The sequence below is a fragment of the Oratosquilla oratoria genome, chromosome 12 (assembly GCF_046742065.1).
Source record: "Oratosquilla oratoria isolate Oo_2021 chromosome 12, ASM4674206v1, whole genome shotgun sequence".
Taxonomy (NCBI): Eukaryota; Metazoa; Arthropoda; class Malacostraca; order Stomatopoda; family Squillidae; genus Oratosquilla; species Oratosquilla oratoria.
In genome coordinates this window covers 38,909,636-38,976,133 of record NC_134788.1, presented here as the reverse complement: position 1 = coordinate 38,976,133, position 66,498 = coordinate 38,909,636, and the positions used below count along the sequence as shown (strand labels likewise).

General features: G+C 38.2%; 4 protein-coding genes across 10 annotated transcripts in view; 2 read left to right on the top strand and 2 right to left on the bottom strand.

Moving 5' to 3' along the window:
• The first annotated feature begins 6,720 nt into the window (after positions 1-6,720).
• On the top strand, positions 6,721-8,850 carry LOC143030693 (uncharacterized). Its single transcript, XM_076193877.1, has one exon. It carries the CDS (start codon positions 6,891-6,893, stop codon positions 8,106-8,108), a length of 1,218 nt encoding a protein of 405 aa, XP_076049992.1. The 5' UTR covers positions 6,721-6,890; the 3' UTR covers positions 8,109-8,850.
• A 7,284-nt stretch (positions 8,851-16,134) lies between these two features.
• On the bottom strand, positions 16,135-22,719 carry LOC143031457 (uncharacterized). 2 transcript variants are annotated; one of them, XM_076195286.1, is made up of 2 exons: positions 22,406-22,719; positions 16,135-18,918 (listed from the first exon to the last, which is right to left on the bottom strand). In XM_076195286.1, exon 2 carries the CDS (start codon positions 18,325-18,327, stop codon positions 17,095-17,097), a length of 1,233 nt encoding a protein of 410 aa, XP_076051401.1. In that variant the 5' UTR covers positions 18,328-18,918; positions 22,406-22,719; the 3' UTR covers positions 16,135-17,094. The 2 variants fall into 2 exon arrangements, with proteins under 2 accessions (XP_076051401.1, XP_076051400.1); XM_076195285.1 differs by having other exon boundaries at positions 22,418-22,719.
• A 9,118-nt stretch (positions 22,720-31,837) lies between these two features.
• LOC143031455 (uncharacterized) lies at positions 31,838-39,897 on the bottom strand. Of its 4 annotated transcripts, none has more exons than XM_076195281.1 (3): positions 39,429-39,897; positions 34,329-34,392; positions 31,838-33,704 (listed from the first exon to the last, which is right to left on the bottom strand). In XM_076195281.1, exon 3 carries the CDS (start codon positions 33,645-33,647, stop codon positions 32,166-32,168), a length of 1,482 nt encoding a protein of 493 aa, XP_076051396.1. In that variant the 5' UTR covers positions 33,648-33,704; positions 34,329-34,392; positions 39,429-39,897; the 3' UTR covers positions 31,838-32,165. The 4 variants fall into 4 exon arrangements, with proteins under 4 accessions (XP_076051396.1, XP_076051397.1, XP_076051398.1 ...); XM_076195282.1 differs by having other exon boundaries at positions 39,568-39,897; XM_076195283.1 differs by lacking the exon at positions 34,329-34,392.
• A 21,948-nt stretch (positions 39,898-61,845) lies between these two features.
• LOC143031454 (uncharacterized) overlaps positions 61,846-66,498 on the top strand; it is a 15,578-nt gene continuing 10,925 nt past the window's right edge. The window contains exon 1 of one of the 3 annotated variants that reach the window (XM_076195278.1): positions 61,846-62,332. The gene's annotated coding sequence lies outside the window, so the exon portion shown is untranslated. The other 2 variants (XM_076195280.1, XM_076195279.1) reach the window with 2 other exon arrangements.

The window sequence follows — 66,498 nt, the reverse complement described above, 5'->3', positions numbered from 1 at the left end:
GAGAGAGAGAGAGAGAGAGAGAGAGAGAGAGAGAGAGAGAGTGTGTATGTGTCTGTGTGCGTGTGTGTGTGTGTGTCTGTGTGCGTGTGTGTGTCTGTGTGCGTGCGTGCGTGCGTGTGTGTGTGTGTATGTGTGTGTGTGTGTTAGTGATTACGTGTTGTACTTGTCTTCGACAGCTATTTCCCTTTCTCCCTCTCGAAAAATGATGATGGATGATGATGATGGATGATAATGATGATGATGATGATGCATGATGATGATGATGATGATGATGATGGATGATGACGGATGATGATGATGATGATGATGGATGATGGATGATGATGGATGATGATTTATGATGATGATGATGGATGATGATGATGACGGATGATGATGATGGATGATGATGAGCATGATGGATGATGATGGATGACGGATGATGATGATGATGATGGATGGTAATGACGGATGATGGATGATGATTGATGATGATGGTTGATGATGATGATGAATGGTGATTGATGATGATGATGGATGATGTATGGATGGATGATGGATGGATGATGATGGATAATGATGAAGGATGATGAATATGGATGATGATGGATGGATGGATGATGGATGTATGTTGGATGGATGATGATGGATGATGATGATGATGATGATAATGATGATGATGATGACGACGATGATGATGATGATGACGATGATGATGATGATTATGATGATGATGATGATGATAATGTATATGCATGTGTGTGTGTGTGTGCGTGCGTGTGTTTGTGTGTGAGAGATTCACCATGGCCTTGCATCACGTATTGGACTCTTAATCAAAAGCTATTTCCCTCCCGGTGGAGAGCTTAGAGCTCATATATGACTGATCTATGGGTAATACTTTGACCTTACACACACACACACACACACACACACACACACACACACACACACACACACACACACACACACACACACACACACACACACACACACACACACACACACACACACACACACACACACACACACACACACACACACAAATACACACATACACACAAATACACACACACACAGACACGTACACACACACACACAGACACGTACACACACACACACATACACACAAATACACACACACACGTACACACACACACACACACACACACACACACACACACATACACACATACACAGTTATTTTAATATGGACACGAGCGTCACATGTCAGTCACGCAACACTCGGCAGCCAATCAGCGATCGTTTCGCTATGCATGTCAATGCTTGTCCGGCACAAACTACCTGTTCAACATGTAAGTTTAAATCCAATTGACACTTTAGTCGTCAGATTCTCTTCAACCGTTGTGATTTCGTTTAGGTAGAAACGGCTTCGGTTACAATCTTTCGTTTTTTCCATCTTCAAATATCACATTGCCTTTGCGTCACGTATTGAGAAACCGAATGGTGAAATCAAAGGAGCTGAACCTTTACAAATCTTAGATAGATTGTTGAAATGTTCTTAGGGAAGTCTAGAATGTTGCAAACAAAGTCTTCTTCCAGCTATTCGAATTCATAGCATTTGACGAGAATCGGCCCTGACTCGCTCGGTGGAAACGCAGCCTAACTGTTTCCACTACCTGCGTCCGTTGGTATATTTTGGCGGCGACTGCGTGGGGGGGGGGTGACAGAGAGAGAGAGAGAGAGAGAGAGAGAGAGAGAGAGAGAGAGAGAGAGAGAGAGAGAGAGTGTGTGTGTGTGTGTGTACGTGTGTGCGTGTGTGCGTGCGTGTGCGTTCGTGTGTGTGTGTGTGTGTGCGTGTGTGTGTCTGTGTGATTGACCATGGTCTTTGATCACGTGTTGGACTAGTGAGTGACAGCTATTTCCCTCTTGGAAGAGAGCTCAGAGTTCATATATAACAAATCTATTAGTAGTGCTATGACCTTACACGCTCACACATCTTTGACAGAAAATCAAAGTATTAAGATTATGTGTTCCTGAGCCTAATAATTTATAAAAGGAACTTGGTTAAAGAAAAAAAAAAAAACATTATGAAAATGACCTACATATGTCAATTCACTTCACACCAAACCTATAAAACCTCAATTGTACAAAAAAAAAAAAAAAACTTTGTCCTGACTAAATGAAAATGGGTGATTTTGGAAATGCATTTTTAGGTATAATGTGTAAAAATGATGCATGTAATTATTTTTCTTTTATGAAATTGTGTTTCTATGTGAAAAATATATTCTTTGTATGAAATGATGTAGTTGCACTTACATACATAGAGACGGAAGTGGAGTGTGAGAGGGAGAGGGGGAGGGAGGGAGGGAGGCAGGGTGCGTAGGCCTCTCTCTGTATGTATGCACTGAGGGGGGAGAGGAGGTAGTAACCGGATGTGGAGTGTGTGTGTGTGTGTGAGTGAGAGGGAGGGAGAGGGGAAGGCAGTCAGGATGTAATGACAGCACTCAGATAGATCCCCATGATGAGGACCTTGTGAGCATTCAATAAATGTCTCTGGCGACGCCAAAACTATACTATGATGATAGTATGGTGGTGAGGCGAGGAGGAGCACTGTGCCACCTTGGCACTCTCTCTCTCTCTCTCTCTCTCTCTCTCTCTCTCTCTCTCTCTCTCTCTCTCTCTCTCTCTCTCTCTAGCTAGAACCCTCATCCACAGTCACGATGGTTAGATTACTTTCATCATTTATTGTCTCCACCGTATCATCACAACCACGTTGAAACTCATCAGAGTTAGTTTACAAGCTGTGCTAACTCATCTTCGGTGTAGTATATAGTACGTTTCATTTTTAGTTACGACAACCTAAAACGAAATTGAAAAAACTGCATAATGACAATTCCTTCTCTATTATAGAGTTGTGTATACAATTATAGTGTGTTTTTTTTTATACCGAAACAATACACAATTTTTGTTTCTAAACTACCATGTGCAGAAATATAATGATGAGACTTTCCCCATCCGATGTCAACAATCGTAACGTAAAAGGAAGAGGTGTGCCAATTGGATACACACTACCTTAGCGGGGCTTATATTATATATGCAGATGGGGGTAAAAACATCATTAATTAACCACTGAAGAGCCAACGGTCGCGGGAGGGAGGGAGGGAGGGAGGGAGGGAGGGAGGGAGGGAGCGGTAGGGAGGATGGGGAGGGAGGGGCTTTGCCACAAGTATTGGTGTCTACGATGTGACTTTCATTTTATTTATTTGTTGACGTATTTATTTATTTTATTCATTTATTTATGCTTTTTATTCATTTATCTATTTCATCCATTTGTTTATTGGTGCATGTTTCTTTTGCGGATTCACCGACAAGCGACGCCGATTTGATATTGGCGAATTTGATCTAATCTGATGACTGATAGATTGCTTTCGATTTTCTGTGAATTCTTTATGTCAGGTACTTGACTAAACCATTCCTCAGTCACCTAGATTCTTATGTGTACACACACACACACACACACACACACACACACACACACACACACACACACACACACACACACACACACACACACACACACACACACACACACACACACACACATATATATATATATATATATATATACATACATATTATATATATGTTATATATATATATATATATATATATATATATATATATATATATGTATATGTTTTGTAGGATATCCGTTTATGTACTCGTTCAGGAAGAGCTAAAACGACGTCGATACAACACACACACACACACACACACACACACACACACACACACACACACACACACACACACACACACACACACACACACACACACACACACACACACACACACACACACACACACACACACACACACACACAGGCCAGCCACCGACTCACCCATACACTCCAAAATCGACGACTTGTAAGTCCCAATTACATATAAACTTACAAGTTGTTTGAATCATTTGTGCCCCACATTTAGTTAATTATAAACTGGACAAATTTAGATTTAAGAAGGAGGAGGAAGAAGAAGAAGGGAGGGAGGGAGGGAGGGAGGGAGGGAGGGAGGGAGGGAGGGAGGGAGGACAAGGAATAAGGACGGGGTTGAGTGAGGAATGGAGGGAGGAAAGGAGGAGGAGGAGGAAGGAGAGTAAGAGGGAGGGGAGGAGGAAGAAGAGCGGGCGGGAGGGAGGGAGGGAGGAAAGAAGGGAGAGAAGAAGGAAGAGGAGGGGGAGAGAGGAGGATAAGGAGTCTGGGAGGAAGGGAAGGAGGAAGAGGAAGAAGAAGGGAGGGAGGGAAGGAAGGAAGGAAGGAAGGAGGAGGTGAAAGGGCGGGCGGGAGAGAGGGAGGAGGAGAGGAAGGAGGGAAGGAGGAGGAGGAGGAAGAGCTGGGAGGGGGAGAGAGAAGGAGGAGGAGGAAAGGGGAGGGATGATCATGATGATGATGATGATGAGGAGGAGGAGGGAGTGGAAGAATTGAGGGAGGAGGAGGAGGAGGGAGTGGAAGAAGTGAGGGAGGAGGAGATGGAGTGGGAGGGAGGGAGGGAGGGAGGGGAGAGAGGTACGAGGGAGGGAGGGGGAGAAGGGGCGGGAGGGGGGACGAAGAGGAGGGAGAGGAGGAGGAAGGAGGGGAGAAGAGGAAAGATAGAGGTAAGAGGAAGAGCGGCGGGAGGAAGGAAGAGGAGGAGGAGGAAGAAGAGAATTAGCGGGAGGGAGGAAAGGAATAAGAAAGGAGGAAGGAGAGGCAGAAGAGAGGGAGGAGGAGGAGGGAGGGAAGGAAGGAGGACGGAGAGGTAGGGGGAGACGGGACGAGAGGGAGGGGAGGAGGAGAAGGAAGAGGATGATGGGCAGGTGGGAGGGAGGGAGGGAGAAGGAGGGAGGAAGAATGAAAGGAAGGAGGGAGGTGAGGGAAGGAGGAGGAGGAGGAGGAGGAGGAGGAGGAGGTTGAGGAGGAGGAGGAGGAGGAGGACGGAGAGGAAGAGGGGTGGGAGGGAGAAGGGGCGTGATAACGTACAGAACGCAACGCGCCCGTCCATCTTTTCATTTTGTTTATTTTCCATTCTTCTTCTATCATACTTGATCTTAACTTTGCATTCACACATGCAGAGCAATGTAGATAGTGGTCTGGTGGGCCAGGGTGGAGGAGGAGGAGGAGGAGGAGGAGGAGGAGGAGGAGGAGGAGGAGGAGAGTGGAGCGATGGTCGAGCTAAATATAGAAATTTTCTTCAGATAGATATAATAATATTTTGTTATTATTGGGGTTGCACCTCGTAATAACATACGGCCAACATAAAAACTCACTTGAATGAAAAGTGTGAGAGGAAGTTGTATATTTAATCCTCTAAAGCCATAGCAGCTAATTTCATTTTCTTTGAAGCACTGACGGCATATACGTTTTCTTTAAATCTAAGTATAAGTGCATTTTTATTTTGTCATTATATGTATCTCCGTTGTTGGCTACTGTCAACAATAACTAGTCAATAGTCGTCAGACACACACACACACACACACACACACACACACACACACACACACAAACCTCGTAGCGCAGTGGTTAGAGTTCCCGGCTGCCACTACGGAGGTCCGGGTTCGAATCCCGCCCAGGGCTGAAATAATTTCAGTATCGCTGCGCTGTGAGTTGTTACTCAAACTCCGTGGGAACGTGTGTGTGCGTGTAAGGTCACAGCATTACCCATAGATCAGTCATGAGCTCAGAGCTCTCTTCCAGGAGGGAAATAGCTGTCGATCACGAGTCCAACACGTGATCCAAAGACCAAGGTGAATCACACGGTTGGTATATGGTGCGGGCGAATGCAGGTTTGGACAAATGCGTAGAGGTTTGTAGTATTTTTTTTTTCTTTTTTTATTCAGGTGTCTAATATCGAATATGTAAATTGTGAACAAACTAAATGTTTTTGTCATTAAAACAGTAGTGCTGCTGTTGTTATTATTATTTATTTTTCGGGGGAATTTTTAATTGCTATAATTTAGTTTTATAATATTTGATTTCTTGTATTCATTTAGCAGTTGCTGTCTTTATTGGCTAGGCCACTTGCGTGCAACAGTGAACAGTGAAGTCGTCTGCAACGCCGACTGCGACTTTCCAATTGTTTGAGAAAGTTCACTGTGGTCTTTAGAAACTTTTCTGTCGTCGATAACTCGCCCTCGTCTCTGTCCTTACTATTGATTATATTTACTTCATTTCTAGTAGAGCTAATAATAATTATTATTATTATTATTTTGTTATTCTTCAAAACGTGACAAAAATAGCGTGGGCATCTTTCACAGAGTTATAAAAGATATGCGATGACTTTGCAGAATGTTGCGTCACGTTCGGGTCTGTGAGCGTCTGAGCGATGTATTACGTTCAGTCTCAATGTATCGTTCATGACGGATTTCGACTTGCATGACTCCGCCCACTTTATACGTCAGCCAATCAGCGTCTAAGGGGACTAAACGAGTTTGTCTCCGTTTTGTTGTGGCTGGCGTTCTTGTAAGATCGTCGCGCGGTTTTTTTTTTCTGTCTTCTTGGTGGGTACCCATATTTGATTATTTTCTGTCAGTATTATTGTTATCACAAAGAAATAACCCAATAAAAAGTGATCATTTAGGTAGCGAAGCAATATAATGATAGGTAGCTAGCGTGCAGTCAGTCGCGTGTTCCGGGAGATGGGCGGGCGGGCAGGTGGCCATTATTAATCAGTTAATATTTCTCGGAGGATAGTTTGGGCGGGAGATGTAGAGGGAATTTTCCGTCCGCTGGAGGTGATTTCACATGAGATCTCATCATACTGGTGAGAAGCCTTACAAATGTGATTATTGCAGTGCTTTGTTCTCTCGGTCGTTTGTTTTAAAAAGTCACATTCGTACGCACACTGGGGAGAAGCCTTACAAGTGTCGTCTTTGCCCTGCAGCCTTTTCCCAGTCGGGTAACTTGAAGACTCACATGATGACCCATACTGGAGAGAAGCCTCATAAATGTTCTCTGTGTGAAGCATCTTTCTCTTTGCCTGGCCAGTTAAATGTTCACATCAGAACTCATACTAACGAAAGGCCTCATAAGTGTAGTCTGTGTGAAGCTTCATTTGCTCAATCAGGCAACCTGAAGGCCCATATTAGGACACACACAGGCGAGAAGCCTCATAAATGTACTTTCTGCAGTGCTACATTTTCCCACACTGTCAATCTGAAGGCTCATATAAGGACGCACACGGGAGAGAAACCACACCAATGTACTTTTTGCGAGTCTTCGTTTTCTCAGTACGCTACGTTGAAGGACCACATAAGGATTCACACAGGTGAGAAGTCTCATCAATGTCCTGTGTGTGGTGCATTATTTTCGAGGCCCTCTCAACTCAAGACTCACATGAGAACTCACACAGGCGAGAAACCTTACAAATGCACACTTTGCAGTGCTTCGTTTTCTCACTCAGGTACTCTGACAAATCACGTAAGGTCACACACAGGTGAGAAGCCGTATCGATGTACTTTTTGTGATGCCGTATTTTCCAAGTCAGATAATTTGGCCGCACATGTTAGAACACACACGGGAGAAAGACCGTACAAGTGTACTGTTTGTGCAGCTTCATTTCACAAATATAATTACTTAAATGTTCACATGAGGACCCACACAGGAGAAAAGCCTCATAAATGTACAATTTGTGAAGCTTCATTTGCTCAGGGTAGTCATTTAACTGTCCATATGAGAACTCACAGTGGTGAGAAGCCTTTCAAATGTAATTTTTGTACCAGCACATTTTCTCAGTCAAATAGTCTTAAGGTTCATGTGAAGACTCACACAGGTCAAAAGCCTCATAAATGTACAATTTGCAAGGCCGAGTTTTCTGGCAGTGGTGGTCTAGAGGCCCACATGAATATTCATACAGAGGATAGCCCTCTGAAGTGTTCTCTCTGTGAAAAAACATTTATTCACTTAGATCATTTGAAGATTCACATGACAACACATAAAGGTGTTAGGCAACACAAGTGTAGTTTTTGTGAAGCCACATTTCTTCATTTGAGTGCTTTGCAAGAGCATTTGACTTCCCACATAGCTGAAAAGTTTCATAAATGTTCTGTTTGTGGGGGACTGTTTTTCAATGAAATTCAGCTACAGATGCACAAAGAGACACACAATGCCAGTAGAAATGGTGGATGCAAGTGAGTATTGCTGCAAAAATTCTGAAAAAAATGTGGATAAGATCTTCCTCTGATTTGCTATGCCCTTGAAATGTAGACCCAGTAGTTCTGTGAGACATATATTCTTATGGTAATGATGTGCTCAAGGAAAATTGAAACTAGTCAAAGCTCTAAATAGCAGTGTCATAACTGGTATTTTTAGTACACTGTGTGAAGTGAAAGTATAGAATGATAGACATAAGTAGGGTCTTTATTCTAATAGAGGAAACTTCACCTCAGCCAAAAATAGACAGTAGGATAATGCTGTGGCATTTTGTTTCAAGGAAAGGATATTTCTTTCCAAGTCATGTCAGATATTTAAGGGCTTATAGTATGAATCCCAGTTTTTAACTCCTTTGATTTTGTGACAACTTTTATAGATTTTACACTTGCATGCACCAGATAATTTTAGTCAACAGACGAGTATCACCCTAGAGAAGGGTTCAAAGCTACAGATTTTGTTCTAGCTTACACCATTTGCTTTGCTGAAGTACTCTCCAGTTATTCTGACTAGTGCCATTGTAGAGGAATTAATGGAACGAATCGGCTTACTGAAGGCTATATGTCTAACTGTATAACAAAAAAATCTAAGGTTCTTTAGCATTGTTTACATGAATAGATAAACCTTGATCCTTCCATGTTAGTAATCCTTTGTAATCCTTTGTGATGGTATAAGGTGAGGATAATTTTGTAATCTTATCTAAACCCAGTAAAGCTGGAAGATTATATAGACGTCTTTGATTTTCCCTTGATATCTACTGTTTGAAATCCTTCCATAAGTTTGTGTTGGGACCAGTAATGGTACTTGCTGGTGATGGTCCTGTATGATGAACATCAGAGAGAACAGTTGACCTGGGTTGGATGGATGCCATGCAGAATGTCTGAGGAAAGGAGGTACACTGATGGTGGACTGGCTGGTGAGGTTATTTAATGTTTGTTTAAGAGAGGGAGGAGTGCCTGTATAGTTCCACTTTACAAGGGAAAGGGGGACAAATGTGAGTGTAGTAGTCTCAGAGGGATCAGCTTCTTAAGTGTAGTTGGGAAGGCTTATGGGAGGATCTTGATTGAGAGGATTAGGAGAGTAATTGGTGAGGAATAGTGTGGTTTTAGGACAGGTAGGGGTTGTGTAGATCAGATTTTTGTAGTAAGATATGTGAGAAAGCTATAGGAAAAGGTCAGGATGTTTTTGGGCTTTTATGGATTAGTAAAAGGTGTGGAAGGCAGAGGTGGAGGAAGTGAACATGAGGGGGCGTCCTAGGATGAGATGGATGGATGGGGTAAAAGGGGCATTACGAAAGAGAGGAATATCTGTTGAGAAAGGATGGGAGAGGACAGAAGATAGGGATGAATGGAGAACGGCTGTGTATGGATGATGCTGTGATGCATGTGGGGGAGTGGGTGGGGGGTGAGTAAGTATGTATGAAAAATAAATTGATGCAGGCCAAAGGGATTTCCCCCCCATCTCCTTTTCTGCATGGGGGGTTGGTGAATTAATGACGCGGCCTTGCTGTGGATGTGCTGTGTCTTGCGACACTGCTTCTGACCCAGGGCAGTGGACAGGATGCAGGGATGACCCGTCATCCAGGAGGTGCCAAGATGAGAGGGAGGGAGGGGAGTGGAGTATGTAGGGGATGGAATGGGTGGGAGTGGTTTCTATGCCTTTTTCTTTTTGGCTACCCCCAGTGTAAGGGAGTAAAAAGCCTTTGGTATGTGTATGTATATTGTTTTTCTAGATCCCATAAACACCCACGCTTCCATATAGAGATGCGTCCTTAAGGGGCTATCATGTAATTTCCAGAGGGTGAGGTTTTCCCTGCTAATTGTTTTTCTACATCCCATCACCACCCACACCTCCATATGGAAATGCATCTGCAAAGGGCTAGCATGTAATTTCCAGGGGGTGAGGCTTTCCTTGATATCTTTTTTCTAAATTTCATCAGCACCCACATGTCCATATGGAAATGCATCATGAAGGGGCTAGTATGTTATTTTCAGGGATAATGTTTTCCCTGCTACTTGTTTTTCTACATCCCATCAGCACCCACACCTCCAAATGGAAATCCACCCTCAAGGGGCAAGCATGTCATTTTCAGGGGGTGAAGTTTTCCTTGCCAGCTATGAATCCTATATCAATGTCTTGAACCCCTCTCTATCCCACCCTTTGCTTAAGAGCAAAGCAATATCTCAAAGCAGACTGAAGGACAACCAACTGCTGCCTCACCACCTCATGGTGTCCATCTGGGAGTTGTTGCTAAGTTCAATCACTTCGTGCAAGGATTTAGTCGAATTACACAGCAGCAGGACTGAACTGAACAATATTGGAAGAGATAAGGGAACACATAAAGAAACGGCTCACTGTCTCAGAGACAAGAGAAAAAAAAATCATAATTAGAATAAAACATTAGACAAAATAATGTGCTAATATAAAGAAAATACAATATGAAAAATATATATATATAAATCCTAAAATGTCTTGACCTCAAAAATGCAAAACATTCCAGAATTGGGAATGCTACTTGTGTTGCTCTTCAGATCAGCCTTCGTGAAAAAGACTTCATATTCTATCAAGTTATGACTTCTACCCTTGCATGCTTCACGGCTGTCTTTATGTTCACTATACATTTTCTTCATCATTTGTTGCAATGCATCATTTCTTTTACAAGCAAGAAATGAAAGAATGCAATGTCTTCCTAAGGTCTTATTTATTCTCTTTCCACAGGTAAGACCACTTTTAGACTTGTTGTTTCTCATCCAAAGTCCAACCACAGCTAGTGCAGTTCCAAGTGTGAGTAGCAGCCTCCAGACCACCTGCCATAGCTGAACTGGGAAAGTAGTCTCATTACAGTAGAAGAGCTGAAGACACAAGATGCATGCTTACAAATTGTTAGTTTCATGGTTACTCTTTTTTTTCAGATGGGTGTTAATTTCATTGTGCTGGCTGTGCAATATGCAATAGCCAGGTATCACACACATACCTGAACGAACCACCAAGCTGTCAACAGCTGTCAACTGGAGTTCCGTAGGCTGCTGAATAAGACAAAAATTCTTAATAGTGCAAGGAAAACAAGAGGCCTGGGTTGTATTGAGTGGTAGGGGGGGGCACTTATGTTTGCCCAAAATTATCTCTGTGCAGTGTTTTTAAAAGTGTCTATCGAGAGAAAATGCAAGGGAACCAAGGCAGATCAAGAGAAAATGGTGACAAGTTTAGTCGAATGTCGACACAAACACAGAGCCCTCTGGAGGTGCTATACCAAAACTAGATGTAAATAGAGGCTTTGAAACCCCAAGAGGGCTCCTTAGGTTGAACAATGATGACAATTTTTCCTGGATTTGGTAAGTACGAAGGAAGAAATTTGAGTTGAATCATAGACATGGAAAGGGAGATTAGTTTTAATAGAAACTCATGGGAGTAAGAATTCATGGAATTAAGGAAAGAGATTGTGAATTAAAGAAAAGACTATTTCAAAGCAAATAGAGGTATGTGAACTAAAGAAAAACAATTACGAAATAAATAATGAACTAAATGAATTAAAAAAGAACTAATTGAGGTTAAATGTGAAAATGAAAAGACGAAAATAATGATACCACCAATAGTGAAAAAAGAGGTAAATCACAAAATACAGGAAACATCTGAAAGAATTGAAGAAAACTGTTAGCTCACTCTCCACTCTTCCTTTCTCTGGTCCCCTTTCACGACTCTGTTATTGTCTCTATGTGTCGTCTTTGTGTATTAACTCACTTTTAGTATGTCTTTTTCTACATTCTTTTCACCACTGTCTTGTTACTTAAGATAGTCACTCACAATTTTCATCAGTAGGAAGTTTAATATTATTCTAAGAGAGGGGAATTAAATGGAGTTTAATTTTCTTTTCTTTTTTTTCTTACCAAAGATATACACTTGGTTCTCTGAGTTACATCAAGGGACTCCCATTAGGAATCCTCAATTTGTTTACTAGGTCAGTTTGCAATGATGTCATGATTTCTTTAGTCCAATAATCTTTTACATCTAAGTACCTAAAAGATTGTGACTTTACTCTCGTGAACCAATTGAATTTTCTCCACCCTTTCTCCAATCAGAGAGGCTGTTACAAGCCCCATAAGCAATACTGCTTACTCAAGCAATCTCAAAATCAATGCACCACTGACTTAGTTTACATACTGTTACATCAACATAAAAATGAACATTATACAGCAATGAAATCTTGTCCCTAGTGGCAGTTTGTAAACATTTAAGTGGGGAGTGAGATTGTGTAATTACATTGCATACAAACTGTTGTTTATCAAATACCCAACTCATAAAAATTAAATTCTCACCACCTACCCTTCTATCTACCTCTCTACCCACTTGTCTACCAGCCTCTTACAAAATTTAGGTGAGGAAATTTTGCAGAAGATTAAGAAATGGAATGAAAACAGAATAAATGAAGAGATAGCTTTTAAGAAAAAATAGTATAACAATTGCAGGAAAATGCAAAGAAGAGAAAGAGATGACATACTGACCATCTACAGAATCATGAAGGGCACAGAAGTCCTTGATTAAGAGGACTTACTAAATTGGGATAAGAGAAATACAAAGGGACATGGAAAGAAACTCAAAAAGGACAGTTATAGAAGAGACCTGAAAAAAAAATACAGTTTTCCACACAGAGTAGTGGATATCTGGAACAAACTGGATAAAACAATAGTGTATGCAAAAACTATACACGAACTCAAGAGCAAACTAGACACTGCGCAATACAAAGATGGGACACCACGAGCATAGCTCCCCTTCCCATAAGATACAACTAGGTAAATACCCATTTTTTTTTTTTTTTTTTTTTTTGTATTAAGAGTACTAGTGTATTGTAACTGACTGGAGCTCTTTTGTCCATAAGCCTGAGTGTGTAGCAGAACTCGACTCCACCACAGAGCTTAAATAACACAGTCAGTTAATGAGTAATTAACTAGGTTCCCAGGCTAATTTTTTCAGCTGTAATTACCACCCCAAAAATCACTTGTATTAGAAATTTGCAAATACACTTGTTTTCACCAATATCTAACAACATTGCTCATGGTAATGACAAAGTTACCATTAACCATAAATGTAGGCTCTTTTACCCTAGTTCTGCCTAAGCCTAGTTTCTTCCTTCTGCTCCATTGACAGCAAAAATGTCAACTTCTGTTTCCTCTTGACATCTACAAAAAGAGGAATTTTTAGTACAGGGAGTTTGATAGAGACCTTACTCAACTCACTTGCTAAGCAGGATTTGAAGAGCTTCCATTTCCAACATCTGTCACAAGCAGCAACACTCTAGCCTGCTCAGCTAGTGAGCATTCCTAATTTAAATGAAGCATTTTAGTTTTTTCCTTTTTCCAAATTTGCATGCTTTCTTTTGTAGGTGTTTGCAGCACTGAGATATTGTTTGTCCAATAACTCCTTTGAGAGGTTGACATATGTCTCAGCTAATATCAATAACTATTGGTATTATTTTATGCCAGAAATAGAGCTACTAGCATTAGAATTAATTTATCACAACCTGTGCTATCACCATCCACCATAGATTACGGTACTTGTCAAAATGTATAAGACTGTAACTAAGAAGCATAAGATAATACTAGCAAATATGAAAATAAAGAAACTCGGCTGAGTGGGTTAGGATGTCGTTACTCATGGCAAACGTTGAGGGAATGGTGGTTCAAACCCTACCACAGGCAAAGTAAAACCAAGGTCATAGCTCATCAAATTGCATGCTACAAGGTCCTCTGTAAGGGGCACCATCCTAGCCTCCTGATAGGGAGAAGTTAAACTATATCAAATAATGAATATAAAAGAAATAAGCATACATAAGCAAGGGACCTTAACACTGCTGACATATAGCCAATGGTATTAGGTTAGGTTAGGTTAGGTCTAACAGGTAGGTTATGGCCATAGAAAATATAATGAATTTTGATCCCAGCGGAAAAAAAAAGTGACATTACTAAAGATATGACCATAAAAACATGGTAGTGGTACTAGTCTACTCCTACAATGAAAGAGTTAGTATATAAGGTATGCAAAACTCCTGTCATAAATGCTGTTCCTGCCATTTTCATGTGGTGTTCTACAGAGAGGACTTTAGTTTTTGTATGCCTGTGTCCAATTGAGATGGTTTTGGCTCATCTCAATGCTCCATTCTGTAATGTTTTTAATTTGTTTTGATTAGTCCATCTGATTATTAGGAACCATTCGATGAAGAAGGCATAGTGCAGGGTAGTTTTCATGAGATGCAGACTGTACATGTTTGTGCAAGAATTACAACAGCTCTGCATGATTATAATTCCATTAATATTTATTTTTGGGATGTGTAGGGAATGTTTGTTTGTGTTTAGGATATTTCTGGTTGCAGGTTACGAGTGTGTTGGTAGCAGGTCAAGTTGTTGTGTAATGTTTGATGTTTGGGAGTGAAGTGCACTTCAGGTGCATGTGAAGAGACTGGTTCAATGTTACCAGCCACTGTTAGGTGTAGCAGGGTAAACATTGGTGTACCCTACTCTTTAAGTCACAAAAATATAAGAGTATACATTGGAAATACATAGGAAAATGTGAAAGGGTGTGAAAATGGTGCTTGTTTCAGAGACCAAGTACCATCTGGTACCTGGTCCTCCTGTTTATACCTCCAGCTGGAGGTAGCCAGTTGTTTTGTATAACAAAATGTCATGTTGGTCCATGTTATATATTCTTACTCTCTTACTCTGTTGGTTGTCAGGCCGGACGGCCCTTCACTGCTTTCACTATGCCTCTCCAGATGGTTCTATCCTCTGCCAATTCTTTCCAGTCCTCTCTTGATGCCACCCTCTCCACATCCTTCTTTACTCCATCCATCCATCTGTACCTGGGTCTCCCTACTGGTCGTCTGCCCTCTACTCCTTCCAACTCCTTCTTTGGTAGTCTGTCTGCCTCCATGTTATATCCATTCCTTATTACAATAGTTTCTTGGCACCATTACATAATCATGGCATAACTTCCAAAAACAATGATTCCAAGTGCTGAAACCATCAAACATAGAAACCAGCTCATTTGGCAGGTCATAGGTGATTTAGAATATTACTTACATACCTTATACCTTTATTGGATGAAAATATCCTCAGCTAATACTTGAAAATAAATATCAAGTAGAAATTACATATTAGTTTGCTTTGAAGATTTTATAGATATGTTCTAACAACAGTAATTCTTTTATAATAAAAGAACATGCAGTATTAAGGGAAAATACTAAGGTAAGACACTGTGACAAGTTGAGGAGAGTGGAGAGAAAAGAAATGGATCTAGGTTCAATTCTAATCCTGAATCTAGTCAGATATACACTTAAATTTCTTCACCCACCTTCCTCACAAAATATACAAATTCTTCACAAGAACCTATCACATTGAAACCTACATGTGCATACAAGGCCTATACATTATTCTTGATAACATTTACTTGTATCAATGCTAAATATCTTTATACAAAATTTAAATTTAATAAGCAATGGACAAAAACAATTTGTAGACCTGAATTATCACCCAATAAAATCAACCTACTGTCAGTGGATCAAGCCTTACTCAGGCCTGTGAGCTTAAGATGCTTACTGGGTGATAATTTAGCATATCTATCTATTGTTCTACTTGGGAAGCAACAGTTTATTTCCATTTCCCTTGTGACTTTTCACCTTCCAATTTGTCTCATTCTATCCATTGATGTTTTTAGTTTTCTTACCCATGTATATTATAGAAGGTGACTAAAATGGATGCAGTGATGGGGATTGGAGTTTCCCTTTTCTGTATGTTTCTCCTTTGAAGAGTTAACCCATTCAGCTCCGATGACAAGATGTCTTGTCATTTGGTCAAATAAAACAAAAAATCATGATAAAACAACAAAATGTTTGATGATCAAACAGCACCAGAAAAATATGACGTCATCAGTCCTCCTCGAGGAGGAGGACTGACGACGTCATATTTTTCTGGTGCTGTTTGATCATCAAACATTTTGTTTTTTTATTATGATTTTTTGTTTTATTTGACCAAATGACAAGACATCTTGTCATCGGAGTTGAATGGGTTAAGGAAGACTCTGCAATCCACCTTAGAGGGAAAAGGCACCTACAACTGTGGTTGATTCTGAGGAGTGAGCAAGATATTTGGTGTGTAAGAGGAGAAAGTTGAAAGTACATGTGTGCAAAAGTAAAGTGATTGATGAGCTGTACAAAGAATAATGAGGGCAGGTTAAATGCATATGAAGAATTCAAGGCTGGAGAAAATGGACTTTTAAGTAAATGGAGTACAGGTATATGTCTGGAAGGAACAAAAAGAATTATGAGAGATAAATGTTTGAAGATGAATGTAGGCTAAAGAATGTACAAAACCATGATTGTGTGGGTTCACATGTGGCAGTGAATGGAGGAGTGGATGTGGAGATGAATTGAAGTGCAAGAGAAGTAAGAGAAATATGTTGGTAAGGAAGTCATCTGGGTAAGGAAGGAAACTGTTGAACAGATTATATATAAAATTACTGAGCAGATTGGTCACATGGAAAGAATGAACAAGGAAAAACAATAAAATATAGTAAAATAAAAAATAAAAAGGGGGATGAAGTGAGGAGGAAGATCAAGAATAAGTTACAAGGATGTAAAGATGATAAAAATATAATAGTATAGGTTGGATATAAGTACAAAAGTTGCAAACATGGTACCCCTTTAATAAGGGTGATGCAGGCTAGGACATCATACTAGACAATAGGGCAGGACTCATAGTCATGGATTTCAATACAACAAATTTTGGTTTCAGAAGGAAATAGGCAAGAACTGGTTAACCAACAGTGTTTAGTGAATGGAACAGACTTGTGAACCATGTGGTGATCACTGAAATTGTTGTTTTTTAAGAAAAAAAATAGATAGTTTATGGATAAGGATCAAAGGTGGTAGAGGGCATAGAACTCTCTAGCGTTGGCTTTATGGTCTCTTGTAGTCCCTTCATTCTTAAGTTAATTTCTTGGTAGTGTGAGTTCTGAGGTGCCTTTTCATATTGTAAGATTGACTAAATGAAGACATACAAACAGTACACTTATACGGCTTCTCACCAGTGTGAGTTCTCATGTGACATGTCAAATTAGACGACTCGGAAAATGAAGCCTGACACACAGTACATTTATAAGGCTTCTCACCAGTGTGAAGACTCAAGTGATTCTTCAAAGTAGATGACTGGGAAAATGAAGCCTGACACACAGTACATTTATAAGGCTTCTCACCAGTGTGAGTTCTCATGTGAATATTCAAATGATGAGACACGGAAAAAGAAGCTTGACACACAGGACATTTATACGGCTTCTCACCAGTGTGAGTTCTCATGTGACTCTTCAAGTGATGAGATATGGAAAACGAAGCCTGACACACAGTACATTTATAAGGCTTCTCACCAGTGTGAGTTGCCATGTGATTCTTCAAAGATGAAGACTCAGAAAAAGAAGCCTGACACACAGTACATTTATAAGGCTTCTCACCAGTGTGAGTTCTCATGTGACTCTTCAAATGAGAAGACATGGTAAATGAAGCCTCACACACAATACATTTATATGGCCTCTCACCAGTGTGAGTTGCCATGTGACTCTTCAAAGAAGAAGACTCAGAAAATGAAGCTTGACACACAGTACATTTATAAGGCTTCTCACCAGTGTGAGTTGCCATGTGACTCTTCAAAGAAGAAGACTTAGAAAATGAAGTCTGACACACAGTACATTTATAAGGCTTCTCGCCAGTGTGAGTTCTCATGTGACTCTTCAAATTACCAGACTGGGAAAATGAAGCCTGACACACAGTACATTTATAAGGCTTCTCGCCAGTGTGAGTTCTCATGTGACTTTTCAAAGAAGCAGACATAGAAAATGAAGCTTGACACATAGTGCATTTATAAGGCTTCTCACCAGTGTGAGTTCTCATGTGACTCTTCATATGATATGACTGTGAAAATGAAGCTTGACACATAGAACATTTATAAGGCTTCTCGCCAGTGTGAATTCTCATGTGACTCTTCAAATGATGAGACATGGTAAATGAAGCTTGACACAGAGGACATTTATAAGGCTTCTCACCAGTGTGAATTCTCATGTGACTCTTCAAAGGAAAAGACTCAGAAAATGACGCTTGACACACAGTACATTTATATGGCTTCTCACCAGTGTGAGTTCTTATGTGACTCTTCAAACGATGAGACATGGTGATTGAAGCCTCACACACAGTTAATTTATAAGGTTTCCCCACCTGTGTGAGTTCTTATATGTTTCTCACCACTGTGAGTTCTCATGTGATTCTTCAAATTACAAGCCCATGAAAATGAAGAGTCACATAAACTACATTTATGAGGTTTTTCCTTAGAGAGTTCTCATATGATTTTTCAAACTACTAAATGAGGAAAATGAAGCTTCACAATGGGTACAATCATAAGGTCTCTTGCCTGTGTGAATTCTTATATGTCTTTCCATGCAACCTGAACTTGTAAATGAAGACTCACAATATTTACATTTAAGAGGTTTCTCACCTGTGTGAGTTCTCATGTGACACTTTAGATCAGCTGACTGAGAAAATGCAGATACACAGAGTACATTTATAAGGCTTTTCTCCAGTGTGAGTCCTCATATGGCTTTGTAAGCCACCACGCTGTGAAAATGAAGACTCTCATAAGGTGCACTTTTATGGCTTCTCAACAGTATGAGTTCTCATGTGCACCTTTCGAGAATCTTCTGTCTTGTCATTCATCCTAAAAAATGTTCCTTTCTCACTGTACAACAGATATGTGCCTTCCTGTACCTTTAAGAATAAAAAAAATCTATTACTATACATTAATATACATCCTTAGTATATCCATATATATTAAATAATGATAATGAAAGATGTTTGAATATTGAATTTGAAAAAGAAACCAACTTAATGTTGGCTTATACATTCTTAACACTACATATCTTAATATAAATTTTAATTTTAATAAGCAATGGACATTAAAAAAATTGTATACCTAAATCATCCAATAAAATTAAGCTACTGCAGATGGCTTAACATTTGTTCAGACCTAAAACAAATTTATTATGCTGTACTAGCCTCCTAGCCATGTAATCACTGTGTCAGCAGATCAAGCCTCACCCAGGCCTGTGAGCTTAAGCTGTTTACTGGGGAGGTTACTCCCTTTGATGGGCACCACAGTGGGGGGCTCAAGGTTGTATCACTCATTCTCTTTTACTCTGACTAATAACAAAGAAAACATGATCAAACCAGTTAACAGAATCCAGGGGTAACTCATGTACGTACATACATACATATATATACCAAAGGCTTTTTTCCCCTTACAAGGGAGGTAGCAAAAAAGAAAAAGGCATAAAAACCACTCCCACCCATTCCATCCCTAAAACACTCCACTCCCCTCCACCCTCTATCCTCCCTCTTACCTTGGCACCTCCTGGATGACGGGTCATCCCTGCATCTTGTCCACTGCCCTGGGACAGAGGCAGTGTTGCAAGACACAGCACATCCACAGCAAGGCCACTTCGTTAAATCGGCGACCCCCCTATCCGTCCCCTCATGCAGAAAAGGAGAAGACGGGTAGAAATTCCTTTGGGCTGCATCAAATTTTTTCTCATGCATATTAACTCACCCCCCCCCATCCCCCACCAATTCATCACAACATCATCCATATACAACCATTCTCCATTCACCCCTGTCTTCTGTCCTCTACTGTCCTTACTCAATAGACATTCCCCTCTTCCCCAAAGCCCCTTTCACCCCATCCATCCATCTCATCCTTGGTCGCCCCATGTTCACTCCTTCCACTTCTGCCTTCCATACCTCTTTTACTAATCTTTCTTCATTCATTCTTTCCATATGTCCAAACCATCCTAATACTCTTTCATCAACCCTATCTCCCAACTCCCTTTCCACCCCTGTTCTCCTCCTCACCTCCTCATTTCTCACACTATCCAGCCTAGTAACCCCTATCATACTTCTCAGACACCTCATCTCAAACGCATTCAAACTTCTTCTCTCTTCCTCTCTTATGTTCCATGTTTCTGCCCCATACAGTGCTGTTGGCACAATCACTCATACAATTTCCTCTTAGCCTCCATTCCCAAATGTCTATTTCTCATTACACTTTTTAATCCACCTACGCATTTACTCGCTTCTCTCAATCTACATTCTACCTCCACTTCCCCTTCTCCCTTTCCTGTCACATTCGCACCCAAGTATCTAAAACTATCCACTTCCTCCAGTCACTCTCCCTTAATGCTCACTTCCAGTCTGCTGCCACTTTCACCCCTTGTACATCTCATCACCTTACTTTTACCCATAATTATCTTCAACTTTCTTCTTTCACGCACTCTCCCAAACTCTGCCATCAACTTCCTCAATCCCTCCTCTGACCCTGCTACAAGCGCAGTGTCGTCCGCAAACAACAGCTAGCTCACCTCCCACTTTTCTCCATTTTCTTTAAACATCTCCAATCCCTAACCCACTACCCTTGTATTTACCTCTTGCACCACCCCATCCATGTATAAGTTGAACAGCCAGGGCAATATAACACATCCCTGACAAAGTCCCACCTTTACCTCGAACCACTCACTCTCTCCATTTCTAATCCTGGCATATGCCCTTTTACTCTCATAAAAACTCTTGACAGCTCTTAGAAGCTTTCCTCCTATCCCGTATATCTGCAAAACCTCCCACAGTGCCTTCCTGTCTACCCTGTCATAAGCCTTTTCCAAATCCATGTACAACTACAAACATATATAATCAAGACACCGATGTCGGCATCCTCGTGTACCCACTCATGCCTCATGATGCCCTTGGTCCAACTTTGCTGGTGGCAGGGTTCGAACTGCCATCCACTTGACCTTCGCTGCAAGTAATGATGCCCTAACCCATTTGGTTAGTGAGAAGATAGGGATTGTAAATGAATAGTGCAACCCAAAGTAACGGTCTCATCCAATTCATAGATTTCCAATACTAAATGAAAGTTTACAATTTTCAGAGTCCTGCTCATAATTTGGTTATGCAAGATTTTGTCACATGCTAGCTAGTAGAAAAAAAAAGTGTTATTCTATCAGAAACATCCACAGTTCAATTAGCTCACCAAACTTTCTTCCAGCCCATGCATAGATAAAAAAAAAAAAAAAACAATAATGATGATGATGATGATGATGATGATGATGATGATGATGATGATAATAATAAATAGATAAAATGTAATTATAGTTACAAATGACCTTGTGTTTTTCTTGTTAAATTATAATTCAAACTGATTTTTGTATAGGTAGTTATTACCTAGGGTAGTGGACAGGGTGCAGGGATGACCCGTCATCTAGGAGATGCTAAGATGGGAGGGAGGGTGGAGGGGTGTGGAGTGATTTCAGGGATGGAATGGGTGGGAATGATTTTATGCCTTTTCCTTTTTGGCTACCTCCCTAGTAACTAAGGGGGAAAAAGCCTTGGTATATGTATGTATGTATGTATGACTTTTGTGTATTTTGCTGGTTGAAGGTCCCATGATAATTAACCTAGCTTAATTTATAAAATATCCTATTTTTGCCTATAACAACAGTATGATGAAAGTTTCACACCGGAGCAGTTATAAGATGAAAATAATGATATATGAGAACAAAAGTTTTAACTTTTGTCAACCTGAGTCCTCCCCTCTACTTCAAGTACTTATGTTGATACCTGGAGTTCCTCCTTTGTCATTAGTCCAAATCCTGCTTATAAAACAACTGTTTTGGAATTTTCTCACAACACAACTCCCAAAGCTTCGGTGGTGTACAAAGCAATACACCTTGCACTTGAAAATACCAATATAGATTATGTATAGTCATGTCAATGGGTCTTACATATTTGTAACTGGGTTCTATTCTTGTATCATACAAACAAATTTCTTACCTCTCTTTTTCACATTTGAAATATCTATCTTTCCTAGGGAATTATTGCATTACATTAAGTTAGGTTATGTGACATTATGATATCTTGGACAACAAATTTCCTATATCTGCGTTTGCATTATTCTGGAAAATTTCCTATAACTATTGTGATTTACAAGTTATGAACTTCCTGGGGATATCATATCTGATAATATGTTATTATCATCTGTCTGAAGGCATCTTCATGTTAATATTATGTTTGTTACGATTTCGTCTCAACCACGCCATCTCTCAGCAAACCTATACTACTTCCACTAGCTACTCAATACTTGGAACATGTAATTTATAGATATGACTTAAAGTTTATACAAAAAAAAACAACACAAGTGATCTAAAACCTGAAACATTACACCAAAATTCCAGTCGTATCTCTAGCTTTCCGTTCTTGTTTACCCGCAACAAAGACCATGGTTGCCATGCGTATGATATTACACCAGATGTTTTAAAACACATTTTTTTATTATTATTATTTAAATGCTAAGGCACTATAATAATGACACTTTTGGCTTAACTTCATTGGCTCGAAACTCGTAGCAATGCAGCGGTCATCCTAATTGATAATGATTAAAACAATACAGGGATATACCAATACCTGGCTTATAAGTTATAGCACAAGTCCAAATCAATTGTCCTTAAAATCATTGATATGCATTGGACACATTTTCACACACCGCCCTTTAGATTGTACATAACAAACTACCGTAAAAAGTTTTAATCTAACTGTATAATATCACGTATGTTGTATGTATAGGCACAATTCATTTTGCAAATAATATAAATAAAAATATGTATTATATTTGTGGTGTGAGTGCGAGTGTATGTGGCGCGGACGGGGACGGGCGGTTGGCACCTCCACCCCCACCCCCCCGATGGGGGGTAGGGGTGAAAGGGCACGAGCGTTGGTATCCCCTTCCCGCCAGAGGGGGGAATGCCCTCGCATCGGTGTGGGTGGACAGGGCCTGGGAGAAGGACCGCGCGTGGGTGGTTGGGTGAAAGTGAGTGTAAGGGAGGGAGACACACCGAGGATCCGTTAGGCTAGTATTAGTAGTTAGGAGGAGAGAGGGAATTAGATTAGGTACAGTGGCGCGAGTGTTCCAAGGAGGAGTAAATACCCACCCAGAAGCAACCGAAGGAGCGGCATCATCGACCCCCAACCAAGTAAGTACCACAAGCTATATAGGCACCGCCGAGATGACCGCACCCATGAGTGGGGTTCGAGCCGTTCAAGATGAACTGTACCACCCTAAGGCCGTTTGACGGCGATGGAGACGTCTCTGTGTGGCTTACGAAGGCGGAATTGGTCGCAAAGCTAACGGGGGTAAAGGGCATGGCAAGTTACATCGCGCTAAATTTAGAGAGCGTGGCCTTATCCCTCTACATGGAGATGACGACCGAAAATCGAAAGGATGTGGGAAAGGTGAAGGAAAGGTTACAGAAGGTTTTCGGTGAGAGCCTCTTCGAAGCGTTCTGTAAACTATAGCGAATGCGGTGGACAGGAGAACAGGTTGACGTGTTCGCCAATGACATCAGGCGATTGGCGGGCCTGGTTAATCTCGAAGGCAACAGCCTGGAGACGGTAGTGAGAATGGTTTTCGTGAATGGGTTTCCGGATCGCATATCGGCTGGGCTGCAGGAAATGGAAAATGCAGCCAAGGCGGACATGGGTGAACTGATAGCCCGCTCCAGGCTCCTGACTAAGGCTAAGGATGGAGGGCTGATGGGGGCCGTAGCCAAAGAAAAGCCATAAAGGAGGATACAGCCCGTGGCGGGAGGGTGCTCGCGGGCCGGAACCGTGGCCAATGACGCCTACCGTGAAAGGTTACGAACCACTGTACAAGACATTTCACAAGGGTTAATTAACAGAATCACTCAGCATGGGTTTCATTAGTTTCTCACGTCCAGGGTTTAATTATTATTATCATCATCATCATCATCATCATCATCATCATCATCATCATCATCATCATCAATCATCATCATCATCATCATCATCATCATTATTATTATTATTACTATTATTATTATTATTATTATTATTATTACTATTATTACTATTATTATTACTATTATCATTATTATTATCATTATTATTATTATTATTATTATTATTATTATTATTATTATTACTATTATTATTATCAATATTATTATTTTTATTATTATCATTATTATTTATTATTATTTATTATTATTATTATTATTATTATTATTATTATTATTATTATTATTATTGTCATTGTTATTATTATTATTATCATTGTTATTATTATTATTATTATTATTATTATTATTATTATTATTATTATTATTATTATTATTATTATTATCATTATTATTATTATTATTATTATTATTATTATTATTATTATTATTGTCATTGTTATTATTATTATTATCATTGTTGTTATTATTATTATTATTATTATTATTATTATTATTATTATTATTATTATTATTATTATTATTATTATTATTATTATTATCATTGTTATTATTATTATCATTGTTATTATTTTTATTATCATTGTTATTATTTTTATTATCATTGTTATTATTATTGTTATTATTATTATTATTATTATTATTATTATTATTATTATTATTATTATTATTATTAATATTATTATTATCATTATTATTATTTTTATCATTACTACTACCGAGGTCTGTTGTCCCTCCTGACCGACCGGCTGGAATTTGCTGATGGGACGGTTATTCGGGGTTACTGTTTGCAAGTATCAGATGATGACCATTTGTTGCTTTAAGCATTCTTCTTTCTTTTCAACACTATGCACTTGAGCGAACTGGTAACGTTTCCGTGTGTGGTGCACACTATGGTTATTTATCTAGTATGGGTAAGACTATTGATTTTGAAGCACTTGTAGTCACTTGTGGGTCAATCTCCGTACACGAAAAAAACCCTCCAGTTTTTGAGGGGACGTGGTGGTATACGCTGCCACCATTTAAATGTTTCAGTATGTTGTGTATTTGTGGCAATAAAACTCGACTGCGGCACTACTCTAACCGTTCGGTGGGTAATTAAACATCAAGACGGTTTTCTCGCCTATATCGGTAGTTTAAACACACTTTGTAGATCCTACCCGATCTACGTTCATCTACTGACTGTCGGTCCCTTGGCTCGCTTCTAGTTTTGTGCCATTTGAAATACTGACATAACATTTCTGCTGAGGGGCTGACAGCCTCACAATAATTTACATTTAGATATAATAAGAAGGAGGTTAGTCATTTGTACATGCTATCGTATATTAGTATCTATGTTGTGTAGTTGTTTGTTGTGATTTAATTAGTGTCCGTATTTATTTGGATACGAAATATAACGCGTGTGTTGGAATAAATGTTGTCTGGCCTCTGATTATCTCAGGCTTTGATCACGTGAAGGAAAGGAGCCTAGGGGGCGTGGGGATGTTTGTTCGTGTGTGTGTTTTGATGTAGTTTTCCATGGAAGATATTCGTTGAGGGTCACAGGGTTTCACGAGGATGGATAGAATGAGAAATGAGGTGGTGAGAAAGAGAGCAGGTGTGGAAAGGAAGCTGACAGGTAGGGCAGATGAAAGAATACTAGGATGCTTTGGGACATAGAAAGAATGAAGGAAGAAAGACTAGCTAAAAGAGTGTGGAAGACAGAACTGGAGAATGAGATGGAAAGGGGCTCTGAGTAAAAGGGGAACTTCTTTTGAGCAGGCAGTAGGAAAGGGAAGAGATAGTTGTGAGTGGAAAATGGCTGTGAATGGAAAATTGACACAGCCCGAAGGGATTGTTATTTATCTTCTCTATTTTCGGATGAAGGTACGATGAGGAGGGCCGTTTGTGTAAATGAAGCAGCTGCTCCTCCTATGAATGTGCTGTGTCCTGCTAGATTGCTTCTGACCAGGGCAATGGGCAGGGGACAGGGATGATGGTTCTTCCAGAAAGAGCTAAAATAAAAAATTGATTGATGGTGGGGGGATGCATGCCTTGGCTGGCTACCTTCCATGTAAGGGGGAAAAGGCCTATTGGTAATAGATACATTAACTGCAACAGCATAAGTTTTTTCTGTCTGTAGACAGGTTGTGATATATATTACACCAATCTCTCATTATATGAATTTCCCTAATATGTAGTTACATAACTGTAGTGTACAGGTTAGAGCTATTCACATTGGGTCCTGTCTTTATATCTATTTATAAATCTTCACCATAAAATAATTTATGTTGTCTGCCTGGACATGATAGAATTAGCTACATTATACCTATACTGTTTAATAGTAATACAATATAGCAATCCAGTATTTCTCCTCTTAATGATTTGTGGGCCAACCAAGGAGTGGATACTTCGTATCTTTGAGCCTTGGTACCTTGTGCAAAAGTGACCCATCATTGATTGATTACTTTTTCATTATCAATCTGTTCCTCCGGGTCTCTCGTGCAGGAACCCAAGAATTTCCAGATAACCAGCAACAGCCACTGAAGTGGTCTATAAGCCACTCAAGGAAGAAATATAATGTTGCCTGGGCATGGCTAGGGTAGGGTAGTATAAGAAGTATTCAGTGTCTTCTGTTTAATGGTTGCATCTATGTATGTGTCTATATATCAAGGGCCTTTTCTGCCTTATAAGGGAGATAGCTAGCCAAGGTATGTGTAAGAGGCCGGTAGTTGTACGAATGGAAATTAGGTTGAGAAATACATGGGTATTGAAATGCTGAGTCAACGAGTCAAGACTCGACGCCTACTGTTTGATAACACTGAAGGCGCCGTTCTGTCTACATAAACACGGCCGACGGAGGTGACTGTTTTATAATTGCTGATGTAATCAATTCAATGTTAGCGGCAGACCATTTGCGCAATGACGTCACCTCATGCTCACGCTCATGCTCTTGCTTTTGCTTATGCAGCAATATTTCTGGAAGGACTGTAACAGCCTCCGTATTTTTCGGACCATAAGGCGCGGGCAAAATATTTAAAATCGGCCAAAATTGGGTGGTGCGCCTTATCGTGCGGTGCGCCTTATGTGTGGCTTCAGTGAAAAAAAAAAAAAAAATGCCTCGGATAGTGACGTACTATTTTGACACGTTTCGTAGCTAGCCTGACGACGGCGACAGTGCATAGGCTTAACAAAAGTTACAACCAAGTTATAACCAAGTTGCATGTATCTTGACAAGAAAATTGGGAAAATTTCGACAGTTTTCGGGTCCATGCCACCGCATTTATTCACGCTATCATGGCTATGACATGATAGCGTCCACAACACAGACAGCCATTTTGCATTGGTCTAGTCTTGCTTCACTCAGACTGTAGTCATTTGGGTATTTTTTTAGTTTCGATCATGGGCGCAATATAGCAATATAAGATTAATTATTAATTTTGTAAATTAAAATGTATCAACGTAATATGCTAATGAAAGAAGTCGGTAGCATAGGATCGGGACGCCGTCTCTCAAGACGACGACAACGAGGACGAGCCGGATGACATTTAATTTGCAGGTAATGATTTATTAAACACAGATTAGATTAGGTTAGACGAATTTATCACCCTTTCATTTCTTCGACGTCGGCATCTATCATAACAAACATGGCGTACCATTCGTCCGACACGACTTCGTTACTTACGAAATCCGTTTCAGCATTTTGTTTTTTTATTATTATTTCCGCTCACAAAATTGCATATTACGTTGATACATTATAATTTACAAAATTAATAATTAATTTTCTATTGCTATATTGCGCCCATGGTCGAAACTAAAAATTTACCTTCATTTGTAATCTTGTGTTTTTAAGTGAATAGAGAATTCCGGGAATAAACTGCTACTGTTGGTTTTATTCCCCACAATTCCCGTAACATGTTTTTTTTTTTTTTTTATAGGTGGTCTGATTTCACTGACCAAAATAAAAAATATATCATTTATTTTTGTAATTTTGCTAAATCCCAACCGATTTTTCTCATTCAACAACGAAAATGTTCAGTTCTGAATGCACTCACATTTGCATGATTATCCGATGACGAGACCAGGTTAGCTAGGTCAACATGAAAATGGAATTCCTGATATTTGAGCTGAAGTAGTTCTCATGGGATGCAGAAAGTCGCTATGAGTACAATGCAATTTGAATTATCCATCTAGCTGTCCTAGTTCTCTAGATATTGCATTTTGAAGGGAAAATCGGGCCGAAACGTGCGGTCTGACTAATCGCCGATCAAACGTAAACAATGACGGTTTTTACTGACAGGCACAATTTTATATAAGAATTTAGCATATGGTTGCATTATTTGACCTATTTTCTTTAGAATGTGTGATTTCCATGTAATTTAATCAAAGAATTACATTTTCATCCTCTGTAAAATTACCCACCACAGCTACGAATACCGTCAAATTACATGAAAATCACACAATTTAAAGAAAATAGTTTGAATAATTCAACTATATGCAATCTATTACACTAATAACACAACAGTAACAAACTTAATAGTGTAGCTTGATCCATACCACCAATGATCATAGATAGCGGGCAGGAATCGTAGCTGTGGTCCGTAATATTACGGAGGATAAAAACGTAACTTATCTTTGATCATATTACATGAAAATCACACATTTTAAAGAAAATAGTTCAAATAATTCAACTATAAGTCTATTACACTAATAACATAATAGTAAGAAACTTAATAGAGTGAAGTTTGATTCATACCACCAGTGATCATAGATAAGATGGCGGGATGGACGTTGATGTTGTTATCCGATAATCCGACCCGATAGAAAAAGAAAAAAGAAAAAAAAAATAATAATAATTAGTACCACCGATTTCTCAGCTCTTCCGTAACACGCTGCCTTTATTTTGGTATTAGAATAATCCGCGAGACTAGTAGTTTTCGTTCATTTTGGTCAGTTGCCAATACACTGAATTTATTTAGCTCATTTTTTACACTGAAACATAAACCAATTTTCGATTTACTGCTGAATGCAAGCCGCCATGTTTATCTTATGTTTTATGTACCGACATGTAACTGATGATGTAATTATTTGAAATTTACTACGATCGTAGTAAATACACTCGCATAACATTTGCATGAATGAAATTTCCCGCGGTATGTAAATTTGGGCGTTTGCATGGCGTGCGCATAAAATGACGCGCTATTGTGCTCGTCATCGACGGTGGCGCCTCTGGTGGTGTTTGACCTACCTAACCAGGTGCGCCTTATGGTCAGGTGCGCCTTATGTAAGGACGGGGAATAGCAAATTACGGGTGCGTCTTATGGTACGAAGCGCCTTATGGTCCGAAAAATACGGTACACATTACTTTCCTTTGGACACTATAAATATGCCCTAACAACAGTAATTCTTTTATACAAAAAAGCTTCTTGTACATACAGCAGGAGAAATACTATGGTAATACACTGTGGAAAGTTGGTGAGAGCAGATAGAAAAGAAATGATCTCAGCTCAAGTTTAGTCCTGAACCTGGAAATATTTCTTCACCCACCTTCCCCAGAAAATACATCAATTTTTGTACAAGAACCCATCACATTGAAACCTACATTTTCATACAATGCAAATGTAAAAGATTAAATTAAAATTAAACTAAATATTTGAGTTCCCACACAAATGTAACTATGCATCAACATTTAACCTAACATTGCTCTCTGATTAGTTATTCTACTATGTCAGGTTTTTCCATCTTGCCCTCTTTATTTGAGATACTATCATCTCAACTCAATGCCATGTCATGATAATCAAGTTCTCTGTCATCTCCCTCTTGACCTCATATTCAACACACAACATACTGTCATGTGATATCTAAGCATTCTAATGTCTTGTAACAGATAAAAATGAGCATGGCATTAAATATTTTCTCTCAGTATTTACAAGAGACTAACTAGCATCAGCATTAGCAAGGAAGATGTAAGCAAACATATATACAAACTTAAAGCAACAAAGTCCCTGGGTCCAGACAAAATTTTGCTGAGAGTACTAAGAGACTGCACATTTGAAATTGTGATAGTTTAACAAAAATATCTTGTAAGTCAGTTGACACTGGATTTGTACCTATTTCTTCAGGACAGGCAGTCATTTTCTTGTATTTAAAAAGGGAGATAAATCTTCAATGCACAATTACAGACCAATTAGTTTATAGGTAAAATACCGGAATCATTAATACCAAACAGTGTGTGCAAGCATTTAGTGAGGCATAATCTGATTTATGGCACAGCATGGGTTCATCAATGGTAGGTAGTGTGTCACTAATCTTTGATCTTTTGACACTAATTTGTCTACAAGGAGGCAGATAATACCAATAGTTACAGTATTATATACCTCAAACTGAGCAAAGTGTTCAACAAGGAGCCCCACCAGAGAATACTAAATAAAATCAAGGCCCATGGCATAGGAGGAAGTATTTGAATGGATTACAGCATAGATTTGTGAATGAAAACAGTGGGTCACCATTAACAGTTTAAAATCCAATTGAGGAGAGCTACTAGTGTTCCCCAGGGCTGTTTTGGGTTTATAAATGACTTGGGCATTGGGATTGAAAGTGATGTTAATAAGTTTGCAAGATGACACTATACTAGGTCCAGGAAAGATGCTGGGATTACTACAGGAGGATCTTGGTTGTATGATTGGAGAAATGCCAAACGGACTTACATATCTTAAAACACAGTGTATTAAATGTAGAATTATACAACTCAATTAACAGGTATGAATTAGATAATGCCATATTGAAAAAATTGATGTGAAAAGAAATGAGGAGTGTTGGTGAGTAGTCTGGACCTTAAATATAGAAAATAAAAAAGCTATATCCCTCCTTGAGGTCAAACACAACTCTTATAATAATAACTATGGTATATATCTTTTCACAGTTATTCTTTTCTCCTCCTTAGTTATCGCTGCCTTAACATTATTGAATGTAATGAAAAGGATGAAGACATTAAAAAGAATCAAACACTTGCTAGCATGAGAAATTGTAGTATCCCGGAGCCCCCCTGTAAGAAGTTGGTAGAAAAGAGGGAGGAAAGAAGGGTTGTTGCATTTTGTACGTGGGTTGTTTATAAATAACAGTACAGCAAGCTGCCTAAGTCAGCTTTGTGTGGGGGGGTAATAAAATACTCTTTGTAAATAACAGGCTAAGTGAGCTGCCAGAGTCTGATTTGTGGAGGTAATAAAATAGCTGTGCTTGGGAACTTGAATATAGATTTACTTATTGCTGAAATGACACTCTTTTGTAACCTGAGAATTATGCAGGGACTACTCGAGATTATTTGAAGTAACAATATTGCCATAAAGGCTTGAAACAAAATCTGATTGGTGAGTGAAAGGGTGGAGGAGGAGAAAATTCTTATTGGTTCATGAATGTAAGATGCCCTTTGGGGGGGAGGATCTTAAATGTAAAGTTAAAGTTCATTGGACCAAAGAAATCTCTACGTCATTGCTCTTGTATACATGCTCGCTGGGTATTTCTTTGAAGAACTTGAGAGAGTGCACTGTATTCTATTGACTTGACAGAAAGAAGAAAGATATACAAGAACATAGAGATTTGTCTCCTAGACAGAAAATAACAAGTGATTTGTCATATCAATAAGCGAGGGTTGACTGTGATGACTACACCAAGAATAGGTCTAACATGGCATTAGGATTTATTGCAAGGACCATTACACACATAAGTGAAAATTAAGCTAATCAGTGAACACTATCTGATGATAAACGTAATCTACATGATGTGGTACAGTTTAGGTGGTTCCTATCCTATAGAATATTAGTTCAGTAGAATCAGTAGAGGTGAATGAATGACCAAAATGATACAAGAACTTCTAAATTGACCATACATACAAAGACAGGGTTAGGCACCTTTACATCCACACTCTGGAAAGACCAAGATTATGGGGTGATCTAATAGAGGTATTCAAATGGGTTAAGGACTTCAATAAGGGTGATGATGGCAAGGTGGTCATCATATCAAGACAATAGGGCAGGACTAATAGTAATGGATGGATTCCAATTGGTCAAATTTTGGTTTAAGAAGGAAGTATGCGAAAACTGGTTTATCAACAGTGGTTAAGGAATGGAATGAACTTATTAACCATGTAGTAAGCATTGAAACAATTGTTTTTAAGAGATATTAAATAGTTAATGGATAGGGATGAAAGGTGGTAAAGGACATAGATTTCCCTAGTGTAGGCCTTATGGTCTCTTGCAGTCCCTCCATTCTTATGTTCTTGGTAGTGTGAGTTCTGAGGTGTTTTTTCAAATTACTAGATTGAGTAAATGAAGACTTGCAAAGAGTACATTTATATGGCTTCTCACTAGTGTGAGTTCCCATGTGAAGCTTCAAATTACCAGACTGGGAAAATGAAGCCTGACACACACTACATTTATAAGGCTTCTCACCAGTGTGAGTTCTCATGTGAATCTTCAAATAAGAAGTATGGGCAAATGAAGTCTGACACACAGTACATTTATAAGGCTTCTCACCAGTGTGAGTTCTCATGTGACTCGTCAAAGGAGAAGACTCAGAAAATGAAGCCTGACACACAGTACATTTATAAGGCTTCTCACCAGTGTGAGTTCTCATGTGACTCTTCAAATGAGAAGACTGGGAAAATGAAGCCTGACACACAGTACATTTATAAGGCTTCTCACCAGTGTGAGTTCTCATGTGAATCTTCAGATGAGAAGACTGGGAAAATGAAGCCTGACACACAGTACATTTATGAGGCTTCTCACCAGTGTCATTTATATGCTTCTCACCAGTGTGAGTTCTCATGTGACTCTTCAAATTGCCTGACAAGGAAAATGAGGCCTGGCACAGAGGACATTTGTGAGGCTTCTCACCAGTGTGAGTTCTCATGTGACTCTTTAAATTACATGACGCGGAAAATGAGGCCTGACACTGAGGACATTTATAAGGCTTCTCACCACTGTGAGTTCTCATGTGACTCTTCAAATTGCCAGCCCATGAAAACGAGGAGTCACATAAACTACATTTATAAAGTTTCTCAACACAGTGAGTTCTCATATGATTTTTCAAACTACTAGATGAGGAAAATGAAGCTTCACAATGGGTACAATTATAAGGTGTCTCCCCAGTGTGAATTCTTAGATGTTTTTTCATACAACTTGAATTTGTGAATGAAGACTCACAATATTTACATTTATAAGGTTTCTCACCTGTGTGAGTTCTCATGTGACACTTTAGATGAGCTGACTGAGAAAATGCTGAGGTACAAACAGTACATTTATAAGGCTTTTCTCCAGTGTGAGTCCTCATATGGCTTTGTAAGACACCATGCTGTGAAAATGAAGACTCACACAAGGTGCATTTATAAGGCTTGTCACCAGTATGAGTTCTCATGTGCACCCTTAGTGAATCTTTGGAAAATGAAGACTCACACAAGGTGCATTTATAAGGCTTGTCACCAGTATGAGTTCTCATGTGAGCCCTTAGTGAATCTTTGGAAAATGAACCATCACATACTTCACATTTGATACATTCCTTAAAACTTTCCTTTTCATAAGAAACTTTAGCACAGGATATATTAGAGTTTGTTTCCTTTCCACATTTTCTATCATTCAATAATTGTTCTTCTGTCTTGTCATTCATCTTGAAAAATGTTCCTTTCTCAATGTACAACTGATATTACTGTGTGGCTTCCTGTACCTTTATGAATAAAAAATGACAACACATTAATATACATACTTCCTTAATACTTCCATGTATAAAATGATAATAACAATGAAAGCTGTTTAAACATTGAATTTGAAAAAGAAACCAACATAATGTAGGCATATACATTATTCTTGAAAACACTTGTATTAATGCTCAATATCTTCATACAAAAGTTAACTTTAATAGGCAATGGACATTAGAAAACTTGTATACCTGAATTATCACCCAATAAAACTGAGCTACTGTAGATGGCTTAATATTTGTTCAGCCTAAAAACAAATCTATTATGCTGTACTAGGCTCCTGGCCTTGTAATCACTGTGTCAGCAGATTGAGCCTCATCTGGGCCTGTGAGCTTAAGCTTTTTACTGGGGGAGGTTACTTCTTTTGCTGGGCACCACAGGGGAGGGGGCTTGCCTTGGCTGAAATCTGAGTTGTCTTTGAGACTGATATCAAAACTGAAACCTGGCAACTTCAACTTTCCTTTGTAATGAACACTTAGAATTCTTACACAAGGAAAATTACTTTCCAATCTAAAAATAATTCTGAAAAGGATCAATCTGTGTTCCACCCTTCCCTTTAAACCATGTGTATATTTGCATATGTGTACACTTACCAATGCACACTTTCTTTCTTGAATCTTACAGGAACGAGTCTAGCTTCTTACATTTGCTATTTGCCTGAAAATCATGAAAGTGTGGGAAACATTACATTTCATAGATATGCACTTGAAAGTCTGGTTTGTCTTAGACTGGAATATGAATCAGTGGTAAACCACACCCAAAGAAAGATAATAAAAATAGAGAATGCAACACGATTCAATTGTAAAAGACAAAACACAAGAAGAATGACTGAGAACACTGGTACTTCCTTTACCAGAAGAGAGACGAGAGGAAAACTGAGCCGTTGAGCAGTAGGCGTCACTCAGGTTAGGTCAAACTGGAGTAGCTACCTCAAACAGTGAGATGGAGAGGGGATGTGTTTCATTAATCAGCACCAAAGAAGTACAATCTCTACATAGTAGAATTGTAGCCACTTCAATACAAGTCAAATTCTCATGTATGTATGATTCATCACACTACTCACATTATAAAACATAAAGTCACTAATGTATTACTTGTTATCTCTTACTCTGAGTAATAATAAACAAAGAAAACATGATCAAGCCAGTAAACAGAATCCAGGGGTAACACACAACTACAAAAAAATATTTATAATCAAGACACCAACAGCTGCATCCTCGTGTACCCACTTGTGCCTCACAATGCCTACATAGTTCTCATTGTACCAAAATAGTTAAGGGACTTACAGAAGAGAATCAAGTTCTTTGATTGAGAGCCCAAAACATGGACGACAAACCATGTTTGGAACCTGGGTGAAAAACAGTGGGGAATAAAAAAAAAAATGAAAGATGGTTAAAAGCCCCCACAAGCTTGCTTGAATGCAGATTCTTTTCAAACTCTCATGGATCTACAAAAAGAAACAAAGATGCAAGAGAAAAGGGCAGCTGTTAGATCCCTGCCTACAAGTAAAACTTTGGTTGTAGGGGATAGCCAGGTGAGATATTTGGATAGGGACTTCTGTGACAAAGACAGGAAGCATAGAACCCAGGTGTGTTTCCCCAGGGTGGGGATAGTTGATGTTAGAGACAGAATTGAAGAGTGTATAGTCAGGGAAGGTGTGAAACCTATTGTTTGCTTGAATGCTGGGGGAAATGACATAGGAAAGTTAGGGAGGGAGGAATTGTTTTCAAGGTTCCGGGATACACTAGATAAGATAAGGTATAAGGGACGGGTTTCTATTGTATGTATTTACCTAGTTGTATTTTATGGGAAGGGGAGCCACACTCATGGTGTCCCGCATTTGTATCACTATTTATGTCCCGCATTTATATCACTACTTTTTCATCCAGTTTGTTCCAAGTGTCCACCACTCTGTGTGGAAAACTGTTCTTCTTTATATCTCTTCTATAACTATGTTTTTTTAGTTTCTTTCCATGTCCTCGTGTTTCTCTTGTCCCAATTTAACAAGTCCTCTCTATCGAGTATTTCTGTGTCCTTCATGATTCTATAGATGGTCAGGTCACCTCTCTTCTTTGCTCCAGAGTCACTAACTAAAATTTAGCCAGTCTTTCCTCATGTGACAAGTTTGAAAAAGCAGTAGCCATTTTTGTGGCTGCTCTCTGGATTCTTTATATTCTTTTTGGTACTGGGTGACCACAATGTCGCCGCATATCAGTGTGACTAATATTTTTTAATAATTTCTTCATCCAAATATGTAAATGCCACTTTTATTGATCTTGGCAAATTATAGGATTCTCCAACAATTTTGTTTATTTATCATAGGACAATTCGTTTGAGATAATTACTCCCAAATCTTTTTCAGATCCTACTTTCTTTACCTCCTTAGTTCCAATTCTATATTGTCCCGATATTCTATTCTTACTTTTTCCAAACTCCATTATGCTACACTAAATATTGAAGTCCACTTCCCATTTCTGACTCCACTTCCAAACATTATTCAGGTCTTACTTTAGTGATTTGCAATCCGTTTCGGTTTTTATTTTCCTTAACAATTTAGCACCATCTCCAAAGAAGCTCATGTAACATTTCACATCATCATCCATGTGATTCATGTCAATAGCAATCCTTCTGAGGCACAGAGTTGGAGGCATGTGGCATTCCAGGGCTATTGCAATGAACTTTAGGCTGGTAAAACAGTGCGAGTCCATTGGATGGGCATTTGTCGACAACTGGGGTCGCTTTTATAGTAAGAATCATCTATATACAAAGAACCAATATGGATTTAGAAGTGGAAGATCATGTACTACAAAGTTAATATGCTTTTACTCAAGATTGATAGATATAATACAAGAAAGAGATGGCTGGGCAGACTGTGCCTTCCTGGACCTACAAAAGGCTTTTGATAAAGAACCACACAAAAAACTACTAAGAAAAATTGAAACAATAGGTGGAATACAGGGAAAATTATTGGAATGGATTAAAGATTTCTTGAAAGGAAGAAACATTAGAGTGGTACTTAGAGAAAAGAATTCAAATTAGGTAAACATGTTAAGTGGTCCCCCAAGGCTCCAATAATGTTTGCTGTTTATATAAACGACATGGATGAAGGAATTGAATGTTATATAAACTTCTTTGCAGATGCGAATCTATTGAAGAGAGTAAGTAAAGAACAATACAAATATTTTCAAGAAGACCTGGACAAAGTCTGGAAATGGAGTAAAAAGAACAAAGTGAATTTCAATATTAAGAAATGTAGTATAATGGAATTTGGAAAAAGTAAAAATAGAATATCTGGTCAATACAAAATTGAAACAAAGGAAGTTACAAAAGTAAACTCAGAAAGAGACCTAGGAGTAATTATCTCAAACAACATGACACCACACAAACATATAAACAAAATAGTTGGAGAAACCTACAATTTAATGAAATCAATGAAAGTGGCCTTTGACTGCATGGACAAGGAAATGGTAAAGAGAATACTAGTTACACTGATAAGACCAAAATTAGAATATGCAGCATCACTATGGACACCCAGTACAATAAAAAACATAAACTAGAAAGAATTCAAAGAGCATTGACAAAGATGGCACCAACACTTAGCAAGTTAACATACAAATAAAGATTGGACAAACTAAACTTACTAACTCTGGAGCAAAGAGAAAGAGGCATTTTGGTAACCATCTACAGAATTATGAAAGGGATGGACATCCTTGATAGGGATGATCTACTTAAATGGGACAGAAGAAATACAAGAGGACACAAGAAGAAACTTAAAAAGGACAGTTACAGAAGAGATTTGAAAAAGAGCAGCTTTCCACACAGGGTAATAGATACATGGAATAAATTGAAGGAGAAAATGGTGAGTGCTAAAACTATACATGATTTTAAGAAAGAAAAGAAACTTAAAAAGGACAGTTACAGAAGAGATTTGAAAAAGAGCAGCTTTCCACACAGGGTAATTGATACATGGAATAAATTGAATGAGAATACGGTGAGTGCTAAAACTATACATGATTTTAAGAAAGAACTGGATGCAGAAAGATACAACTGTGGGTCACTACAAGCATAGCTCTTCTCCCGCAAAATATAACTAGGTAAATACTTGTCACCCAAAGGATTTTGGCTACTTGCTGAATCCCTTGAGTGAGAGGTAGGCATCCTGCACAGTTTTTCAGGTAGATTACATGGGAGTCGGGTAGTATCAGAATATAGTTTAGGCAATACAAACAACTCAGAGAAGGACTGTGATATGAATCACCTGATCAGGTGGAGGGAAAATAAATTAAAAATTTACTATACAAACAGCAGAAGCATAATAAATAAAATTTATTTGCTGTGAGGTAAAGCATGTGTATATTTTATATTATACCTATTACTGAGTCCCGGATCAATATGGCCGATAGATATTTCCTTCCTGAAATTCAGATAGAAGGATATGAATATTTTCACAAGGACAGTGTTGGCAGGAGTGGGGGAAGAGTAGCACTTTTAGTTAAAAGTACAATAAATTGTGATTGAAGATTGTATATATATATATATATAAAAGTGGATGAAGTGAAGTGAGGAGGAAGACCAAAAATAAGTTGCAGGGATGGGGTGAATGGTGTTTCAAGATGCATGGGGTAAGAGTGTAAAAGACAGAAGGAAGTAGATAGGGATTGTAAATGAATAGTACAACCCAAAGAGATGTTCTCATCTAATTCACAAATTTCCAACACTAAACGAAAGCTTACAATTTTTAGTCCTACTCATGGTTAGGTTATGCAAGATTTAGTCACATGATGGCTAATTGAAAAAAAAAGTGTTATTCTACCAGAAACATTCACAGTTCTGGTTCAATTAGCTCATCAAAATTTCTTCTGGCTCATGCATAGAGAAAATAATAATAATAATTTTTTTTTTTTTTATTAAAATAAATAAAATTTTGTAGAGTTGGTCATATTCCATAAGAGGTGTTTAGAGCATAGAAATTAGCATATTTAATAAAGTGGAAGATGCAAACACATGGGGTATCTACTGCCATAGTTGTTGGCATATTTCTTTGAGTTCAAAAATAGCTATACCTGACCTTGTGTATTTCTTGATAAGTTATAATTCAAACTAATTTTTTTATGTATAACTAGATAGTTATGACTATTGCGTATTTTGCTGGTTAAAGGTCACATGATAATTAACCTATCTTAACTTGCAGAATATCCTCTTTTTACCTGTAACAGCATAGTGAAAGTTTCGCACAGCAGTAATTGTATGATGAAAATAATGATATACGAGAACAAAAATTTTAACTTTTGTCAACCTGAGTCTTCCTCTCTACTTCAAGTACTTATGTTCATCTGTGGAGTCCCTGCTTTGTCATTAGTCCAAATCTTGCTTATGAAACAACTGTTTTGGAATTCTCTCACAACACAAGTCCCAAAGCTTAAGTGGTGTAGAAAGTGATACACCTTGCACTTGAAAATACCTATATAAATGTATAGTCATGTCAATGGGTCTTACATATTTGTAACTGGATTCTATTCCTGTATCATACAAAAATTTCGGATGCACACAACTGTACCAGTTGATATATGGCCCATGTGTTCCTAGTGATAAATGTTGTGATAGGAGCGATGGTGTACTTCATTTCCTTCGCAAGTGCGTAGTTTTTTCGATATTAAATATGAAAGATATGTAACTTGGGTTACCTCGCTTACCAGAACGATCTGAGGGGGACGTGTGGGAAAACGGGGTTTTTGGGTGGGGAGTAGCAATAAATGGAGTAATGGACGTTCACAAGAGGACAGAGTGATGAGATTTCTAGCCAGGAATGTCATATAACTACAAATAAATCACCCCTGTTGGCGGGAGTGTCCCGTGTTTTGGGGCTTATAAATGGCAGCCATGTTGTGGTTTACAAGCGGCAGCGAGGAATCGCTAAATTTAGCGAAGCCTACTCCGGTCTATAGTTACCTCGCTTACCAGAACGACTTGAGGGGGACGTGTGGGAAAACGGGGTTTTTGGGTGGGGAGCGTGATTCAATAACAATAACAAATATGGACGAATCCTAGTTCTCACTAGGTATCCGTACATAGTAGGTGGAAATTTTAGTCCTGTTATTGGATATTATGCATTAATTTTTGTGTTAGACATCTTCTGCAACAGTCAATACTCCGTGTGTACATTCCCCCCCCCCCCCCAGATCGTCCGAGAGGAGAGGTAGGCCAAAGTGCATAACTTTAACAATTAATATCGTTAAAAGTACGCAATTGCGACAGATATGAAGTACACCATCGCTCATATCAAAACATTTATCACTAGGAACACATGAACCACATATCAAGTTGTACAGTTGTGTGCATCTATAAATTGTCCATTGGACAATTTATAGATGCACACAACTGTACAACTTGATATGTGGTTTATGTGTTCCTAGTGATAAATGTTGTGATATGAGCGATGGTGTACTTCATATCTGTCGCAATTGCGTACTTTTAACAATATTAATTGTTAAAGTTATGCACTTTGGCCTACCTCTCCTCCCGAACGATCTGGGGGGGAAACCGTGGTTTTTGGCTGGGGGTTAATGTACACACGGAGTATTGACTGAAGGAAATGAAGTACACCATCGCTCCTATCACAACATTTATCACTAGGAACACATGGGCCATATATCAACTGGTACAGTTGTGTGCATATATAAATTGACCGAAAAATCTCAAAAACATTTTATCCCTTAAATTCTTGTTGCATATGATTATGAAAGACAATTTTATTAGAAACAAAATGCTTTTTAGATTTTTGAAATAGCTCGAAAATAAGGGAGATACATTTCTTTTTTTATCCCGAATTTTTGGCTACCATAACAAAAGGTCAGAATTTTGGTAAAGAAATACACATAAAATGATAAACTCAAAACCACTAGTCCGCTTTTGTTAAAATTTGGAATACTTGGGCTTTATGGGTCAAGGAATTACCTGGGCATGTCAAAAACAATGTGGAACATCTCCATTATACCAAATTTGCCTTTTCATGGCAACTATTAATTTTTTTTCTTCATGAAAGTAGCATATTAAGGTTTTATGGTTTAACAAATCACCTGAGCATGTCAAAAACAATGTAGGACCTTCCTTTTACACTATTCTTACTAACTCATTTCATGTTGCCATGGCAACTATTGTCAATTTAGAGATAATCATCTGTAAAATCCAAACCCCTGGCCCAATTGACATGCAACTTGGCATATGAAGGTATTATGGGTAAACAAATCACCTGAGCATGTCAAAAACAATGTAGGACCTTCCTTTAATACTGTTCTTACTAACACCTATCATGTAACATTTTCCATCAATGTAATGTATGCACAATGTAATGTATATGCAGCTAAAAGAACTCTACTATCACATTAAAAAGTGCATATATAGGTGCCTTAGCCCTTACCCTTAGATTGCCTCTCAGTACACTAACCAGTCAGTACTGCAACTATCCTCAGACCTAACTTAAATTTACATTGATATTGGTGCATTATTTTTTACACCAACTTACTGAAATAGAAAAAAAAAAGAATAAATTATTTTTACTTTCAAAGGAGTTATTTTGTTTAATCATGTTATCTGTACATACATATACCAAGGCTTTTTCCCCCCTTACAAGGGAGGTAGCCAAAAAGGGAAAGGCGTAAAATCATTCCCACCCATTCCATCCCTGAATACACTCCACACCCCTCCACCCTCCCTCTTATCTTAGCACCTCCTGGATGACGGGTCATCCCTGCACCTTGTCCACTGCCCTGGGTCAAAAGCAGTGTCGCAAGACACAGCACATCCACAGCAAGGCCGCTTCATTAAATCAGCGACCCCCCCTCTCCGTCCCCCCATGCACAAAAGGAGAAGACAGGGAAAAATCCCTTTGGGCTGCGTCAAATTTTGCTCACACATACTACCTCACCCCCCATCCCCCCACCCATTCCACCTCATGCATCACAACATCATCCATATACAACCATTCTCCATTCACCCCTGTCTTCTGTCCACTCCCATCCTTCCTCAACAGACATTCCCCTCTTCCCCAAAGGCCCCTTCACCCCATCCATCCACCTCATCCTAGAATGTCCCCTCATGTTCACTCCCTCCACATCTGCCTTCCATACCTCTTTTACTAGTCTTTCTTCACTCATTCTTTCCCTGTGTCCAAACCATCCTAATTCTCTTTCATCAACCCTATCTTCCAACTCCCATTCCACCCCCGTTCTTCTTCTCACCTCCTCATTTCTCACTCTATCTAGCCTAGTAACCCCCATCATACTTCTCAGACACTTCATCTCAAACACATTCAAACTCCTTCTCTCTTCCTCTCTTATGTTCCATGTTTCTGCCCCATACAGTGGTGTTGGCACAATCACTCCTTCATATAGTGTCTTCTTAGCATCCATTCCCAAATGTCTATTCCTCATTACACTCTTCAATCCACCAAGGCATTTACTCGTTTCTCTCAATCTACATTCTACCTCCACCTTTTCCTGCCACATTTGCACCCAAGTATCTAAAACTATCCACTTCCTCCAATCGCTCTCCCTTAATGCTCACTTCCAGCCTACTGCCACTTTCACCCCTTGTACATCTCATCACCTTACTTTTACCCACATTTATCTTTAGCTTTCTTCTATCACATACTCTCCCAAACTCTGTCACCAACTCCCTCAGTCCCTCCTCCGATCCTGCCACAAGCGCAGTGTCGTCAGCAAACAACAGCTGGCTCAGCTCCCACTTTTCTCCATTTTCTTTAACCATCTCCAATCCCTGACCCACTACCCTTGCATTTACCTCTTGCACTACCCCATCCATGTATAAGTTGAACAGCCAGGGCGACATAACACATCCTTGACGAAGTCCCACCTTTACCTCGAACCACTCACTCTCTCCATTTCTAATCCTGAAGGTGAAGGTGGAACTGGGATAGGAGATGTGGGTCTTTGTAAGTGCATATGGGCCTGGCAGTGAGAAGAGTGTAGAATAAAGGGAGGCCTTCTGGATAGATTTAAATGAGTGCTTAGAGGATTTAGGGAGAAATGTCAATGTAATAGTACTGGGAGACCTTAATGCTAGGGTAGGAAATGGTCCAATTGATGGAGTGGTTGGTAAATGTGGAGTTCCAGGAAAGAATCGTAGTGGAGAGTTGATGGTGGAAATGTGTCTAGAAAGAGAGTTGATGATAGCAAATACAGTGTTTCGGAAGAAAGTCAAGCATAAGTACACATGGGAGAGGGTGGTAGATAGAGCGTTGATGGATTATGTAGTGGTAAATAGGACTATGATAGGAAGAGTTAAGGATGTACATGTGCTAAGGGGAGATGGTGGGGGAATATCAGATCATTTTTTGGTGGAAGGTAAGTTGAGAGTGGAGGATAGATGGAGAAAGAGGAAAGGGACAAAAGGTAGGGAGGTGCTTAGAGTGAACTCTTTAAATGAAAAGGAAAAGGAGAAGTACAAGAAGCTGAAGGAGGAGTGGGAGGGAGTGAAGGATAGAGTAGAACTAGGTGTGGAGGAGGAATGGGGATGATTCAAGGAGGGAGTCACAAAGTGTGCAAGGATGGTGTGTGGAACAAGAAGGACAGGAGGAAATAGAAGGAAGGGTAGTGAATGGTGGGATGAGGAAACAAAGAAGGTTGTAGAAGAGAAGAAGCGAGCTTTCACAGATTGGTTACAAAATAGGACGAGGGAGTCATATGAGAGGTACAGAGAAAAGAAAAGAGAAGTAAAGGTAAAGGAGGCAAAGAGGAGAGCAGATGTGAAGTTGGGTAAGAGTATGGCAGAAAATCTTGAAAGTAATAAAAAGATGTTTTGGAAAGAAATTAAGAGAGGAAGAGGAGGCGAATCAAGTAGAGAAGAAAAGGTAAAAGGTGCAGATGGAGAGATGATAATGGAAGAGAAGGCAGTAAGGGGAAGATGGGCAGAGTATTTTAGGGAGTTGCTAAATGTGAAGGAGGATAGGGAGGGATAGTTGCAGTGGGAAATGCTAAGAAAATGACCGTGATGAGTGAGGAAAATGGAGTAGAAATAAGGAAGTATGAAGTGAAGGCAGTTGTTAAGATGATGAAAGCAGGTAAGGCACCTGGTCTGGATGGATGCCATGCAGAATGTCTAAAAAAGAGGAGGTACAGTGATGGTGGACTGGCTGGTGAGGTTATTTAATGTTTGCTGGAGAGAGGGTAGAGTGCCGGAGGACTGGAGGAGTGCCTGTATAGTTCCACTTTACAAGGGAAAAGGGGACAAGTGTGAATGTAGTAGTTTCAGAGGGATTAGCTTGTTAAGTGTAGTTGGGAAGGCTTATGGGAGGATCTTGATTGAGAGGATTAGGAGAGGAACAGAGGGAGTAATTGGTGAGGAACAGTGTGGATTTAGGACGGGTAGAGGTTGTGTAGATCAGATCTTTGTGGTAAGACAAATATGTGAGAAAGCTATAGGAAAGGGGAAGGATGTTTTTTGGGCTTTTATGGATCTGGAAAAGGCTTACGATAGGGTAGACAGAAAGGCACTGTGGGAGGTTATGCAGATATATGGGATAGGAGGAAAGCTTCTGGGAGCTGTCAAGAGTTTTTATGAGAGTAGTAGAGCTTGTGTCAGGATGTTATCTATAATCATGATAATCTGAATGAACAGCCTTATTTCAGTAGCTCATGTCTATTATCATTAAACCAAGAAGAAAATTAAGTCTTGTCTCTACTATTCTAGACTCATGGTCATGGACGTGGTCCACGACGTGGAATACTAACCATATTATTAATAGTTATTTCATATATTTGCTATCATAGCCATAGCCGGCTATGTAATAGGCATAGCATAGCCTGTTTAACATCTTAGAATTCATACATACATATACCAAGGCTTTTTCCTCCTTACAAGGGAGGTAGCCAAAAAGGAAAAGGCATAAAATCATTCCCACCCATTCCATCCCTGAATACACTCCACACCCCTCCACCCTCCCTCTTATCTTAGCACCTCCTGGATGACGGGTCATTCATACCAGAATGATGTACAGGTAGTCGTCGACTTACGATCGAGTTCGGTTCCAACAGATAGGTCGTAAGTCGATTTGGATGCAAGTCGGTCTTTATATATATACAGTATATATTACCCTTTATATATGTATGTGTGTATATATATATATATTACCCTTTAGATTTTTTTGTTACTGTATATATACTGTATATTGTATATTATATTTAGCGTACTGAAATAACCTTAACATCTTCGAACTATGTTGTATAGTATTCTTTAACCTTTCTATAATTTTTGCCGATTTAAACGCAAAGTTTGATACTGTATTAGTCTTGGCAAATTAGTTTTCTGAATAAAAATCTAAAGACAAGAAACTATAAAATATAATATTCAAAGTAGCAATGATGTTTATTAGCCTCTATTCTCCCGGATATGAGTAACTTTGAAATCGTTGGTAATAGCGCAGCTGTACAATCACGATCCTCAGATGCCTACTCCACATATCGAGATTCTCCGATACTCTTGTTTGTAGTAGTCGTAGTATGTAGTCGTAGAGGGTGTTATTGACAACTAATACAGGTAGTCGTCGACTTACGACCTATGCGACTTACGACTGATCGACTTTACGACCACGAGATAGTGCAATAATATTTAACATTTAATAGAGTAATAGAATTGCAATGTTATGCCTGGCAGTGCAGTACAATTACTTTGCACGCCACGAGAAGCAAGTACGACAATTTTGGCAGGCTGCCGGCAGCGTCAGCATTTCAGCCAGCTAAATATTCTTTCATTTTGTTTGAAGTAAAATGTTTTCTAATTTTGCATTGCATTTTGTATTTTTATATATTTTGCAATTAATAAAATGTAACAGTAAAACTTTTTTGTGTGCCTAGGCTAGTTTGTTGTCCATAACAGTATGTTCGGTACAGTACGTAAACGAAAAGAATGTTTTGAAATAAAATTTTACCTTGCATTTTGTATTTTTATATGTTTTGCAATTATTAAAATGTAACAGTAAAACTTTTTTATGCTTAGTCTGTTGTCGATAACAACATGTTCGGTACAGCATTTTGTATTTTTATGTTTTGCGATTAATAAAATGTAACACTAAACTTTGTTTATGCTCTGTTGTCGATATTTTCGGTATAGTACATAAACGAAAAGAATGTGTTTTGAAATAGAAATTTTCCTAATTGTGCCTTGCAATGATTTTGATTTAACAAACAAAAAAGTATTTGTAGGTCAAAGATGACAGGACTTTATTCAGTGTGCGTCGGCCTAGGCTGTGTTTCCTAACGAAAATTATATAAAGTTAACGAATATTAAAGAACGTAGCTCAAAGATGATACAATTTTATTCAGTATGCATACATTTCCTAAAGAAAGTCTGGTGGTAAAATAATAAAAATGTTGAAAAATACAGTATCTAATATCATAGGTCAAAGATGATAGGTTTTTATTCAGTATGCTTAGGCCTAAGCTACGTTTCCCAAAGAAAATCAGATAAAATTATAAAAAGGTTAAAAATACTATACAACATAGTTCAAAGATGCTAAGATTATTTCAGTATGTTAAATATAATATACAAAACATATATACAGTAACAAAAATAATACATAAAGGGTAATATATACTGTATATATATAAAATCCGACTTGCGTCCAGATCGACTTACGACCTGTCTGTCGGAACCGAACTCGGTCGTAAGTCGACGACTACCTGTATGTATATATATATATATATATATATATATATATGTATATTATCCTTTAAATTTTTTGTTACTGTATATACTGTATATTGTATATTATATTTAGCATACTGAAATAATCCTAACGTCTTCGAACTATGTTGTATAGTATTCTTTAACCTTTCTATAATTTTATCTGATTTTCTTTGGAAAACGTAGCCTAGGCCTAAGCATACTGAATAAAATCCTATCATCTTTGATCTCTATTTAATACTGTATTTTTTAACCTTTTTATTTTAGCATCAGACTTTCTTTAGGAAACGTATGCATACTGAATAAAATCTTATTATCTTTGAGCTACGTTGTTTAATATTCATTAACTTTTTCATCATTTCCGTTAGGAAACGTAGCCTAGGCCTATGCATACTGAATAAAGTCCTGTCATCTTTGACCTACAAATACTTTTTTGTTGGTTAGATTAAAATCATTGCAAGGCAAAATTAGGATTTTTTTTATTTCAAAACACATTCTTTTCGTTTACGTACTGTACCGAAAATATTGTTATCGACAACAGACTAGGCATAAACAAAGTATACTGTTATATTTAATTAATCGCAAAACATAAAAATACAAAATTCTGTACCCAAGGTCCATGTAGACTGATCAGCCAGCCGAGCGGGCCGAGCGCGGGCGAGGAGGGGTGATGATGTCATCCACGCCGCACCTCCCAGACACTCACAGTACTGACTTGAACTTGACCACCCTTGGAGCCTGTTATCTCTTCCCCTCCCCCCTTTTTTTTTTAACTGCATTACATATTACCTACATGCATTACTAATTAGATGAACACTTGGAATATTAAAGGGTCTATTGTAAGCACAAATATATTCATAGTAATTATGGCAAACAGTAGTCATAATACAAAGAAAAATTAAGTTCACACCATTCATAATGTTAGCATAAATATTCAATATTTGTTATTGAATATAAACTGCTTAATCATAACATAAACAACAAAGGAAAACAGGTAATATGGTCCTAGTGAAAAAGTAAACTACATATCATTCATGTGGTCAGTTTCATTAGCTTTACCTTTGCATGACTTATGTTTTTTCTTATTTTTCTTAATGTTATTATTTAGATTCCTAATTCTAAAGTACACAGATATTTTGGCAAAAAATGATATGACATCATGAGGTACATGAAGTGCAACATTTTCTAATTCATGAACAAGTGTTTTCAAGCACTCTTTTCCTTCCTTGAGACTGTCACCGTGTATTACTTTAAATGTTTCTCTTGTAGTTATTAATTGGGAAAAGAAGGTGTGAGCAGCAGCATACAATCCACCTCTGTTTACTTCATCAATCCATGTTTTAGCCATGGCGGTAGGCCTACAGTCTCTTGCTTTGTGTCATAAGTGAGGATATTTTGTGTTAATTTTTTAACAATATAACCACCAATGTATTTGAGAGGTTCTTCTTCTATAAGTATGTGGATTGCTTTCTGTGGATTAGAAACTGAGATTACACAGTCTCTTAGGTTTTCATCAATGTTATCATACTCATTATTTACATGTGGCCCAACATTCAAATCTTTGAAGCAGAGACTAGTAATGTACAGTTCTGATACCAACTGCCTCTCATCAAAACATGAAACTTCATTTTCCCTTTTCTCAAGTTTAGTTTTATTTGACAAACAGTCAAAATTTGCTGTAGTTGTATTTGGTTTCTGAGCAATACATAGGACTGTACAGAATGCTGCAAAAGTCTTTCAATCTTTAAAATATTTTAACTAGAAATCTAAATCAAGACATCCTGGAGCATTTATTTGGATGCATACAGCAAATGCGAGGAACATACGACCATCCAAATTCTGTAACTTTTAAATATCGCCTTAAACACTTACTTCTAGGAAAAGATGTTACACTTCTTGCTCAGAAACCAAATACAACTGCAACATTAGTCATTAATATCAGTTATATCTGGTTTTCCATATAAATATGACCCATTCATATTGGCACCATCTCAAATATGACAGAGAAAAAATCAACATGGGTAGAGGATAAGAATGAATGCAAAGAAAAGTTTAAGGAGAGTTAAGAACTATGATGAAGTTTGGAGTGTGACAGGTCAAATGTGATATAACTTGGGTGTGTCGAATTTATATATATATATATATATATATATATATATATATACATGTACATATATATATATATATATATATATAAATATATACATATATATATATATATATATATATATATGTATATATATATATATATATATATATATATATATATATATATACATATATATATATATATATACATATATATATATACATATATATATATATATACATATATATGTATATATATATATGACACACAGGAACCCACAGTCGGAGAAAATAAACTTCGAATAAAGAAAAATCCTATATTTCGGCTATCAACTGTAGCCCTCTTCAGGAAAGTACATAGGGTAGAGTACAGAGGGGACTTATAAGCTACAGAGAAGAGACGTGGACAGATGACCTCACTCAGGCGTGGGGCAAACTAGGGTGGCGGAGGAGGGAGGGGGTGAGGAGAGGGGAGGTTGTAAGGTCCGTACCATCTTGTTAACTGCTGCGCATGAAATGATGTCAGGTGTCCACTGCCCTTTAGAAATATTAATATTAGGGCATTCCTCAATTAATGCCGATTCGACTATTTTCCTCCTGAAACTGCAGTGGGACTTGAACACTAATCTGGCCTTACCCCAATCGAAAGAATGATTCTTATTTTTGACATGAAGAAATACAGCCGAATTTTCTTGCCCATACCTAATTGACCTTTTATGTTCTGCCAATCTAGTGTTCAAGTCTCTCCCAGTTTGACCCAAGTAAACCAAATCACAATCTTTGCAGGGCAAAGGGACTTGAGTATGAAATGGTTTGTGTACAAAACATCCACAATCCTATTACAGTGTATCACACAATTTCAAAGAGATGTAAGTCATGTAATTAAATCTTTCCAGGATGAGGGTAACTATCAACATTTCATGGAAAAACTACCTATAGATTCCATATGTCATATGATGAAGAGAATTCAGAGTGACATCTGCAGCACAGCTATATCATGACCCACACTGGAGAGAAGCCTTTCCAGTGTGACCTGTGCGATTCTGCTTTCTCTCAAATGGCACAAAAGTCACCTCAAAGATCATATGGTGGCCCACACAGGAGAGAAGCTTTTCCAGTGTGATCTGTGAAGTTCTGCTTTCTCACAAAGCATACGAGGACCCATGCAAGAGAGAAGCCTTTCCAGTGTGACCTGTGTAATTCTGCTTTCTCACAAACGTGTGCTCTTAAATGTCAAATGATGGCCCACACAGGAGAGAAGCCATTCCAGTGTGGCATGTGCAATAAAGGTTTCACAAGAGAGGGTCACATCAAAGATCATGTGAGGACCCACACAGGAGAGAAGCCTTTCCAGTGTGTCCTGTGTGAATCTGCTTTCTCACAAAAGAGAACTCTCACAAAGCATATGAGGACCCACACAGGAGAGAAGCCTTTCCAGTGTGAAATGTGCGATTATGCTTCCACAGAAAAGGGTCATCTCACACAGCATATGAGGACCCACACAGGAGAGAAGCCTTTCCAGTGTGACTTGTGTGATTCTGCTTTCTCACAGAAGAGATCACTCACAAAGCATATGATAAGCCACAGTGGAGAGAAGCCATTCCCGTGCAACCTGTGTAATGCAGGTTTCTCAGAAAAATATGGCCTCAAACGTCACCTGATAACTCACACAGGAGAGAAGCCTTTCCAGTGTGACCTGTGTGATTCTGTTTTCTCACAAAAGGGTTCTTTTAGACAGCATATGAGGACCCACACAGGAGAGAAGCCTTTCCAGTGTGAAATGTGTGATTCTGCTTTCTCATGTAAGTCTTCTCTTACACAGCATATGAGGACCCACACAGGAGAGAAGCCTTTCCATTGTGACCTGTGCAATTCTGCTTTCCCCAGAAGGTATCATCTTACAGAGCATATGAAGACCCACACAGGAGAAAAGCCTTTCCAGTGTGACCTGTGTGAATCTGCTTTCTCACATAAGGGTAATCTCAAACGTCACATGGAGACACACACTGGTGCACTTAAAAGGCTTTAAAGATGAAATTGAATTTCTTGATGAAAGAAATGAATTGTATAGTTTCATAACAATGAATTCAAGACAAAAGAAAGATGTGATTTTGAGAATCTGTCAGTGATCTTTGAAATGTAATTGTACAATTTTTTAGTTTCACATGTACTTTTGTTATCATTTGTACTGTGGTGGTTATTCATCACCAGAACTTGTCCTGTCAAGTGAAATAAATCAATAAGCATGTTATCAATTTTGCTCTCCTCAAATTAAATAGTCCTGATGGCCTGATAATTCTGAATACTTGGCACAATCCCTACTTTTTTATGTATACAATTTTATTTGGAAAAGGAAAAATCAATAGTCTCCTACAGACCTACTGTTCAAGAATAACAATGTGAGCAAAGAAAATACTGATGAAAAAGATAGGTTTGGAATAGTAGAAATACTAGGATAAAAGCACAACTCTGAAACAAAGCCAAATGTCACAATCAAGCATGCAGTTTTTAATTTGCTGTGTCAAACCTGGTCACAATTCAGCTAGTTCTGTCAGTCCAATTGCCAGTGTGCTTTATGCCTTTATAGTTATGAGATTTTCTTTCTTACACTGGATATGAAATAAAAGGTGAAATGCAAAATATAACTACTTATATATGTACAGAGGGGGACTTGTGAGATATGAGGAGTTTGCATGAGGGTACGAATGTGATGGCACAGCACATTACCCTCCTTCCATATGTGTGAAGAAGGTTTACAATTCTCTCTGGAAATACACAGAGTGCGGGGTGATCTGATAGAGGTGTTCAAGTGGATCAAAGGCTTTAACAAGGGTGATGTAAACAAGGTCATCATGTTAAAACAACAGGGCAGGACTTGCAGTAATGGTTATAAACAGGACAAATTTAGATTTAAAAAGGAAATAGGCAAGAATTGGTTTACTAATAGGGTGGTTGATGAATGGAATAAACTTAGTAACCATGTAGTAAGCGCTGAAACTATCAGTTGTTTTAAGAAATGATTAGACAACTTTATGGATGGGGGTGACAGGTGGTGATGGATACGGAGCTGCCTTGGCTTTATGGTCTCGTGCAGTCTCCTTCATTCTTATGTTCTTATTTGCTATCTTAATCTTGCTAAGAACTAAGCACGATTTGTGATGGCACTATTTTCCTGTGCCATCGTTGTTGTAGTGACCCTTGACCCCATACTGCAAATCACTCAATTTGTGTACTTCACCATTCTCCGCAGAGCCATTACATGGCTAAGTGCTACCCCAGGGCAAAGTTCTCAGTGCCCCCCCCTTCCCCCCATCACCACTTCCTATCTCCACCATCCCTTACTGCCTATTATAGCTATTGGCTTGTGAAATGATAAAAAAAGAAAAAAAAAAAAAAAATTAATGTCCCTATTGGCTACCTCCCTTGTAAAGGGGGGGGGAAGCCTTTGGTATTTGTATGTTTGTATTTGCGGAAAGGATAAGGGAAAAATATTTCCTATTTTGTTGAATCTAATGCAAAATTCATAAATTATGGTAAAATATTGAGGGCTTCTCTGACCTTTTATTTATTTATTTTTATTTTATGATTATTTTGCCAGCCTTGTGAGCACCATGCCCAGACTAGAATTGCTGCACCCCTAAATGTCCCGCAGGGTGTATGCCCCCCCCCTTCCCCCATGTGAGGGCCCTGATAATCCGCAGCATTCTCCTCCAGATCTGCAAAGGGTGATTCCATTTCAGTTTACATTTCATGATCCTATATCTCGCTGCTTTGCTTAAGATAGCTTAATACTGATCAGATCCAACATTATTACATTATATATATGTACATACACACTGAATGGTTCCCAGTGATCAATTGATATATTTTTCATCCAATTTGGTTCGAATCCTCGGCTCGTCCACGTTTCAATTTCCAATGGATGCCTCCTTTGAGCGACTCTCAGTCTCGATTGCGATGGCATGGAATTAAAAGTGATTTGTGGTTGAAAAATATATACATACATATATATATATATATATATATATAGATATATATATATATTACATTATATATATGTATATATATACATGTATATATATATACATATATAAATGCACACATATATATATATATATATATATATATATATATATATATATATATGTATATATATAATATATATATATATATATATATTCATACAGCCTTAATCCCACTGTATTGCAGGGTTGGCCACCGGAGTTATCCTTCTCCATTTGTTTGTGTCCCTTGTATCTTCTTCCTTTTGCACTCCTAGTTTCCTTATGTCACACCTTGTTACATCTTGCCACCTCATTCTTTGTCTCCCGACACTTCTACCCCTAACTTCGGCCATCATCGCCTCCTTCACTGGTTTGTCATCCTCTCTCCTTTTAATGTGTCCAAAATATCTTAGTCTTGCTTCTCTTGCCTTCTCTTTTACATTACATATTCCACACAACTTACATCTTCACTTTGTCTCCTCTCCAACAGAGATATGTCAGCTATCCATCTCGCCATCCTCATCTCTGTTCTCTCCAAAGTGCTTTCCTCTCTCTTCCTTAAGGACCACATTTCTGCATCATACAGGAGTACTGGTCTTAAACAAGATAGCAAATAGGGGCAGTTCCGGTCCTGTTACAACATTATAAAACTATTGTAGGGATATGCAGACTAACATTACCTAACACAACTTACATGAGCTACTGCATTACACTTTGTGATGCATCTTTGTGTGACATGTCATGGCTAATCTGTGATATATCTCACTGGTGGAATATTTCCTTTGATACTCTTCCATTACATTAGACGTAAAAGAGATGGGCCTCATGACACCATCCTGTTCCTGAGCAAGTAGAGCACCTGTCGCTACATGACTGGCATCACAAAAAATATAAAATGTCTTACTATAATGTGGAGCTATCAAGAGGGGATGCTCCGAGAGAAGTGACTATAAGAGAGCATGCAGGTTCAAGGAGTGGCTGCCTCTGCAAGGTTTGAACAGTACCTTCAAGAGAATCCAAACATGCCCATCAATCTTCTGATACCTCGTTTTGTCTTTGGGACCTTGTATTCCATGATATCCTTCACCCTTGCTTCTAGATACTATTTTTGGATGGAGCCAAGAATGGGGGATGAAGTTTAATACCAAATATCACCTGACAGACATATCAGGAGGATTGTAGGAGAGACATGGACTACTGCAGAAGATTAAAGTGGCATTCCATTATATGGATGAAGAGATGATGAAAAACTTGTCAAGACCCTGATACATCCAAGACTGGATATAAGCAAGATTGAGAGGATACAAAGGGTAGTAATCAAATTGGTCCCCAGCCTGGCAGATAAATCATATGAGGAAAGACTAAAGGTACTGGGTCGGCCAACTTTGAAAGATTAAAGAGAAATAGGTGACATGATTACAGTGTTCAGGTCACTAAAGGTGATAGATTGCACTGATAGAAGAGATCTCCTAATTAAAGATGGGAAGGCTTTAAGAGGTCATGGAAGTAAATTAAGAAAGACCACATGATAATTAGAAATTGAAGATATATAGGTATGTCAGAAAATTAGAGAATAGGAGACAGGACCCAATGAGCATTGCTACTTTCCTGTATACTACAATTAGGTAAATATGGCCACCTACTAACAGATACATAGTAGGCATACACCTACCATCCACCCACCTGACACTCATTTGTTCTCCTTATTTTAGCTCCTTGTGGATGAAGGGTTATACCTGCCTCCCATCCACTGCTTGGGTCAGAAACAGTGTAGCAAGATGCAGCATCTCGACAGACATTAGGGCCAAACGTCCAAAGCTGGTTTACCCCCACTGCTTCATTTACATGATGACTTTCCCCTGTCATCCATTCAAGAATTTACAGAGCAGATAAGAAGAAAACTCTTTAGACCAAGTCTACACAAGGCACTTCCATGTACCTGTCATCCCTATCTATAAAGTTATCTAACCTCCTCTTAAAACAACCAATTGTTTGAGCACTCACTACATGGTTACTAAGTCTATTCCACTCATTAAATACCTTGTTGAAAAAAAAAAGTTTTTGCCTATTTCTTTCTTAAACCTTTATCAGTTTCTAGTAAAAGCTTCACAACATTCTACACTCTCCCTTCCCTGCTCAACAGCCAAGTCTCTGACCTATACAGTGTCATGGGTACAATCACTCCTATTGACAGTCTTCTCTTTGTGTTCATCCCCAGATGTATTTCTCATAGCACTTTTCATTCCTCTAAGATATTAATTTGTCCCCCTTCTTTCCTTACTCTGTAATTTACCTCTACCTCCACTCCATTCTGTGCTACATGTGACCCTTTAAGACTTACCTCCAACTTGCTGCCACTCTCACTCCATGTACTTCTGATGACCTTATTTTTGCCCACATTTATTTTTAGCTTTTTCTGTTGAGAGATAGGAAGACTATAAGGTTGTTGTCAAACTGAAAAATCAGCAGTGCATTAATAGATATAGTAGGCAGGGCACGAAGGCATGTAGTGAGTCTGACTTGCATTCTGTTAAATTCAGGTAGCAGGAGGTATGATATATAATATTCAATGTGTAGCTTATTCCATTATACTGCACTAGGGTGATCATTTGCAAATTTCCAAGAAGGACAGTGCGTATATATATTTATATTATATATATATATATAATATATATATATATATATATATATATATATATATATATATATATATATATATATATATATATTAGTTCTTAACAAAAAGATAAATAATGCAGATATATATATATATATTTAATCTCGTCTGTCAACAAGAAGAAGTATATATATATATATATATATATATATATATATATATATATATATATATATATATATATATATATATATATATATATATATATATATATATATATATATATATAAAACTGAATGTAAATAAGATCTTTCACTTCTAATGAAATTGACAAACAACAAATAGATTATACTACACAAATAAAACCTTGTATTGTCCTCTACCAGCCATCTCCAATAGTCTCTTGTTGGCCAGAAATGTCTTTTACATAGCTGTGCATTTTTCTGAGAGGCTGATACAGATTTAAAGCTCTGCATTGACCATGTCCACTTCCATACAGCTCCTCTTGTTTCTCCATGCTGATGTCATCATCACTCTGCGTGAACATTACTGCATGGAATGGAGAAGATATAAGCACTCACTTTCTTCAGGTTTGTGAATGGGAACTCAAATTTACTGAATAGTTTGAGGTAACATTCTTAACTGGCAATCTACTATTTTAGGAGTATTGTTAATTCACTCCACAATCCCATACTCATCATACAATTCATCCATATTAACATCTTGAAGGTTACAAGTCTCGACTGCATCATTGAATTCTCCAAATGGTGCAGCACTTGTTAGGCCCAATTTTGATAAATATATATATATATATATATATATATATATATATATACGGTATATATATATATATATATATATATATATATATATAATATATATATATATATATATTCTTTTTTTCTTTTCAGAGAAGTCATATCTGTAAGATAAGTACTTTCTGGCTCTTTCATAGAAAACAGTGAAGTTAATTTTACATTTCTTAGACATGTCTGGAGTAAGCTGGCTAAGCTAGGTGTTCACTGAATGCCCAAAAAACAAGTCCTTCATTCTTCTCTCATGCTTGTGTTTCAGGTCAATCATCAGCTTATTTACTGAAATTATGCTGAATGATCTTGCTTCTAGTAATTCGAGAGCATCTGAGAATAATTTCAGTGTGAATGAAGAAGAGGAAATAGATCTCTGACACTTCACAGTTATTGTTTTTGTCGCAGAAGCACCTCCACAGAACCTTGGCGCATTCCTCTTCCCCTGAGCTTTGAAAATTACTTGTCAGGACTTTCCAGTACTTCAGTATTCTGTCAATTGATAACAAAAGATATAGCCATCTAGTTACAATGTGTTGCAATAGATTGCATGTATCAGTCTCCAGAAATTCACAGAACTCCTTTAACTGTTGTATTCTGCTTGCTGAAATGCTGAAATGGCTGTACACGTTGAGCACAATATTTTCAATATCAATGTCCAGTTTTCCTGCAGCAGATTTTGTTGCATTGTACAAAACATGAACCAAACAGCAGCAATAATGTGCCAGCTTCAGTTTTTGATAAACACTGTTGTGTTTTAATAGTTTACAGTTGCATTGTCAGCTGTGTATGCCAACACTTGATTCAGTTCCAGACCAGACATCTTTAACTTAGACAATAACTGATTTGTGATAGCCAGTGATGATTCATCATTATCAGCATAAAAGTCAGGTAGCATATGCTGCACTCCCTCCTCAATATTAAAGTATCTCAAAAGAATTGGGAAGCATTTTGTTGCATCTTTGAAGCATCAGTTGCTAATGAGAAGTGCGAGCCATGTTCTTTTATACATTCCATATGCTTTTGTACAGAATATGGTGGTAAAATATTTTCACATAGAACTTTTGCTTTGATTCTTCCACATGTTACACCTTTCACTGCTGATGAGTCGCTATATACCTCCCTGTCAACTTTCACTGCACAGTCCGTGCTTCTGTATTAGTGATGTCTCACAGTATGATATACTTTGCAAAGTTCTGCAGCTGTAATTTTGTCATCTTGAGATGATCGAGCTGAAGGAGAAAATGCTAGCAGTGATGAGGTGCCAGCAATGCGAGCGTTAAGTCTATGCTTGCCTGTGGCTGCATGTCGTTCTACTGCAGTCTTCCTCTTACTTCCTATCTGCACATCATGGTGACACAGTATACAAAAATCATGAAACTCCTCCTTTCTGCTTTTAGCAATGAATCCAAACTCTTTGGCCTGTCAGAGTTAAACAAAGTCTTTCTTTTCAGCATTTTAGACTCCTCAAGTTGTAAATTAATTGCCCAATCAAACACGTCCACACTGCATCATGCCTGACTCATGACTACAGGCTGAGATGTAACTCACACGTCTGGTGTGAGGTTGCACCGGATGAAGGACAAGGTGCTCAAAGGGAGGACTGTCCAGTGTAAAGTTGGATGTCTGGCCACCCTCTACTGCACCATGGAATAGTGTTGGCTAGTGTTGTGTGTATGTTGTGTTGTATGCAAATATGTGTAAAGTATAAGACTGGGGTATCATACTACGTGGGCCTATTTGTGAACATCTAGATAGAGAGGGCTCATCTTATATGCTCTAACGTAGACCATTCTGGATTGTTGTGTACACATACACTTCTACTGAAAGTCACATTCTTCCCCACATGTAAATATTCATCCGAGAAAAAAATGCGATTACTAATTGTTCCATTTAAGACTATTTCAAATGAAACCTGCCAAATGAACCAAAATAGGTAGACACAACCTCTTAAACATTTTGTATGCATAAGAAGACTTGTAAAGTTAAGTTGGCCAAAATCAGTGCACACAGCAGAGTGGACCTTGTAATTGTATCAGGAGTTGTGAGATTACAACTTCATGTATAACTTCCAATGTGCACAGATGTTATTATGTCAACAGGTCATATTAAATAGTCAAAACATAATTTATAAGAATTTCATTATTAACCCCTTCCATACGGTGCCGCACACGTAGGCGTCATGAGGAGCAAGTGGATTCGCGACGCTGCCATATCGGCGTCTTGATTATATTTATTGTAGTCGCCCCTGTGTTTTTACATTCTCTCAAATGTGCCCTGAATCCCATTCTCTGTGGTTTTCAAAATTCGCGGGTGAAAGAGAGAACGATCAATATAAGCGGTGACTATATTTTATGATGCGTGTAATATTACGACACGTCGTACGGCTGTTAAAATATTTCATAATATGCTAAATGTAATAATGCAGTATACTATACATGAATATTTTTAGAATACACATAAAAGGTGTGTGTAGTCAATTGTAAATAAATACTACTACATGTATACAAGTACATACATATATACGTACGTCAGGATGATAATACATACATGTATATAAAAAAATACATATAGTGTTTGAATATGGTAAAAAGGATAAAAATAATTAAATAAACTACTGTACATGTTTAATAGGCTATATTCAGTATCTCTGGTGGTTAATATACAGGTAGGCTAGGTACACTGACCACGTAACAGAGTGATACACAAATTGGGGATCGACTTATGATGAAATCGTCTTACGATGGCTCTATCGAAACCTAATGCCATCGTAAGTCGACGTTTACCTGTGTATATATATATATATATATATGTATATATATATATTATATATATATATGTATATATATATATGTATATATATATATATATATATATATATATATATATATATATATATATATATATATATGTATGGATCATGTCAAGAACAGTGACCCCAATGATCCTCATCTAAAGAATGGCTATCCCAACATAACCTAACCCAACCCACAGTATTCCCTAATTCAGATAATGTCAAGATTAGCGAACCCAACATATCTATATCAAAAACAGCAAACCTGATTATACTAATGTAAAGAATAACGAACCCAATAATCTTTTAAAGAATAGCGAACCCTGCTGTGATTGTGTTCTCTAATCTTAGGTATGGTCAGAATTGGAGAAAACTGTGCTTGTTTTACTGTTTGTTTGAACAATGTTGTCCTTGTTTCTCTCATTAATCACTGGCTTTGCACTCCTCTTTAATTCAAAATACTTGTTTCCCAATACAGTCCCCAGACATGACTGGCATGGTTCTGATGGAAACAGAACACCCGATTTAATGAAATCAACAGGAAAACTGCTGTAAAAAAAAAAAAAAAAATCTAGTAGTCTTTTGGGTGTTTTGTGGATATTGGGATTTACATCCTTAAGTGTAGTGTGACTGGATATTGTTTTATCACCTAATTTACCTCAAGTTCATTGCATGAAGCTCTTGTAAACCAGTAAGGTGATATTTTCTAAAGTCAGGGATAATTTACAAAATGCCACAAGACAAAGGTAATCCCTGTATAAAAACACAAACAATTGCATATTTTGCACTTTCATTTTATTTCCCAATACAGAAATAGAAAACTGTACATATAATGTTAAAATGAATTAAGCTGATGACATTAAATTGTTGATGCTCCAGGTTGATTGGATGTTGAAATTGGTACCTGCAAAGAATTCCTCATTTGACCTTGGGAGACGACTTTTTTGAAAGTTCTTCCCATCTCCGACGTTTCTATGCAGGTTGGCAGGTTGCATCCAGTGCAATTATTGGCCACATTATTGTCTTCCCTTTTTAGGGAATTAATTAGGGTGTCCATACAGAGGAGGTACTATTTCCCAACCAAAATAATACATACGAGCATACATATACCAAAGGCTATTTCCCCCTTACACGGGGGGTAGCCAAAAAGAAAAAGGTATAGAAAATACTCCCACCCATTTCATTTCCCATATATTCCACTCCCCTCCACCCTCCTCCTTCCCTCCTATCCTGGCACCTCTTGGATGACGGGTCATCCCTGCATCCTGTCCACTGCCCTGGGTCAGAAGCAGTGTCGCAAGACACAGCACATCCACAGCAAGGCCACTTCATAAATTCGGCGACCCCCCTCTCCGTCCCCTCATGCATAAAAGGAGAAGATGGGGAGAAATCCCTTCGGGCTGCATCAATTTTTTTCTTGTACATACTTCCTCATCCCCCACCCGCTGTATCATCACTATACGATGATATTGGTTCAAGTTGTTTGTACGAACCATTTAGGATGACTTGTGCATTTGTACGTTTATTTTGTATTGATTAAAGTTATTTATATCTATTTAATGTACTGTAATTATTAAATAAATGCATTGTATCATCACTATACGATGATATTGGTTCAAGTTACTTGTATGAACCACTTAGGATGACTTGTGCATTTGTATGTTTATTTTGTATTAATTAAAGTTATTTGTATCTATTTAATGTACTGTAATTATTGAATAAATGCATCACATGTTTATTCCTTTGGGATCTTGTATACTGTATTTGTGTAGGGAACCGTTTCTGCGCGTATCGCTGTGCGTTTGTTCGCGTGGATATTACTAGGGAGGTGACGCTCATTACACCGACATTCTCGTCGGTGATTTCGAGGTGTGAGGCGGGCAGCGGTGAGGAACCAGCGTCCGAGGTGAAAATGTAAGGACCTAGGTCCCTGCCCGGGTGATGGTTTGATTTTCACACTAGAAGGCTTGGAGCACTAATGTGAGTTATGATTTCTAAATTTTGTAACATGTGATAGGAGCGTTGTATTACGGTTAACAGATTGTTTGCGTAAAGTAATACTGATTTCAATATATTGCTTGTATAGAATATGATTTAGATGAGTACTTACAATAGCTTAAGTTGTGAAATTTATAATCGTGTAATTAGCCATAGAGGAATGTTGGACTTCTTATTTGTTACTAATGTCTATATATTTCATACTATTGTAACTGTCATTGTAGTTACGTTTATTCAAAAGATTTATTGATGGTTATTTAGAGGATTATCCTCGTTTAATTCCAATGTAAATTTGTACAAGTGGTTTTTTTTGTTGATGGTTTCAACACTTTTCACGTTATGTATACTGTGGATTTATGTAAGGATATTTGTAATATACTCGCAGGTTGAAATACACGATTACGACAGTCCACGGAGTTTTAGTGTGAAACACCCGCTCCCCCTCATGCATCACAGCCTCATCTATACACAACCCTTCTCCATTCACCCCTATCTTCTGTCCTCTCCCGTCCTTCCTCTACAGACATTCCTCTCTTTTGTGAAGCCCCTTTCACCCCATCCATCCATCTCATCCTAGGACGCCCCCTCATATTCACTCCTTCCACCTCCGCCTTCCACACCTCTTTTACTAATCTTTCTTCATTCATTCTTTCCATGTGTCCAAATCATCCTAATACTCTTTCATCAACCCTATCTCCCAGCTCCCTTTCCACCCCTGTTCTCCTTCTCACCTCCTCATTTCTCACTCTATCTAGCCTAGTAACCCCTATCATACTTCTCAGACACCTCATCTCTAACACATTCAAGCTCCTTCTCTCTTCCTCTCTCATGTTCCATGTTTCTGCCCCATACATTGCTGTTGGCACAATCACTCCTTCATATAACCTCCTCTTAGCATCCATTCCCAGATGTCTATTTCTCATTACACTTTTTAATCCACCAAGGCATTTACTCGCTTGTCTCAATCTACATTCTACCTCCTCCCCAACTCCTCCCTTTCCTGCCACATTCGCACCCAAGAGATGGAGGAATTCAAGCCATGGTTGGCAAAGGTAGATGGAGATCCAACAAAAGCTTATTGTCTTACGTGTCAGAAAACCATTGCAAGCATTGCCAAGCAATCTGACGACGGTAGAAAGATACACATGTTCTGTTGAACAACTCTTAATTAACCTCACGTATTTGCTATTTTTTTACATTTTAGGCACACATCTTTGAGGCACATTAATTGTTGACGCACGATCTTTTACTCTCCCCAAGACATTATATGGTTAATTAGTATTATTTATATCCGTTTTCTTTCTCACCTAATGGTTAGAAAATGGTAGCTGCAGTGAAACTACAGACTTTCCTATGTTTGTACACGTTTAAAGGCTAACTGGTAACCGTTCATCCACACAAGCGAGGAATCGGCGGCACCCCGGTGACCAACCCCTCCTTCGCTACCTCCCAGAGTGCAATAACACTATCGCCGAGAGGAGGAAAATTGCAAGAGGCCATTGCTTTGAGTACTGCCCTGCTGTCTAAATGATAATCTTGACCCGTTTGAATACATGATATTAGATCACGTCGCCCTCTCCGTTTTTCCAGTGTAAGTCAAGGTGCATAAACATCTCTACGTAACAGATTGTTATCCAGTTCTTCAATCAGCAGTGTTAAATATATTGATATAGGCTAGGAACAATATCCAACAAATCCTACATTAGCAATCAAACCCCACATATCTTCACAGCATGACCGATGTTCCTAAACAGCTTTAGTATGCCCGCGAGCAAGACTCTCCTATTCCACACCGAGAACGGACAAAAGGTCCCCGGACAAAATGTCCTGAAATCTGCACCCCCGGGACAAAAGGTCCCCAATATTTAGGACAAAAGGTCCCCATTTTTTTTTTCAACAAATATTTATTTTTATCAACTGTTTATACATTTTGGGTCATAGTTAATTGTGGTTTTATAACAACCCTTCAATTCTGGAGAATCTCTATATATAAACACAAAGTACAATAATATTTTATATTTGATATTTTATTAAATATCACAATGATGAATCACAGTACATCTCACAAATCATATAAGATGATAAATCACAGTACATATCACATATAATATATAATACATATCACATATAATACTGGACATATATAATATATAATACAGATGACCTAGACGTTGGGCTGGCCACCACGCAGGTTGTGACTGATGCCACGCAGGAACTCTGGGATGGTCTTCCTGCACTCCTTGTAGTCGGTCACCAGGTTATAGAGGCGAACATGGAGCTCGACGTAGCACCGCTTCGACCGCTTGTTCTGACGGACACCACGGTCATCCTGGAGGAGGACTGCATCAACGGCGGCTGCCTCCGCCTGGAGGCACTCAATGAGCTTCCAGACGGTTGGATTCGCGTGACCAACTAGGCTGGAGAACTTGTTATTCCAGCCCTCGCGGATGTTGTTGGTGCGTGGCTCGTTGGCTAGCGTAGCGTGGTGCTGGTTCCACCGGTCAGCAGGGAACATGGGTGGACTGCGGCGAAGGCGGATAGGCTTGATGACTCCAGGGGTGGTGGTGGTGTCTCTGCGCTGGTGACGGAGCTGCCCGGAGACGTAAGTGGCGTCAAAGTACTCCACTAAGTCAGCAGCATCTTGAGATCACGCCGCACACACCTCCAGATGACTTCACCGGTCTTCTTGGAAACGTTCTTCTTGGTGTACATGAAGTCCTTGAGAAGGATCTTCTGACCACCCTTCTGGGACGTGATGACCTGTAGCTCGTCTGACATGGTTGAGTAGCTCAGTAAAACTGACATGCCTTGTCAGGATATGCCAGGTTTATATACTGAACTTGACTAGGTCTTGAGCAAATTCTGAGCAGATCTGAGGTGTGAACCAGGCACAGAGGTGTAAGAGAGGTGTGACAAGCACTTTGTGAGCAAACTTAGAGCACATCTGAGGTGTTAACCAAGCAATGGGGGTGTGAAAGAGGTGTGATAAGCACCTTATGAGTACAAGAAAACGACAATACGAAATGAAAATCGCTGATAAATCCAAAGAGAATCCCAAAGAATTCTATAGTTACATTAGAGATAAAAAGGTTGTTAGGAATCACATTGGTCCACTATTATCTGCTGACGGTCAACTTGAATATTCAAATGAAGGAATGTGTAATATCTTAAACAATTATTTTAGCTCGGTATTCGTAAACGAAACACCTCAAAGTGAATTCCAAACTGAAACCTGTGAAAAGTCTGGGGTAAACTTACTCACTACGGTAAATATAACAAAAGAAAAAATTAAAAGGTGTATAGACAAACTCAAAGTTAATAAAACACCAGGGCCTGACGGTTGGCATCCAAGAATCTTAAATGAAATAAAAAATGAGATTGTTGTTCCATTAGAAATTATTTTCAAGAAATCCATCATATCCGGAGATGTCCCAAGAGAATGGAAGCTAGCTAACGTTACTCCCATATTCAAAAAAGGTGACAAAATGAAACCAAATAACTATAGGCCTATAAGTTTGACTTCAATCGTAGGAAAAATAATGGAAACTATCATCAGAGATGCTATCGAACATCATTTAGAAAGTAACCGTTTGATAGATGATAGCCAGCATGGTTTCAGACGGAAACGTTCTTGCGTGACTAACTTACTCGAATTCTACAACACAGTTATCTCGAATTATGACAAAAGAAACAATATAGATTTAATATATCTAGACTTTGCAAAAGCTTTTGATACCGTCCCACACGAAAGACTACTTACTAAATTAGCTTTGCATGGAATAAGTGGTAGCCTATTAGGTTGGACTAGTAATTGGTTCAATGGTCGAAAACAGAGAGTTGTTTTAAATGGAAAAACTTCTGGATGGAAAAGTGTTGCAAGTGGAGTTCCTCAGGGTTCCGTTCTTGGGCCACTTCTATTCATAGTATATATAAATGATATAGACCATGGACTAAAATCTACTGTTTCCAAATTTGCTGATGATACAAAACTGTGCGGAGTGGCAAATGATCACTCAAACCAATTAGATATTCAAGAAGATTTAGATAAATTACAGCAATGGTCTGAAAAGTGGCTAATGAAATTTAACACAAGTAAATGCAAGGTAATGCACATAGGTAAAAATAACAGCAAGTACGATTACAAGTTATTTGGAAATTCGTTAACAAAAGTGGATAGTGAAAAAGATCTCGGCGTAATTATCAGTAACGACCTCAAATCATCCAAGCAGTGTATTTCAGCCTCTGAGAAAGCAAATAAGATTCTGGGACTGATTGCGCGATCTTTTGATTTCAAAAGTCCATCACTCATTAACAAGCTATATAAATCGTTAGTTCATCCACATTTGGAATATGCTGTTTCTGTATGGTCACCGAATCTCATTAAAGACATTGACAGACTGGAAAAAGTACAACGGCGAGCCACAAAACTGATTCCAAATATCAAAAATAGATCATACGAAAATCGACTAAAACACATGAATCTGTTTTCCCTAAAAAAGCGTAGACTCAGAGGTGACTTGATACAGGTCTTTAAGATTTTAAAGGGAATTGACAACATCAAAAATGACAAAATTTTCACATTGAATGAGAATGAGACAAGAAACAATAGTCTCAAACTGCCCGGAAATAGATTCAATTTGGAAGTAGGTAGAAACAACTTTGCCAACCGTGTAGTAAATGAATGGAATAAACTTCCTGCAGAGGTAGTGCAATGTAGTTCAGTTCGAAGCTTTAAGAATCAGTTAGATAAATACCTAAGTAAGATGCTGTAATGGTTATAATTTATCTTATATTATTTGCTTTTGTTTTGTTATCATTTGTCTGTCTGATTTTCATTTATTATTAGTTATATGTCAATTTATTATTATTTACTATTTACCTGTTTGTTTATTATTTAACTATACCTATGCATTTATTTATGTATTTTATTTGTTATTTACATTATTATAGTTTTTATTTATTGTTTTATTATTAATATGATTTTTTTCGCATCCGACCTAGATATGGATCAAAAGGTCTCCTGTCGGCATGCTCCGCCTTTGTAATCCTTTGTAAAAATTACAGCACACAATTATGCTTTATTGGACTTATTGTATGCCTATAAAATAAAATAAAAATAAAATTAAAAACAAAAAATCACAAAAAATATAAAGGAATAAAGTAAAACACATCTGACAAATTTTTAGGGAAAAAAAAAAAAAAAAAAAAAAAAAAAAAAAAAAAAATATATATATATATATATATATATATATATATATATATATATATATATATATATATATATATATATATATACATATATATATTGACATTTTGACCACCCACCTAGGCCGTTGGGGACATTTTGTCCCAGGGGTGCAGATTTCAGGACATTTTGTCCGGGGACCTTTTGTCCTACATTCATTTCACACATGCCCAATCCTGGATGAAAAAGACACCAGTACCGCTACCAACTCGCCACTACTTCCTACATAGAGCAGGACTTTTAAGTAAAGCACAGGTTGTGAAAGCAAAACAGATTAGGTACCCCTTGATAGAGCTTAGGATTACAAATATTTTCGTTATGTAGGGGCAGACCATGTAAAAACATTTCTAAAAGTGCCTTTGTACATTTGCAAGAATATTTGAAATTGTTAAGACATTTGTGTCACGAAAATTGTAAGCAAAGAAGGAAACCACACAGGTAAGGAAAAGGTTATTGTAGGCGTTTGCCAGACAGAGCCTACATGATTAGATTGATGCCTGGAAGTTGCAGGC

Coding starts and splice junctions, on each gene's coding strand:
- LOC143030693 (XM_076193877.1), top strand. CDS start 6,891: ATGATGACCCATACTGGAGAGAAGCCTCATAAATGTTCTCTGTGTGAA.
- LOC143031457 (XM_076195286.1), bottom strand. CDS start 18,327: ATGTCTCATCGTTTGAAGAGTCACATAAGAACTCACACTGGTGAGAAG.
- LOC143031455 (XM_076195281.1), bottom strand. CDS start 33,647: ATGAATGACAAGACAGAAGAACAATTATTGAATGATAGAAAATGTGGA.